The sequence below is a fragment of the Lathyrus oleraceus genome, chromosome 3 (assembly GCF_024323335.1).
Source record: "Lathyrus oleraceus cultivar Zhongwan6 chromosome 3, CAAS_Psat_ZW6_1.0, whole genome shotgun sequence".
In the NCBI taxonomy this organism is placed as follows: Eukaryota; Viridiplantae; Streptophyta; class Magnoliopsida; order Fabales; family Fabaceae; genus Lathyrus; species Lathyrus oleraceus.
In genome coordinates, this window is record NC_066581.1 from 526,159,661 (window position 1) to 526,220,608 (window position 60,948).

A 60,948-nucleotide genomic window follows, 5' to 3' on the forward strand; every position below is an offset into this window, starting at 1 on the left:
ACAATAAAAACACATCAGTAGTATAGCAGCAGAAGTAATAAACCACACATTTACTAGCTATAATAGCAACTAGTAAACACACATTGAACACATATATGTGCTTCTTCTCCCGCTAAGTTTGTTCAACACATACATCTCCTTCAACAACACCTCTAACATCCATCACCCCATCTGACATCTCCTTCGATATCACATGTACTACCCAAAACATCCTTTTCAACAACATCTGCCATCTGTTTATAGCCTAGCTACTTCATAACACATATTAACTGCAGCTCTCCTCTGCAACTCTCCTTTAGCTACTACTTCTCCCCCTTTTTAGTCAAAATAGACCAAAGAGACCAATGAGACAAAATAAATGTCTATTAGTCCAACAAAGATTATCACATAGAATGTTGAAACATATAGAATGTTAAAACATATTGTCAGGTGTTACAGAACCACAAAATATACACAGCTATTAAGCTGAGATAAACAGAATCCAACGGAATCACAAAGAACGCAAGAAATTACATCAAGGCATCAAAATAAGACTGCCAAAAAAATCAAACATCAAGGCATCCAGAACAGCACATCATCATAACAAGGGGAACAATCTTCACCAAAGCTCAGTCAGAGGAGCTAGCATCTTCATCAGCTTCAGACCCAGAACTGCCACTTGATTTGTCTTGAGATTCAGACCTCTCACTTGAGGTGTGGGCATCTGTTTCCATGGTTTGACCAACATCTCCTATATAACCTTGCTCCAAGATATTAATCAAAACCTCTAAAGCTTCTTTCCTAGCTTTAGCCACCCTTATCTCAGTCTCCAGTTCCTTACAGGTCTCTTTCAGTTCAGCAATCAGACCACCTTGAGAGGTTGGCTTCTTCATAGCAGATGTCATGACAATGTCATTGGCATGACTGCCTTCAAATAATTTGTAATGAACAGAGAGGGGAGGTTTTCTTCTACTAGGGATATCACTTGTGCTCAAAATTCCAAGTTGTTGGCTTAGGATTATCCCACAAATGATTGAGGGAAAAGCTATGGGCAGCTTCACTGAATTTGTAGAAGCATGTTTGACAATTTGTTCAAACATGATTCTTCCATAATCAAAATTAAGCTTGGTTCCAATAGCAAATATGAGCCTTCCAAGAGCATTTGAGATTGTAGAGATGTGATTTGTTGGTACCCAGTTTGCTGACCATATCTTATGCAAGATAGCATATTTCACAGTTAGTTTTCCAGCAGAGAGATGCTTCTTTCTTGGCCACTCCTTGACCTGTCCAGCAGTTATTTTCCTACAGGCCTCATTGTCTGTGGCCTCTAGTTCAACATCACCTTATGTTCCTCTTCCTAGGAACTTATTGATCACAATTAGAGAAAACTTCACACACTTTCCTCTAACAAACACCTTACAAAACTCTTTGTTGTTCTTGTCAGCAATGTCCTCAGGGATGTTCACCACAAATTCTTTAGCAAGACCTCCAAAACACTGAGATAACCCACTAATTGTTTTCATTAATCCAACAAACTTAATCAGGTCCATGACCTCCACAACATCCTTTCCCAGTTCTCTTTCCACAGCCACTCTCCTTTGGATTACAAATTTCCACTTTGCTGCACCATCTTCAAGATGGAAGGAAATGTTATCCAAGTGTACAGCAGCAACCTTAGCAGGGGATTTTCTAACAGTTGACTTTTTGACAGGAGAGATGTCAAGGACATCGTCTTCAACATCTTCCTCTGAATTAGAACTTTCTTTTACCTTTATCTTCTTTCCCTCCATTTTACTCCATGACTTTGAGGGGCCTACAGCAGTACCCTTCTTACCAGTTTTGGCTGTCATCATCTTAGCCACAGACCTACCCTTTCTGGTCTTCATCCTTTTTGCAACACTTGGCTTCAAGTGATGAAGCAAGCTATCATCTTCATCATCTGAGCTTTCTTCTTCCAAGTCAATCACCTTCTCAGTAGAGTCATGCTTCTTAGACTGAGAAGCATCTACAGATTTCTTACAAGGCAAGGTTTGCCCTAAAGAACACAGTCCTTATGCAGTAATATCTTTCTCAGACCTAGATGAATCATCATCTTTCTCATTGTGAGGTTCATCCTCAGAAGATGGGTCCCTTCTAGATAGAGGAGTAGAAACTCCCTTTACAGAGTGTCCTTCATTTAGGATCCTCGTGACAAGATTTCTAATGACACGATCAGTATGATGCATGTCATCTTTAGAGGTAGGGTTATCAGAAATGTTACCTTGAATATGTTCAACAGTGGAGGATGGGCCAGGAGCGTCGCCTGGGATGACTGATAGGGGAATCACTTCCAAAATGTCTTCATGAAGAAAGTCCATAAAGGGTGTTCTAGCTTTGTGCGCAGGTTTGGTGTTTTTAGAACCAGAAGATGAAGGATGTTGTGACATCTTGTTGAGCTTGTGAAAGGATTTCTATTGCCCTAGCAGAGAAGGTCGATGAAGTTTGAGGAAGGTGGAAATGTTTGAGCTGAGGTTGCGTGTGAAAATGCTATAGATGGAAGTTCTAATACTAGGTAATGATTTTCCATAAATTGGGCACTTTCTTTTAAGTGGGCAGACAATATTTTTATTACCTTTTCCACTCCAAATTAATTGCTATAAATTCTCATGGATACAAATCCCTAATTTCCCTCTTAAACATTCAAATTGATTAGCATCCAAAGCCTTTGTAAATATGCCAGCTAATTGCATTTCAGTAGTAACATGCTCCAGGGCTATGATTTTCTCTTCCACTAGTTCTCTAATAAAGTGATGACGAATATCAATGTGCTTTGTCCTGCTGTGCTGAATAGGATTCTTAGAAATATTTATAGCACTCAGGTTGTCACAGTACAATGTCATGACATCTTGCGTGACATTGTATTCAGTTAGCATCTGTTTCATCCAAACCAGTTGAGAACAACTACTTCCAGTTGCTATGTATTCAGCTTCAGCAGTGGAAAGGGACACACAATTTTTTTTCTTACTAAACCATGATATTAAGTTGTTCCCCAAGAAGAAACATCCTCCTGATGTGCTTTTCCTATCATCAGCACTTTCAGCCCAGTCAGCATCACAGTATCCAGTCAGCATAGATCCAGATCCATAAGTATACAACATCCCATAGTCACTGGTGCCATTGACATATTTCAGTATCCTTTTCACTTGATTTATGTGTCTGACTTTTGGTTAAGCTTGAGATCTAGCACAAACACCTACAGCAAAAGCAATGTCAGGTCTGCTTGCTGTGAGATATTGCAGACTTCCTATCATGCTTCTGTAGAGACTTTGATCTACACTAACACCATTTTCATCTTTGGAGACTTTCAAATGTGTAGGAGCAGGTGTCCTTTTATGACTTGCATTCTCCATGCCAAACTTCTTAACAATGTTTCTGGCATATTTTCTTTGAGATAGAAAGATAGAATCTTCCATCTGTTTGACTTGTAGCCCAAGAAAATAGGCCAACTCTCCAACAAGGCTCATTTCAAATTCAGACTGTATTTGTTTAACAAAATGTTCGACCATCTGAGCTGACATCCCACCAAACACAATATCATCCACATATATTTGAGCCACCATGAGTTTTCCTCTTTCATTCTTAACAAATAGGGTCTTGTCAATGCCTCCCTTCCTGTATCCATTGTTAGTGAGGAACACTGTGAGTCTATCATACTAATCCCTAGGAGCTTGTTTCAGACCATAGAGGGCTTTCCTCAACTTGTACACATGCTTTGGAAGATTTGGATCTGTGAAACCTTTAGGTTGTTCAACATATACTTCCTCATTGAAGTAGCCATTCAAGAAGGCACTTTTTACATCCATTTGGAACAGTTTAAACTTCAGAATACATGTCATTCCAAGCAATAGTCTAATGGATTCAAGGCGAGCTACAGGGGAAAATGTTTCATCAAAGTCAACTCCTTCAACTTGAGTGTATCCTTGTGCTACTAATCTTGCTTTATTTTTAGTAACCACCCCTTGTTCATCAGATTTATTCTTGTACACCCACTTTATTCCAATGACATTTATTCCTTCAGGTCTTGGAACCAGTTCCCATACTTCATTTCTCTTGAATTGGCCTAACTCTTCCTGCATGGCATTGGTCCAGAATTCCTCAGTCAAGGCTTCCTTGACATTCCTAGGCTCAATCTTGGACACAAAACAGCCATGTGAGATCAATCCCCTTGATCTAGTTGTGACCCCTTTATTTGGGTCTCCTATAATGAGATCTTTAGGATGATCCTTCTGAATTCTAATAGAGGGTCCCTTATTAATTATGTCAGCTTCAGATTCAGCTTGAGTGAGTTCATTCTCATTACTTTTGTCTGGGAAATCAGCTGGGGGATCATTTAGGGATGTCTCAACATCGTCTGTGACATCAGTCTGCTGATCATCAACCACAACATTGATAGATTCCATCATTAATTTTGTTCTGGAATTAAAGACTCTATATGCTCTGCTGTTTGTTGAGTAGCCCAGAAATATTCCTTCATCACTCTTGGGATCCATCTTCCTTCTTTGTTCATGATCAGTCAAGATATAACATTTACTACCAAACACGTGGAAGTATTTGACTGTAGGTCTTCTCCCTTTCCAGACTTCATATAAAGTAGTAGGAGTCCCTTTCTTCAAGGTTACTACGTTGTGAACATAGCAGGCTGTGTTCATAGCTTCAGCCCAGAAGTGGTAGGGAAATTTCTTATCATGAATCGTAGCTCTGGCTGATTCTTGGAGAGTTTTATTTTTCCTTTCTACCACACCATTTTGCTGAGGAGTAATGGGAGATGAAAACTCATGACTAATTCCTTCTGATGCACAGAATCCAACAAATTTGCTGTTCTGAAACTCCTTCCCATGATCACTTCTAATTTTGATAACCTGACTTTCTTTTTCTCTTTGAATTCTTAGACAAAGATCTTTGAAGACTTCAAATACATCAGATTTTTCTCTTATAAAATTGACCCAGGTGTATCTAGAGAAGTCATCCACCACTACATAAGCATACTTCTTCCCACCAAGACTTTCCACCTGCATGGGTCCCATCAAGTCCATATGGAGAAGTTCCGGCACTCTGGAAGTGGTGTCATGTCTGAGCTTCTGATGTGACATCTTTGTCTGTTTTCCAATCTGACACTCCCCACAAACTCTTCCTTCATCAATCTTCAAGTTGGGAATTCCTCTAACAGCTTCAACAGATATAATCCTCTTCATTCCTTTAAGATGCAGATGGCCCAATCTTTGATGCCATATCTTCACTTCTTCTTCTTTGGCTAGAGTACACATTGATGAATAACCAGTTTCTTGAGAACTCCGCATATAGCAGTTGTCCTTAGACCTGACTCCTTTCATGATCACTTACTTTTCTTTATTAGTAATCAGACATTCAGTTTTTGTAAAGTTTACAGTTAGACCTTGGTCACATAGTTGACTGATGCTTATTAGGTTTGCAGTCAATCCCTTAACAAGTAGGACATTGTCAAGGTTAGGGACTCCTGGACAGTTAAGCTACTAATCCCTTTGATTTCACCCTTTACTCCATCACCAAAGGTTACATAGCTGGTGGCATGAGGATGAAGGCCGATTAGCAGGTTTTTGTTTTCAGTCATGTGTCTGGAGCACCCACTGTCAAAATACCAGTCTTCTTTGGCTGAAACTCTAAAGGAAGTGTGAGCTATCAGGTTTATGACACCAGTCCTAGGAACCCATTGTTTTCTGTTGACAGGTATGCGATGTTTGGGTCTAGGTTGATGATGAGAAGGACTAGGATAGCCATACAACTTATAGCAGAATGGTTTTATGTGGCCAAATTTTCCACAGTAATGACATCTCCATCTTTGATGTTTCCCTTTCTACTGTCTTCCTTTATGATGTTGTGACATATGATGTGACATCTTTGGTTTGCTATCAGTGTGACTGCACTCAGGTTTGGATTTTGGTTTGCTACCAGTGTGACTGTACTCATGTTTGGATTCATTGAACCCAATGCCAGACTTGTCTCCTGTCATTTGTCCAGTCTGGAGAATTTTGTCTAAGGTGTCAGATCCATTGTTTAGCATTCTGACATACTTTGTCATCTCATCTAGTTTGGAATTCAAGAAAACGGCTTCAGTTTTTAACCTAGAGATGATTTCCAAGTGTTCTTCTACCTTCTCATTCTCCAATTGTGTTATCACTTTCTTCTTACTTTCAACTTGTTGACACACTTCTTCACTTCTGTGACAAAACTTTTTGAAGGTAGTGGCTAACTCATCAAAGGTTACTTCATCATCACTTGAGTCTTCATCAGAACCCCATCTTCCAGTCAAGGCAGTCACAAGATTTATAGACTCTTCTGTTTCACTTTCATCAGTCCAAGTAGCAGCAAGACTCTTCTTCTGTTTCTTGAGGTAGGTTCCACATTCAGTTCTAATGTGTCCATACCCATCACATTCATGGCACTGAACTCCTTTTCCTTCTTTGGAATTTTCATCAGATCTTGTGCTTCTTCCAGCATTATTGAACTTACTGATGTCAGATGAGATGTTCTTGACATTAGACTTAGAACTTACATCCATCTTTTTCAGAAGTTTGTTGAACTGTCTTCCCAGTAATGCTACATCACTTTCCAGATCTTCACCAGTATCTTGACCACTTTCTTCCTCTTTCTCTTCAGTGTTTTACATGAAGGCTATGCTTTTGACTTTTTTTCAGATCCATCACACATTCCCATCTCAAATGTTTGGAGGGATCCAATTATCTCATCAACTCTCATATTGGAAATGATTTGAGACTCTTCTATGGCTGTCACTTTCATGGCAAATCTCTTAGGAAGTGACCTGAGTATTTTCCTCACTAGTTTTTCATCTGACATCTTCTCACCCAGGGCTCCTGAGGCATTAACAATTTCAAGGATATTCATATGAAATTCATGAATATATTCATCTTCTTTCATCCTTAAATTTTCAAACTTGGTAGTGAGCAGCTGCAATCTAGACATCTTCACTCTAGAGGCGCCTTCATGAGTGGTTTTGAGAATGTTCCAAGCATCTTTAGCCACCTCACAGTTGTTTACCAATCTGATGATGTTCTTATCTACTCCATTGAATATAACATTCAATGCTTTAGAGTTCCCAAGGGCTAGATCATCATCCTCCTTGGTCCATTGTTCCTCAGCCTTCTTGTCAGTTGTAGCTTCTCCTTCCTTAGTAATAACTGGATGTTCCCAGCCTGTTAAAACAGCCTTCCAAGCCTTATTATCCAAAGATTTTAGGAAGGCTATCATTCGAGGTTTCCAGTAATCATAGTTGGATCAATCCAAAATAGGTGGTCTATGAACAGATCCTCTGTCTCTATCCATAGTACCAGAAAGTAACGTCCCTAGATCTCACCCAGAACCAGAGCATGATGCATGCTCTGATACCAATTAAAATTCTGGTATCAGATATGAGATGTCAAAGGTAATGTCACGACACTAATATCTGAACAATACAAACATGATTAAAGAAAAAGAATAGTAATGCAACAGACACAAGCAATTGTTAACCCAGTTCGATGCAAACTCACCTACGTCTAGGGGCTACCAAGCCAGGAAGGAAATCTACTAAACAAAATCAGTTCAAAGACTCTCAGTAAACAACTTCAAGAGTTTTTTAAACCCTGTGGGTAACAATGGAGAGTTTTTTTACACACAAGCCTTAAACTAAGGGAGCATGCATATCAAGAGTTTTTTAAACCCTGTGGGTAACAATGTCAACATACAAAGAACTAATCAATTAGTTATTAATTTCTACAATCAAAACCTAATTAAAACTAATTAAATCCTATTTAATATCTAATTATAATCTAATTACATGATTAAAAACATGGTTAAAAATATTAAAACTAATACTACATAATTCTAATATTAATATAATAATTAATTTCATGCTAAAAAATCAAACAGGATTTAAAAATCATTGAAAAATCAAGTAAAAGGAGTAGAATAAAAGAAATAGAAATTGATAGGAACATGGGTGTAAAAGTGAGATCAGGATGACAATAGAAGAGACTAGGCCCAAAACACAATCGGGCCCAATCAGAGGCGCATGAGAGAGGAGCTTGAATTTAGATTGGAAAAAAATGCATCTGATAAACATGGAACATGTTTACCACGTGCGTTCAAAATTTTAAATGCTTCTTCAACCTCCTTCCCTCCATCGCTCCAGAGCTCACTAGTGGCGGCGGCAGAGTAGCATACCATGAAATTGAATACACATAAACACTCTAAATTTCATGCCGAGTCTAAATCCACAATCAAAATCAACAAACAAATCCTCAAATCTCCAGCCTAAGTCTCTCAACAAAAATTAAAGGGAGGATGGCAAGAATCAGATCCCTAGGTGTGAGGGCTTTGATTCGTCTCAGCACAGGCTACATTATGGTAACTTACTTGAAGCAAATTGATGAAGGTTGAAGATACACTCACCGGAGAAAAGCACTAGAAATTCCAGGTAATCTCTCTGAAACTTCTCCTATCTTCATCTCCTTACTTCTTCTTCTTCTAAACTTATTCTGAAATAGAGACTCAAGTGAATGGAAGATGAATGAGAGAGAGAGAGAGAAAGAGAGAGAGAGATTCTGAGCCCTGATATTTCAAAAATAGAGAATGATTGAGAGTGATTAAAGATTTGAGATTCCACCCCCTTGAATGAATGATGGTGAATCTATTTATAGGCCAAATGATTAACAGTTTTGTTTCTTCTGTTAGATCGTGAAATTCTGGTATCAGATATGAGATGTCGAAGGTAATGTCACGACACTAATATCTGAATAATACAAACAGGATTAAAGATAAAGAACAGTAATGCAAGAGACACTAGCAATTGTGAACCCAGTTCGGTGCAAACTCACCTACGTCTAGGGGCTACCAAACCAGAAAGGAAATCCACTAAACAGAATCAGTTCAAAGACTCTCAGTAAACAACTTCAAGTTACAGTATTTTCACCTAATCTCTACCCGTGTGGCTTCTACGTAAGAACTCTTAAATATGAGATCCTACTCACTCCCCCTCAATCACAGCAGTGATATAAAACAAGAATTACAATGAAAAGAAGACACTCTTCAAAGACACATACATGATCTTGCTTAAAAGCTTCAATCAAGTAAACACACACTCATGCTTCAAAGCTTAGAGTGGACAAATTACAACTAAAAAATCAGTCCAATTCAATCATCTATGGATGAATGAATGGCTTACAATACACACGACCACACAAGACTAAAACCCTTATTCTCTCTCAATATTTCGTTCGTTATTTCTTGTGTATAAAACCAGATATTCCATGCCCTATTTATAGAATCGTTTGGCTGGGCTTGGACATCACAAAACCCTAAAACTATTTTCCATTCAGATCTTCTCATGACAGTTGATTATATCTTGTTGGAAAATAAGTCAATCTGGTTGTAATTAATGATTGAATAGCGTGTTTCATCATCTCTCTAATCATACATAGATTAGCATTAAAAACACAATCACACAATACAAAACATTCAGACTGAATGTTCTGTATACAGATGTCATGACATCGGGTCTGACATCTCAGTAAAATCCTGCATATTCACATTTTAAACATCATGCAGGTACAAGTTATCTTATGTCAAGACAACACTTGTGACAACTTGTGAACACTCTAGGTTTTACCAAAATTGCTGCCAACACATAGAACCAACAAATCGTGAAAGTGGATTTCATTTGGAGGTTATCATGAGGTTAAATATGTTAGTTAAGTTAGTTAATAATTGGATTCAGTTAATTGGAAAATGAGATTGAATGGTTTTAACTGTTTTGAAAATGATTTTGTGCAATTTCTGTTAAAATTGAGTTAAATTCATTTTCAATTTTTTGTTAATGCAGTTAAGCCTGCTAATTGTAGGTTAATTAATGCAAATGATTTGTTAGTCGTTGGATTAAATGTTTGATGATGATAAGGTCCTGTTTTGATGACTGAGATGACTTACTCGATTTTTATGAAAAATATTGTTGTGCTATGTGTTATAATATATGCAGAGTTGCTGATATAATGATGATAATGATAGTTTGATGTAGCATTGTGTAACATGTTTGCAGGTTCAATGGTTCATGTGATCTGATGTAGGCAAGTTTATATGTTACTGATGCAGGGCCAGGTTTATGTGATGACTTGATGATGATGGTAATGGTCTGATGTAAGGAATCATGTAGCATGTTGCAGTAGACTTCATGGTTGATGTGATGATGATATGATGTAGGAAAGGCATTGTTTTAGGCTGCAATAGAAATGGCAAATGTTTGCGGTAGATGTGATATAGGTCATGTATGTGGTATGTCTTCCTTGGTCATTTTGCAAATGATTTTAGGCATTATATTATCAAGGATATTATGCATTACTTGGGTAAGGTTATTTTGTGTTTGGATTGATGGATTGATTTGTCATGGTTGGTTTGTGGCAAGGTAAGGCTTGTAAGGAAATACAAGATGGTTTGGCATGGCAAAATGGCTAAGTCCAAGGCAAGGTGTGACAACCTTGTAAAAGTGGAATTTCTTGATTGTGAAGCCATGTGGAAACTCGTGAATGTAAATGTAATCAAAATTAGTTTTAGGATGAAAAAGTGAACTCGTTGACTTTGGTCAACTGGTTGACCATAAAGTCAATAGTTAACCAAAAGTCAACTTTTTTATAAAATGTAAATTTTGATTTCTTTTTGTAATGGACTATGTATGCATTAATAAATGAATGAAATGATCACTTATTTGAATGAAATGACTATGAATTGAATGTGAACCAAACTTTGATTTATGAACGAACTTCAACTAAAAACCAAATTTGGTCTATGAATGAATCAATCACCTTTAATCATTTGAATCGTAAGGGATCATGAACATATGATGACACATGAATCAAATGGACTAAGATACATGAATGAATCAAGAATTAATGGTCTGTAATGCTCTATGAATCACAATGGACCAATGACAAACATTGGACCAAAAGATCAATGCACCAATGCAATCATGAACCATGAATCAATGACCAAAGACCTATGATCTTGAAAACATCATATGCTTAGAATTAATGGATTAGGAATGGCCAAGTAGAATGCATATGCATGGATGCTTGAACAAAGCCTTGAACCAGATGAAATCCCAAGCATATAGGCATGTAGGTAAAATGGATACTTTTGCACAAAGCCAATTTAATGATTTATGATGCATGACATGATGGTCAAGAACTTGCTCCCAATGAATTAGGGTTTCAGTCAATCCCAAGATCAAAAGTCAAGCTAACAAGGCCCATAAGTACCAAGGCTCCCTGATTAGGGTTTCAAGATGCAAACCATCAACTCAAGGTCTTCAAACCAAGCATACAACTCCACAAACACATCCTAAAACATGGGCCCAAGAGTACGGTTTAGTGGTTAAATCAATATTGAAAAGGTCAATCACAAGATCCCATATGAGCAAAGTCAAGAATTAGGGATTTAATGCACAGATGAATACCATGATGTGGTCTCCTTGACTCAAGGTCCCAAAGATCAAAAAATTAGGGTTTCACCCCTCTTGATTCCATATGAATAACAATATCACAAACTTAGGGCTTGATCCACAAGTGAACCCAAGCTCTTGTTAACCATAAACTTTGAATCTATGATGATTATTAGCAAGTGTTAACATGAATGAATGATGCATGAATGAGCACAGATGAATCTTAAGCCAAAGGTTAGATGAAAAGTGAGAAGGGGAGGGAATATTTTGGGGTATGACACAATCATTAGTGACTTTTTGAGCAGAAGCAAGTTTGCAGGGTATTTTAAAGAGATAACTAGTGATCTAATGAAGCAAATGAAGGATCACACCTTTGATTCCTAAAGTATATATGATGGAATTAGTTGCACTCAACTATTGAGGAGTAACCAAAAGCTCAAAGACGTGACACGGGATGTCATTAAAGATGGTAACGAAGATGTCAATCAGGATGGGCAAGATAGCCTATATGACATGTTGGTGACAGATTTTACAACTCAGAAGAAGGATGAGAAAGTTTCCCCTAATAATTCTAAAGTAAATGGTGTTGTGAATAAGGGGAGTAACAAAATGGATGACCTTGATGATGAGATTCGTATTGTTAAGAAATTCCCTAGAAAAGGAAGAAGCTTCCCAAGAACTCTCCATCTGTTTCTTTTCATTATGAAGAAAGTGAAATCAAATGGAATTTTTGTTACAATAGAAGAATGACTCTTGATAAACTCTGTTAAAACACTTAAGTGCGACGAAATTTTGGAGCTTCTTAATGATGCTCAATTGTTGAACACAATGCTGAACTTTGAAGCTTGTTATCCTATGTTGATGAAGGAATTTATGGTTAAGAGTGATGGTATTCCTCACGGGTTACTGAATTGGAGTTACATGCTGAATGTTGGGAAATATATCCCTGACATTGTGATACACATATGTACACTTGTTGATGAAACTGATCTATTTTTTCATGAAGAAATGTTGGAGATTTTTCACCTAAACTTGTTGTTGTTTCTACTACAAGGTTGTGTTTGTTTCACTACACTCTGGTAATCTAATATGAAGACTGTCTTGAAGAATGTATGGAAAAATTTGCACAACCTCTTTCATGTTTGTAGGATTTGTTGTTGGTTTGTTGGTTTATTCATTTGTTTGTCTCTTTTGAGGAAAATAGTTGGAGAAAACTAAAAGGGAACATTTTTTTAATATGTGCTATATGTACTTTGGATATTCTTTGTTGGTGTTACTGGTTATGTAATGGGTCATTAACATTGTATGGTGTTACCATGATATGTTCCTGAACTATGGTAATGGTTCGTGTTCTTCTAGATATGGTATTCTTTTATGATCTTGGTGTGTGCTTGATGATCTAGTTTTTTATCCATACCTTAGCCAAATTATGGAAAAAAGGGGGAGTAAATATTAATGTAACCACATATGATCTTTGATGAAACCTGTTGCTACTATGTATATTCTAATGTGTGAATCATTTTAAAGATGTACTCCTGCACATCTTGTAGAAAGGTTGTAAGTTGTTTTAGCCAAAATTTGCCAAAGGGGGAGATTGTTGTTCCTTTGAGCGTGATTATGTTTGATTCCGGAGGATATGGTTTAAGTTTTACAAAAATATTTGGTTGTAAGAAACTTGTTGACCAAGATTTCTAGAACATGTTTTGTGACATATGGGCGTGCGTTCCACATAGACTACATCATATGATTCTACATTGATTTTGATACAATCAGAAGATTACCTATGGAAAAAGATTGTCAATCAAAATCAATTTGGAAAAATATTTTATCAGTTCGTAAGTTTGAAGAAGATTTAATTAGATATGGTTTAAATTAAATATATTAGGATTTGGTTTGATTTGATTTGCATTGAAGAAAAATATTTAATTGGTTATGCTTTGAAGGAATATTTGATTCATTTTTATTCAATCCAAGATTTGCTGAAATTGATATACAAAGATATTGATTGAAGTTTTAATTAAACAAATATTCCATGAATATATTTTATTGGATTTGATTTAATTACAAGATTTGAATTTGTACTTAATGAAGAAATCTCCAATCTAATGTAAAGATGATTTAAAGTGTGGTTCGGTTTTGGAAAAAGATTTATTTTTAATCCTTTACTTGAGAACTTGGAATTGTGATGTATATCAAGTAAAAAAATTGTTCCATTTTTCCAAGATTCAGAATTATGTTACATGAACTGTTCCACAATCTGTGAGATATATGTCTCAGACTAGTTACAAAGATCTCAATCTTCCTAATAAAGATTTGATTGATCATGTATGTGTATGGAGGATGTAATATGAATAAAATACAATAAAAATAATCAATAGATTGAAATTTATTCAAGGAGATCAATAAAGATTGGAAATCATAATTATTAAAGACTAATTTCATGTTCTTTTTAGAAGTCCAATAAAGATCCATATTTATGGGCTTTGGGAGCTGGACGTTTGTGGCTATTTAAGGAGTTAATCTCCTACGTGAAGACTTAGACCTCAAAAGAAAATATCTACTCATTAGGAGAATTTTGTTCTGGTTGATTCTATTTTTTATTTGTATTTTGTACACTTTATTCATGTCTGTCATACCTCAAAATTTGCCCTACCTTATGCAATTTTTGTCTGGCTTATTTCCCATTGCATTTGTATATTTATCCATCATAACACATTCATTTACAATTGTATTTTTTAAATAAACATCATTGATTCAAATGTTTTTCTAATTATGATACAAAGGCGGTGTTGGCACAACATTATTGGTTTGTTCATTCCTTATGGATCAAGTCACGTGGGACTCTAATCTTTGGTATATGCTAGTAGTTATATTGGCTACATCATGACATTTGATATTGAGGTTACTTGGGGCTATCTCGATCTTTGATCTGTTTGATTCATGGAACAACAGTTCATTCAAGTCAAAGAAATCAGATTCAATATTTATTCAAATTTACTCAAGCGCAGGTTCAGATACAAGACGTGATGCATTTCAAACAAGTCGTCTTTGTACAAAATGTTCAACATTCCACTACAAAAAGAAAAAAAAACAAGTCCACCAATTATATCCTCATTCTATCTCTTGAGTTTCTCTAGAACATCCAAGTGTCAAAGTTACTCCATGAGTGAATCTTGAGTCATGAATACCGTGCTCCATGCCATTGATCAACGCCAAGCCTTTATCATGTTAATCTTGAAAAATCACACACAATGATAAAAATCCAAGCCATTATGCTTCACACATGAACCCATGCATCAAAACAAAGAGAAAAAACTATTTTTCGAGTTGGTAACCGGTTACCATGTTTTGGGTAATCGGTTACACATGCTTCAGCTCACCAATAAGGCCTTTTTTTTTCTGGTAATCGGTTACGCAAAACCAGGTAACCGGTTAAATCACCCCAAAATGGCCAAAAACACACTTTTCGCATATGTAACCGGTTACGTCTAAGATAGAATGCAAAAATATTGCATTTTCAGTAGCAATGCAGTTCCAATTCTTTATGAAACCAGTTCCAATGCATACATCAATACACATAGCAACTTGCACTCAATTATGCAGCAATTAACAATAACATTCATACATTGAACCAAGTATTCCCAACACTTCAAATCATCAACATTCCAACATTTGAGCTACTCTAACATCACTCACCTGTCATAACAGTTCCACTAACAATCTAACTAACATTTAACATACAATCTAAAAATGTAAACATCATTAACCAACTTGTTCATTGAATCACCTAACCATAACAATTGCCCTAACTTCTAATCGCCGCTGCCGGAAAAAATTGACTGAAACAGTTGGAACTTGCATCTATATAAACTCACCACTCTCATCAAAATAAGAAAGGCAATCACAAAATCAGAACCTATTCATTCTCTCAAATCACTCATCGCAAATTCAACTTTTCATCCTCTCACTTCATCTTCTCCAATTCTCCAACCTACACTAAAGCTCTCTCTCTCACTCTCTCACACACCATTAGAGCAAGCTTCACATTGAAGTTTATCACCAATTGAGTTAAACCTCTTACTTTCTACGTTACTCTCATACTCACAAAAATCAACATCAAGAAAAACAATTCAATTCAATATTTTTTTAGAGATAAATCATTAAAGAGCATAAGTAGAAGATCAATTAAGCATACCTTTATTCTCTTCATCTTCATCACCTTCAAATTTCAGCAAGTTCCAAGACAATCTTCCATCTTACAAGTCGAAGATTTTTTATCCTTCCTTGTTTGATGAATTTTTTATACCACAATGTAGCTTGTGCATTGGAGAATCAAAGCCCTAAGGTTTGGTGGCTTGATTCTCCTTCAGCTTCATTTAATTTTAGTTTTTATGCTTAGGGTTCTTAGCTTTAATGCTCTACATTTCTGAATTGATTAACTCTTGGTTAGAAGTGATGAGAGATTAGGATAGAGGAGGTTGAGAGGGGATTAGGAATGTGGTGATATTTCTTGATTTCGGCCAACTCCAGCGCGGTGGTGCCGGAGCTCCGGTGATGGTTGTTTTTGACATGAAATTTGAACTTGATGTGTAGAGATGACAAAGTAGTGTTGTTGGATTTTTCCTCTCATCCCTTGTAAATTTTGTTGGGCTTAGACAATTAAGCCCAATATTTTTCTTTCTGCACCTCTATTTTCTTTAATTCTTTTGTTACATTTTTATGCTTTAATTAATTTTAATACATGTTAATACTTATTTCTACACATTATTTTGACCTAAAAAATCCTTAGAAAGTTAAATAAAAAATAATAACAATGCATGTTAGTTAATTATATTTTAATTAGGATTAATCCTAGATTAGTTCCTTTGATTAGAATTTAATGCATATATGTCCACGTTAGTTTTAGATTAACTTTCAGAAATTGATATGCTTTTCTAGCTTTGATTTTCTTAGGGTCTTTTTTAGACTTATTAGAAATTCATATGCTTTCATAATCTAGACTTTCCCCTGATTGATTAAGTTGATCAAAGTTTGCTTTTATCAACTAAACCCTTTGACATGTGCTCATTACCTCAGTCTATTCAAGTGATCAAAAGTCTCTTGATCACTTGATAAGGCTAGTCCATTGTACTAAAGCTGTATTGGATCTCAAGACCTCAAGTTCTAGACTTCACACCTCAAATCAATACAAGTCAAGGCACTGCAGACAGACTGGACATTGGACTACTACTCAAGCATAACAAAGGTCATGTATCAACACTTGTGCGCCACGAGCCTTAAGCAGTAAAGAAGGGATGAGAGTGATCATTCAAATCCTCATTATGAATATCTTTGGGTACATGACTGATGACCTAATTGCTCAAAGTATTCACCTCTACTAATAGACTTTAGTTCAATTTGAATCAGGTAATTGACAAGTCTTCTTCAGGAAAGCACATCAACAATTCAACACTTCAACATTGCAATACCGTTGCTTCATCACACTCTCCTTTTTGGATCTACAATAAAACTCTCCTTGGCATCCATACATCCTTTGGATTAATTCCCTTGTGGTGAAATCTTTGAATCCTAATCAATCTATCATTCATGGTTGCCTTATCAGTCTTCTTGTGCTTATGCAAACCCTATTCTTTCATATGAGCCTTGTGCTTAGGCAGACTCTATCGTTCACTATTAGCCTCATCAATCCTCTTGTGCTTAGGTTAACTATCTCATTTATTGGATGTCTCATAAGTTCTCTTGTGCCTAGACAAACACGTTCGAGTTCTTTTGCCTTGTAAAACATCTCGTGTGTTGGCCAATCATCTCTCATTCACTATTAGCCTTGTCAATTCTCTTGTGCTTAGACCAACTATCCCATTCATTTTTTTCCTTATAAATACTCTCATGTGTAGGCAAATCAACTCTCTTTCATTATTTGCCTTATAAAACCTCTCTTGCTTAGAAAAACCTTTTGATGTATGTTTCCTTATAAATCCTCTCGTGTTTTGGAAATGATCTCTCATTTGTCACTTTGGCTAACACCATTTATTGGTTAATACCACACTCTTGCTATTCAAACAATTTTCTTCGCCTTTAGGTAACCCAATTTCTTTCTTTGTTCCGCATTAGTTCCTTGAACTACGGAGCTAGGACTTTCTCATTGCACTGCGAGAATATGTAAGCACGAGAATGTGAATCTTTGGCGAGCATATTTACTATTATTTCTTCTTCTGTCTTAGGGCACCATCTAGATCTTTCATCATTCACCACTCAATACCTTCAATCATTCATCCCCAGTGATATACTATCTCTTTGAAACAACTATAATATTTCTTTGGATTCCATATATACTTTTGGGCCAAGAACCAATGCCTACCTATGAACCAAGAGCCTTTTTGTTTATCTCGTGGATAAACTATCCCTTTTGTTTCACTTTTCTTAAAGTCAATATATAGTCAAAACCCTTTGTTTTTTTGCTATATGCCAACTTTTCTCATTGGTTTAGACACACCTACCCTATGGGTTCAAACAATACAATCCTTTGGTTCAAAACATACCTTTGTCACAACTTCTTTCATTTCTCACGTTTAGTTCCATGAACTACGGAACTCTGAATTCCTTATTGCACTATAAGGATACGTAGGCATGAAGGCCCTAATCCTCACCGGGCACTTTATTTATTCCATTATTTTTCCCTTGTCCTTTCGTGAGTAATCTTTAGATAGTAACACCCATTCGAGCAAAGAACAAGCAAAAGGGTTCCCATTAAGTACAACAGATATGAGGGATGCTAACACCTTCGCCTTGCATAACCTACTTCCTTACCCTTTTTCTTTTCCCCCTAGATTTATCGATGTTTCCCTTTCCTTAGGGAATAATAAAGTTTGATGGCGACTCTGTTGTATCTTCCAGCGTGTGATACGCTCATGTATTTTTTGCGTAGCTTCAATGTGCTTCAAATCTAAATTATTTTAATAGAGTATTGAGTTGTAAGGTTATAATATCATCCGTTTTCTTATTGTAATTGTCCAAACACAAGGACAGTGTTTCAGAGAAAGTGAGAAGAGTCTCTTATTTAGAAGGAGCCTGAACGAAGCTTCACGAGTAGTATTAGAAGAGTGGCCTTAAACTGGGAGAGTTCAGAAAAAGCCCATTGTTCATTATAATTATTAATAGTGGATTAGTTCTATAGGGATTCATGAATAGAAATTCATGCATATTATTAGGTTTAGGCAATGAATAAAGTATGTTCATTTAAGATTATTTATACTAATACTATTGAGAGTGGATTTCCTTTCTTGGGTTGGAAGCCCCTCAGACGTAGGTGACATTGCACCAAACTGGGATGTAAGACCCCAATTTTGACCCTAAGATCCCTCGTGCAATCTCATCATATGCATTAGCATTGGGATCATACATTGGCATTCCCCTTACCCCTCTTTCATTGAGTTTGTTTTTGGAGAGATCACCAAGCACCATGTGATTGTATCATACTTGTATATTATCATTTTTTTTACTAACCAAAATACCAAAAATATGTCTTTGTATTTGCCTAACTCTTTTGTAGGTAGGGCGTGATCACCATTGATCTATCATGTTCACATCTAGGGTTTGAGACCCTCATTGCTAAGAGCACAACCAAGGAATGATCCATAATGTCTCTAAGCATCATATATGAGTCCCAATGATCTTTACATGTTGTTTTGATCAAGATTTCCTCAAGAATTTGGAGTTGGTTTGCCTTGGAAACCCTAGTTTAACTGGGTATCTTGAGTAACTTCTTCAACAAGCTTCTTCGCCAATTGATCAAATTTCTCAAGGGAAACTTCAAAATTCATCATATTATGCATATATGATCTACCATGAGCCTAAAAAGTCAAGAGAATTGCATGTTAGCAAGTTGGTTGATGGTGGTTGGCCAGATGAATTCATCTAATCAAAATTGGGTCTCCCTAGACCCTATCTTCTACAATGTTCATCATATGAAAATGATTCCAAGAGCAAAGTTACTCTAAATGACATTCCAAACAACTTTCATGTTGAGGTATAGAGCTAATTTTTCTTGGAAAGTCATTTTCTATGTTGAAACATTATAGATCATTTTGTCTAAACCCTAATTTGAAAGTCAACTTCTTAAGGCCATAACTTGCTCAATTTTTATGAGATGAAAGATTTCCAAGTTGCACAATCAAATTCAAGATGTCTAATTAAACGTTGATGTTTGGAGTGAGAGCTAAATCAACTTTTATGAGCATGTGATATGAGGATACATTATAGGTCATTTTTTACAAATACCATTGAACAAGTGATTTTCCTCAACTTCAAAAATGAATAACTCACTCATTATAAATCCAAATGATGTCATATTGGTGACCATTTTTAAGGTCTTCGAAATAGATACAACTATGAAGAAGACACTTTTCTTATTTGGAGCTCACATAAAACGTTAAGCAAGGTGGAATAATGAAGTATGTGACTTGACACTTAGAAAAAATTTCAACATTTTGAAATTCCCAAACTTCCACCTTAAAATTCACCATGATACAAGTTCCAAATGGAAAAGTGTTCAACATAAGACTTATTCCTCTTGATCTAAACTTTCCAAAGAGTCCCAATTCATTCATTTTGGATAAGGTTTGATAGGGCTGCGCATGGTGTTAACTGGCCTGCATCAGTTGGCAAAATCAAATCTTCAAATGATCACATAACCTTGCTTTGCCATTCAAGCTTGATTCAAACCTCAGTACAGTTGATTTTGGACTTAATTACATTGCTTCATGGGCCTGTACACGCCCATGCAAGCATGAACATGGCATTGCTAAATTTGGATAAAATTTCAAGTGTGCAAATAACATTCCATTTTGTTATAAATAGAGACCATTTGTGCTCATTTCAAAGGATCCTTGCGCGCCAGCTTTGCCTCCACTCTTCAAACCCTCACATTTGAAAGGAAAACCTGATAATTTTCACTTAAAAATTGAGTTTGAATCTCACTATTTGGAGATTCACAAACTCCAGGATCTAAAGCTTTGTACCAATCCTAAGCCACTTCTGCAAGCTATTGGAGCAAGATCAAACACGAATTGAAGCAAGAGAGATCAAGTTCTGCACAACATTGAAGGTATTTTCTAGATTTTTTCTTCTCTTTGATTCTCACTCAATTCTCATCAATTCTCTTAGATCTTTGGTTGTTTGAAGTCCTACCAATATAGGCAAGAAGATTGAATTTCTTTGAGGTCAAATCGAAGCAACTCAGTTGACACACCTCAAAATTCAACTCCACATATCTCTGTATATATTTGGAGTTAGTTAAAATTGAGGTGATATTCGTGATCTATGCCATTTTATCTTTCAGATCATGTCCTCTTTTTTCATTTTAGTCATGGTGTTGATTGAACCAGTCCGGCCAGGGTCGTCGGAGAAGATGACCGGCCTTTGGCTCCAGCAGTGATGTGGCACGGTTTAGAACCATTGATTTGGTTTAAAATGTTTTAATCACAAGCGTTGGTTTGGATGACCATCGTTGTGGCGCACTGACTAAAGACCATCGTGGATTGCGCGTTTCAGACCCCTCGATTTGCCACCTCAATTAATGAGGGAGATCAAGTGGTCCACGTTTTTTTTATTTTCTGATTTTAGTTTTTACTCCTTTTATTTTCATTAATTCATATTAATTTTAATATTGATCCAAAAAATATGAGAGTTTCACCAAAAAAAATTAAATAAAATCCTCTTTCATATTTTGAATTAAAATTATTTTTTGGATCATTATTAATATTTTTCATGATTTAATTGATTTTATGAATATTTTTAATTGTTTAAAAATACTCTTAAGTTTCCAAAAATTCTGAAAAAATTTCTCCAAGGTCCTTTGACCTTGTTTGACCTATGATGAATCTCATGGTCATTTCTTTGGTGTTTTGATGAGGTTTTAGAAAATTGACCAACCATATTTAATTTAATGTATTATTTTTTAGTATTTTTAATTGAATAAATGCCAAATAATTGTATAGAGCCATTTTGATTGACTTGTGTTGTTGTACCTTAGTCAAGGTTGATTTGACTTTGTTAAGTTAAGATCATTGGATTTAGGGGATTTATGGAATGTACATTCCATCTCCCAAAATGAATGAATGATCTTAATTTGGTAAAATTCTTCCTTTGTCCAATTTGAGTTTGATCCATTCTCCCTCCCTCTTCATCTCATTCCCCTTTTTTATGCATTCATGTCATGGACCTATGATATCTCAATATCTTAAGGCTACTTGATTGCAAAATCAACATAAGTATGGATGAGATTAGGCCCCCACTTTTGCATATTCTTTTTGTGTGTGGTATGTTTCATAAGCATAGTCCAATATACTATGTCTCTAACATGCATTAACACCAAAATACTATTGCCCGACCTCAAATAGTTGTGACTTCTACATAAGTCCAATTATGATTGCTTAACATATCGCTAAATTTTTGACACAAAAGGCATAACATTCTAGTTAGTGAGATTATAAGTCTCCCCTCTTTCATGGTATTGTGTGGAAACTTGGCCTTTTTTCCTTCCTTTGGAAGATGTCTTGGTTCAAGGATCCATGTTTGTGATAAGTGGGTTGAGTGTTCTCCAAAGAATGACTTAAAAAAGCAAAAGCAATACTAACTTCTAACTCATTAAAACCTAACATTTAACTTCAAGTCATTTACTTTAATGCACTTTATTTTTAAGCCTTATTCATTTGCCATTATTCATACCATTCTAATTGTTTATGTTAATGTCATTTTCACTTTGTCCACTTGGACCATATTTTGTGATATATTTTGTTTGTGTTTATTTGTGTGGTCTTTGACTACTAATGTACATAATAAGAACAAAAGCCCTAAAAAAACTTCTTGTGTGGACTGTTGGTTTGATCTGAGACAATTGGACTTAGAATTTAGGCAACACTCCCTATGCAAAGGACTTGGCCAATGCCAACTTTCATGTAACCAAGTGCTTATAATTTGAGAATCCATCTGATACATCATTGAAGACCCATTTGAGTTCATCTGCAACATGATCATTGTGAAGCTGTTATTGTGAACATGTGACTTGTGTATTATGGAATTCATCTGCTACATGGGCAAATTGGAAGAATATCATGGATTTGCTAAGCTTGGATGTGGCTATACTTATTTGATGTCTTGCTCTTCAAGTTGATAGTTTGTGCATTTTTTGTAGCTTGATTCTAATGTCCAAGGGAATTTGGGTTTCTATATGACAATCTTGTCTATTGGATTACAGCCCATTGGTCAGATTTTTTCAACTCTTAACTTTTAAATTTATGCTTAGGATTAGTCCCTTCATCTCTTCCCCACTTTTTTAATTTCAAAATCTCTCCCTCCTTTAAAAAAAACTTCTTTGCTTGTGCTTGTTTTCTAAACTTAGACCATATTTCAAATTAGAAACTTTGGCCTTATGCCATTGCATTTTCAAAATTCTTTTCTTTATCAAACTTGTAAATAGACTTAACTATACTTGACTTAAAATTTTCAAAAGCCAAAAAGAACTAACACTCATTCAAACCATTTTAGGCCTTTGTGCCTTTCAAACCTAATTTTTGTTAAAAGCAATACATCCACTTTGAAATTTATACCACGAACTACGAGGCTTTGATCCCTCATTTTTAGGTTGGTACGTAGGCACAAGTCCGAAGGTCTTGTCAAACACAAAAATATAATTAATGAATTCTTTTCTCATCCCCCCATTCTATTTGCTTGCAAACATCATTTGTACAAAAACACATATGCACACAAGAAAGGGCTTTCTAAGAGTACATATGACACTTTGGGTGCTAACACCTTCCCTCTATGTAACCAACCCCCTTACCTGTAATCTTTGGCATTTTATTAGTTTTGATTTGAAAACTTCTTATTTGTGGGTTTTGTTCGTACTTTTCCATTTTCTCTTGGAAACAATAAAAGCGAGGTGGCGACTCTTGTTATTTGATGTCTTGCTTATCCATAGTTTGATGATCATGAATTTATTGCTACATGGGATAACAATCCTTTGTGTTCTTTCTTACTTTAACTGTTATTTGCAATTTGACTTGCAAACTGGTTTTTTGTATACATTATCTTAGATATCGTGTCCAACTTCTGTCCCATGAGAACAAAATTTCAATTGACATCAGAGCAGACACTTTATTTTGTTTAGGTGTGTTCCAGGGTTCTTATTCTATTCAAGATGGGGAATTTGAAAGAAGGAGAAGCGGTTCATTACCCAAATATTCTTTATGGTACTAAGAATCCTCCAAAGATTGTAGTCAAAGAAAATTATTAAGATTATGAATACCAAATAGAATATGATACTGGAGAAAATATCAAGTTTTCTAAGATATTGAGAAAGGTCATGAGAAGAGTGGATAAGAGATCTGGGAATAATGTCTCTACCAATCTCAAGGATAATCATCATCATAACCTCAATAGGTATAACTTCCAGCATTAAGGAAATATGGTGAAAAACTAAATCTCAATTGGATCCAATATCTTAAATGCAAAAAATTTAGACATATTCAAGCTAAATGCTCAAGTTTTCCAAAGAAATAAAGAAAAATCTTCAATGTCACTAATGATGAGGAAGGTGAGTTTGATCAAGCAAACAATATGGTGACCTTCAAAGACATTAAAGATGTTATACATGGTGATAAGCCATCAAAAAAGAATATATGTGTTACTCCTATTTAGAAAATAGAATGCACAATGTCAGGTAACATGTGTCAACATTCTTTCACACATGATTACCAGTGTATTAATTTTGTCTCCTCCATTCCATTATACTTTTGTAAATTGTATGGTAGACAACTACATCACCGACATATGTATCCCTAGTGGAATGAGAAGTCTCAAAGGCATCATCAATAAATCTAGTGTGGCAGTCCTAATATTCTTGTTCATATTGCTTGTATCTCCCACAAGAATGTTGAAGAACATGTTCCTCTACATCATGGATGACCTTTTTTTGATACATAAACTAAGTTATGGCACAAAAAGCATGGAAACATAAATAACTTCTTCTGTATGTCTGATCTCAAAATTGAAGAAGGTAAAGTTTATGATGTGTGTTAAGTTGGGAAGCAAACCAAGATGTCATAAAAGATGGTTCAACATCTTTCTAGTTCTTCTGAATTACTACTTATGGATTTTATGAGACTCATGCAAGAAGTTGTCAGAGAAGACAAATAGTCAGGCCGGAGGTCCTCCCATTTATGGAGGGTTCCTTATTGCAAGGAATTACGACCATGTCTAATATATCTTCATATATTTTGTCATTCGGTGTCTTATTTTTTTCATCATGGTAGACGAGCAGTGGTTCAATTTATGTAATCTTGGTCATTGTGAAGTGATAGGTGGACAATTCGAGTAGTGGAAGAGTGATATTTTTTCTTGTAAACTTCAATTGGTGGAGGACTTGATGAACTTCATTTGTGGGTCTGTAGAGGATGATAGACGATATTGGATCCTTTATCTAAGTGGGAAATATTCATTAAGTTTATGTCTTTCTATTGGCCAATCCACCCTTTGTAGAGAGGCTCTCAAAAGGGAAACTCTAAATCTTGTTGAAAGTGTGTATGAAATTATCCCTAACAAATGATATGTCTTTCTCGTGACAAGTATTGTCAGATACAACATTTTCTATCTAAATTATTTTTTACGTAAGGCACTTTTAAATGTTTTAGGGTTTCTTGTGTTTTTTTGGGTCATTGCAAGAGTTGGTGCACCATTTTCTTGTTACGTGTGCCAATGCCCTACAAATCTAGTTCAAGATTTTTAAGTGGTTATAATGACAATTAACTATGTCGCCATTTTTTTTACTACTCCCATGGTTTTTCCTTGAAGTTTCTCCTTTCTAGTTGCCACAAACATGTTATATCTACACTTTTACTTTCAATTTTGTAGTTGATCAAAAATTCTTTTCCCGAAGAAAGTATATGGTTCAATTGTTGGATCATATCAAATTCTTTTGTCAATGGTAGTATTTGAATTAGAACTTGGGGCCATCTTTGGTTCCCAATTGCTTATGGGAATTTCTTATCTCACCTTAAGTGGTGGAAAAGCACCCTAAAAAATCTGAAAGTTCCCTTTCAAATTCCTGATATATATTTTCGGACACACCATTTTCTCACCAAACCACGTTCTAAGTGAGCCTCATCCCATATTTTTGTCAAAATTTAGTCCGAAGATGCATCTCCAGAATCACCGTATACGCATCGTATGCATTCCTAACTGAAATACACTCACTTTGACATAAATTAATCTGGAGATGCATCTCAGTAAACACCTCGGACACAATATGGAGATGCATTTCCATTTTTACACCAAACAAACTTTTTGTCATTGTTTTAGAGATACAATGATGTAATTAACGACACGTTATAGTTATACTATCATATTCAATTTTATATAAATTAAATCATACACTTATCAAATAATATGAAAATACCATATATAAATGCATAAATCCATAATACATAATGAGTTCAAAACAAAGTACAATTGATAACAGTATTCCGAATACAAATACTATTCACTACTGAGTACGTCAAACTCGAATCCTCTGTTCCTACATTTCCTTTTGTACTCCAATGTCGCACATTATTCCTCCATGATGACATTTAGAACGTCCCTCTCCTCAGAACCATCAAGAAAGAGTCTTATATATACACATCTACCTATGCTCTATAATACAACGACATCTAGGCAAAACATCAATAACATGATCTATCATATTTTGCTCCTCCTCTAGTATCTTCTGATGAGTTAGCCTAGGTGAATTTCCTAGAGCATATTGTACCATATAAAGATGTGATAAACTGAAAAACCACTAAATGTAGTTGTGTGCATCACTCCAGTCTTTAAGAGCTATGGTACCATGTGATGCATCTAGTATCAGATGATTAAGGTAACCGTCATACATGGTATCCATATCTCTATGTGCCTTAACGGGATGAGCAAACTCAGAAGGGTCTCTAGGAACAAACTACATGTAACCGAACAGTTACATGACGCACTCAAGACGGTGTAGAAATATCATATGTGACCCACAAGTCAACCATCCATAGCAAAAGGTTATGTCGTCCAAGGGATGCGTCTAATGATGATATGTGTACGGCTGGAAGTGTATATCTCCTACTACCAAGTGGTCAAGATACACTCGGAAGGGCTTTATAACTTGATTTCCTTTAAGCTGGATGAATGCAGAAACACATGGCATATACTCAATGTAGGTCAAAATATGTTGAATATGTGTGGGAGGTGCTAGAGGATCCAAGCATGAAAATGGTACATATGAATTATAAGTAATGGTGTAACACAAGTGTTATGAAAATGACACACAAACACTAAAAGATGAAAATATATGAACCTCAATAGTATGTTATTGTTGGTCATCTGTTTTTGTTAGAACAAGTTTGATTCTATAACTATACTTATGTTTTGATGATAACAATGTGTAGAGAATAATTTTGTACTTTGACTAGTGTTGTTAAGTGCTCATATAAAAGAAAGCAAATTCAGACTCTGAAGAAGTGAAATATGAATGCAGACAAAGTATGAAGAAAGCTGAAAGCATATTTTTAAGTGAAGACACACTCTGAAGAAAAGAAAAAAATACAAAGTTGTGGTTTAAGCAAAGCCAAAGCTTCAGGGTTATCAAAGTTAACATTCCTGCAAGGAATTACTCAAAACGGTTATGACAAAAGACTTTGATAGATCAAGCCACTGAACTCTACTCAAGCTTCAATAGCTTTTATATGAAGCCTCTTACTAGAAGCCAATGAGTGAAGCATATACTTCTCCAACAATCTAAGCATTTGAATAAACTAGTAAATGATTATACATTTCTTGTTCAGAATTACTCTGGACTCTAATCAGGCTTTACTTCATCTCTTATATGAAGCCTATGATTATGACAAGGAAATTACAATTAAAAAGGTATATGCTTAAAAAGAAGGACATGTCATATCTTCAAAGACTGTACTTTGTACTGAAGTATCTTCTCACATACCATCATTACCAACTCTCTACTACAAGTGTCGCTCAAATATTGCATATGATGTGACTTTCATACAACATATACTTTAAGATCAATTCTTATGCTACCCTCCAACGAATTTATTTCCCGTCTATATATTTTGAGAAAGCAGAATGTGGGTGGGTGTGTTGGCATTCGCCCACGCTAAAGCTACAACACCACAACTCAAAGAGAGAAACAACAAAGCACAATAACAAAGAAAAATAATTTGTGTAGAAAATAAAAGAGAAGATATAAACAATTAGAGCCTTAATTGTATATTATTTTAAGTTTATTCATGTGATCTTCATTTTGTGTGTTATCTTCTTGTCAAGAAGTAAACTCTGTAAACACAAAACTTGTTATTGTAACTCTGATTGTATTCCTCAAGTGACCAGGTTGGCCAGGCTCTTGAGAAGTCAGTGATAGATAGTCATTGAGGATTAAATCTCTTTAAGCAACTAGGTTGGTTAGGATCTTAAGGATTCAGTGACCGTCATATTTCTTCTGGGACCAGTATGGTCATAATTCTTAAGAAATCAGTGTCAGATTGTCATTGCATTTGTAATTAGTTTGATTAATGGATTAAGTCCTTTTCTAAGGCAAAATCACTCAGGTGGGCGGACTGGAGGTAACCTAGTTAACGGTGAACTAGGATAAAAATACTTGTGTTCATATCTTTATCATTATCGTTGTTGTTTGATATATTGGATGACAAAAAGTTTTAAATCCAGAAACCTAATTCAAACCTCCTTTATTGTGTTTCTTGCACCATCAGTTTCGTCTTCCACATACAACCTTCAGCTAACTTGGAGTAGAGGTAGACCAAATTAGAGGGGGGGCATTTGTACTCATGGATCCACTCTAAGCCAGCGAAGTATCTCAAGTAAATAATATCCACATAAGTGGCACACTTGTCCACAAAAATGGATATGTCAACCAAATACAACAGGTATGCATCTCTAGTTTCTGGAAAAACGTTGAACAAATCTGGGGATACATCTTCGTAATATACTGAAACTCAAAAAGGACCAAAAGGACATAAATGTAGTCTAATCCAACATCTCAAAAAATACATTGATCATTTAAACTACCTATCAAATATATTACTGATTTAAATAGCATATTCAAACTACCTATAAGATAATCTAATTCTCAATTTCTACAAATGTATATTGAAATAAAGAAAACATAGAGAAATCAAAAACATACTAAATGTGAGTTTGATGTTGAGCTTTTTAATTGATTGAATATTGACGGTAGATTCTTGGAAGTGTGTTGTATGAGTTTGGAAGTTTGTGAGTTGAGAGAGTTTGAGAGGTTTGGAGAGTTTGGAGAATTTGAGAGTCAGAGAGTTTTGAGAAACGAGGAAGGAAAAGAGAATAGCATTTAAAGATACATCTCTATAAATTTCACGAAAATGTATTTCTGTCATTTTTTTGATATAACCATGAGATCTAACTCAAAAACAAATGTGAATTGGAGTTGCGTCAAAAAATATATATATAAATTTTAGAAATAGTTTTCGTGTTTAGTAGAGTTGAAAAACAATACTTAAAAAGTGGATTAAATAATTACATGCTTATTAGTCTTTCTATGTTTCATCCTAAGCCCAAGGAAAAGGTTCTCTTGCGTGGCTACCTTATACTATTTTTTTAATATACTTTGCTATTAAATTAACAAATAAACTCCTGGCCTCCAAGAATTTTTCTTCACATGTGACTCTTTGTTCTCTAATTAATCTATTTTGCTGTGAGAATGAGGTTCATTTCATTTTGAATTGGAATCTACAAGAAGAACACTCATTTTGTCTTTTCTTACTAATTAAAAAGACCTTCACCTGAATACATCGTTTTGTCTTGCTTTGTTTTTTCTTTTGACCCCCATATGACAATATTTTGTCAGAACTAAATCATCTTTTCAAGGAGTAACGACGGTGGTCCAATCTATTCAACGTGTACCATACATATACAACCAGCAATTTAACTTCTCATTAAATAGTCTCTTGGAATTTTGTGACATTTCCAACATAATTTAATTCCACCCAATAAAGTGTTAAGTTAGTACATTGGTATGTTTGTATAGTTTTGTTTATAAGTGCATCAAATACTTCAACCCATGAAAAGAAAAGAAAAATATAACAAAATACATCTACACTCAAACATGATTTATACAAAGTCGGATACATTCTGGATAATCTTTTCCCTCAATTGATAGTTCAATAGAAGAAATAGATAACTTAAATTTTAATAAAATAAAGAGAATGACGTCATTTTAAAATAAATAAAAGTTACACTTGTTAAGATTCGAAGTGTGTCCCTTAGTTACTTTTTTCCTCAATAGTTATACCAACCGAGAGAATAGATGATATTATTTAAAAAGAAAATTTTAAAAATATGTGGCATATCAAGAGGTTATACCTCAATTTTTTGTTGGCTAAGATGAAATTTTTGTCATAAAATATATTATTTATTGTAGTGACAACACCAACAAAGATGGGATAACCTGAAAGTCCTCTTCATTTGATACATTGTTTTGTCACATTTCATCTTATCTGCAGAAAAATAATAAATAGGTTATAGGAGGGATCACAGATCAATATTCAAAGAAAGGATATTCTCCAGCTCACATACCAAAAATGTCCTTCTTGACCTCCTTGGAGTTGGCTTCTGTTGGTGTAAGCCCTAGAGGCCAATACTTTTGATACTTCTATCGAATTATTTATTAATAATTAAAGGTTTTTTTCTTTATTATGTTTGTTTAATAAAGTCCCTAGAATAGCTAGTCCGTTTAATGTATCAGGTATGACTTAATCATGAGATCACATTAAACATAAGGACACTATTCTTAAAGTATCCGTAGTCAAGCTTTATTGTGAAGTGGGATAACATTAAAGCATGAAGACTATTATGTTTATAGACTGATGATCACATCTCATGGATCATGGATAAAGAGTTATCAAGTCTTAAACATAGGTATGAATATTAAGAGTAATATTTATACTGGATTGACCCGCTATGAGAATACTATATAGAATGTTATGCAAAGTGTCATAAGTTATTCTCATGGTGATAATGGTGTATACCACCCTTCGACTTGAAACCACTATGGACCCTAGATGTAGAGTCGAGTGCCTTATTGTTGATCAAACTTTGTCCGTAATTGGATGACCATAAAGACAGTTGATGGGTACTCCACGAAGCATGCTAAGGGACATGAGTGACCTAGATGGAATTTGCCCATCCTGTGTAACAGGATAAATGTCTATGGGCCCAATATTGAACTGGACAAGGATGACACAGTCTATGCCTTGTGTTCAATATAGACATAAGGGCAAAAGGGTAATTATACACATAATTATTATCACAGAAGGATTTGTCAGATCACATGACATTTTCGTATCTTGGGTAGCAGTGATGTGTTGCTAGATACCGCTCACTATTTATTATGTTAAATATGTGATTTAATATAATTGTCAATGCCGCGAAAACCTATAGGGTCACACACAAAGAATGGATTGATGAGAGATAGAGTAATTAAGGAATATTGTAATATACGATGTCCTTAAGTGAATTATAGAACATCGTAAGGTACGGTGTACTTAAGTAGAATACGAAATATGGTAAGGTACCACGCGCTTAAGTGATTTTGGCATATTATAAGATATGGGTCATATACACTTGAGTGGGCTTTTTAGCTTGCAGCCCACACAAGTGGTTCTATAAATAGAACCCTTGTGTAGAAGCATTGAAAAAAAACTTGCAATTTTGTTTCTCTCTCTCTCTCTCACTCAAAGCCTTCATTCGTAGCAGCTAGCACTGAGATTGAAGGAATCCGTTCGTGTGGACTGAGTAGATGCATTGTCATCGTTCAACGTTCGTGATCGCCACAAGAGGTAACGATTCTATCACTGATCATGCCCATTCGTAAGGATCATTAAAGGAGAATTTTAAATTCCGTTGCGTTTTGGATCGCCCTTCTCCTTCAGTGGTATCAGAGCCACTTACGAAACCATGAATCTGATAACTGTTTATTTTCTGTATTAATACAATTAAAGACAGAATGAATCAAAGAATAAATGAGTAATTAAATCGAGATCGATCAAGTTATATATATGATATAAGTAATTCTGATGCAAAATACGGTATATATGATATACTGTTTCTATTTCATTCATTCAAACACTTAATGGTTGTTTTCCTTTGAGCGATCAATGGTCGTTTGCTTCTTGATCCAACATTAGTATGGTGAAGAAATGACGTGTTGATCAATCATACTGAATCAACAATCGAGATGTGTTTGACGGTCTGAAATTGGTGCATTAGGGTTAGTGACGGCACAAGGGTTGTGTTGTCAAAGAGTTATGCGATTAAGGTTGTGACTGCACAAGAGTTGTGCTTTCTAACAGATTTTCAAACAGTGTTAACCGGTTAACGTATATGGTTAACCGGTTAACGCAAGACGGAATACAACTTTCTAACAGATTTTCAACAGTGTTAACCGGTTAACGTATTTGGTTAACCGGTTAACGCAAAACAGAATACAAATTACGAACAGATTTTCAACAGTGTTAACCGGTTAACGCATTTGGTTAACCGGTTAACGCAAGACAAAATACACCCGTTCCCGCTGACCGGGCATCGGACCCCGGCTAACTCTGTGTAATGTGATCGGTCGCCAAAATTTAATTTGGTTTTAATTAATTAAAAGAATTAAAATTAATAATAATAATGTGTTTATTATTATTGTCTTGTGGTGATCGGTTATGGCCTTAGTTTTCCTTTATTTTGTTTTGGGTTTTAAAATGCGACCTGCGTGTCGTGCCTCTCTTTTAATCTCTTAATGTAACTTCTTTTCTCATCTCGCTCCCTCGTATGTAAAGCGAGTTTCTTTTATGTAATGTAATGTTATGAAGAAAGAGAAGAAGTCAATATCAAAGGAGGACAACCTTGAAGATCTTGCTTGGAGAAGCTTAGATCGTTATTAGGTTAGCTTAGGTTCTCTCATTGGCTTGGGAGAACAATTGCGCTAGGGGCCATAACTGTTTCATTATGTATGTATGTTGATGCATGTGAATGTATGTTGATGCATGTGAGAGACGATTTATATGATAAATAAGCCGGTGAGATCAGAATAATTGCAAATTCCCTCAAATTAAATATTAAGTTTATGCTTTCCAAGTTTTAGCACTCATCAAGACTAGTATCGGATAATGTAGGTTTCGCCTACACGAGGTGCATGTTCTATATTAGTACGGTGCGATGGGATAATTGTAATATCCAATTGTTAAAACAATGGGTCAAACTTAACTAAACAAATTATAATAAGATTATATATGTTTAGAAGCAAGAGTTGGAAATGATCCATGTGATGGATTGGAATAAGGAGTTATTCACCCAACTAAAATATTCGAGAGTTGTATTAGATACAATTGGAAGGAGTTCCTACCTAAATAACCTAGTTTTGTGTAATCCGCCTACGCGGACTTAAAACAAAGTGAAATATGGATCTCGACCCACTAGAAAATCTTCCAACGGGATTTTCCGAATCAAATGGTGAGGGTCATTTGTTTTGAGTAAAATAGTGGGGGCATATTTAATTAAAGGCCTAATTGAATATGTTATTGATACTTATATTTTCATTATTTTCATATAGATGACCATGACAATAAACACCTCTAACAACATTTTACGATCAATCCTTGACAAGGAAAAATTGTCTGGGATAAATTTTCTGGATTGACACCGAAATCTGAGGATTATCCTCAAACATGATAGAAAGTTGTATGTCTTGGAGAAACCTGTTCCTGAAGAGGAACCTCTTAGTTACTCACCTAAGGCAGAAAGAGATGCTTATAAGAAGCATGTCGATGATGCCAATGAAATTGCCTGTCTCATGCTAGCTACCATGAACTCAGAGTTGCAAAAGCAACATGAGAACATGGCAGCATTTGATATGATCGAACACCTGAAGATGCTCTATCAAGAGCAAGCAAGGCTGTCGCATTACGCGAAAAACCGGCGGGAAAACGAAACAATAGAGCTGCCACCGTGCGTTATTTATCCCAAAGGAGGGAAAGGAAACGCTCGAAGTAAACCTGAAAAGGACATGGTCTCGCGACCAGAGAAAGATGGGATCGGGAGTCGGAAAATATGTTATTGATACTTATATTTTCATTAATTCTTATGTAGATTACCATGACAACAAACATCTCTAACAACATCTTGCGATCAATCCTTGACAAAGAAAAATTTTGTTTGGGACAAATTTTCTGGATTGGCACCGAAACCTGAGGATTATCCTCAAACATGATAAAAAGCTGTATGTCTTGGAGAAACTTGTTCCTGAAGAGGAACCTCCTAGTTCTGCACCTAAGGCAGAAAGAGATGCTTATAAGAAGCATGTTGATGATGCCAATGAAACTACTTGTCTCATGCTAGCTACCATGAACTCAGAATTGCAAAAGCAACATGAGAACATGGCAGCGTTCGATATGATCGAACACCTGAAGATGCTCTATCAAGAGCAAGCAAGGCATGAGAGGTTTGAAGTTTCAAAATCCCTTTTTCATGGCAAGTTAGCTGAGGGAGCCCCTATAGGTCCCCATGTGCTCAAGATGATTGGGTATGTGGAAAATCTTGAGAGATTGGGTTTTCCCCTCGAAAAGGAACTTGCGAATGATTTGATCTTGCAATCGTTGCCAAATAGATTCAGTCAATTTGTCCTAAATTTCAATATGAATGATATGGACAAATCTCTTCCTAAACTGCTAGCCATGTTAAGAACTGCTGAGCAGAATCTGAAGTCAAAAGGGAAGTCCATTCTGATGATCGGAAATGGAAAGCGACAGAACAAAAGGCCCACCAAGCAGGGTGATAAAGGGAAAGGCAAGGAAGTTGTCAAACCCAAACCCATTGTTGCTGCTTTGAAGCCTAGTGGAGGCATAGCAAAAGAAGGCACCTGCTTCCATTGTGGTAAGACCGGACACTGGAAGAGAAACTGCCCAAAGTACCTAGAAGATAAGAAGAATGGAGTAGAGACTTCAACTTCAGGTATTTTTGTTATTGAAATTAATTTATCTACTTCTTCATCATGGGTATTAGATACTGGATGCGGTTCTCATATTTGTACCAATGTGCAGGGACTAAAAAGGAGTAGAGATTTGGCAAAAGGTGAAGTCGACCTACGAGTTGGCAATGGAGCAAAGGTTGTTGCTTTAGCCGTAGGAACTTATGTATTGACTTTACCTAGTGGTTTAATAATTCAGTTAGAGAACTGTTATTATGTACCTGCAATTAGCAGGAATATTATTTCCGTTTCTTGTTTGGACAAGTTTGGTTTTTCGTTTATAATAAGGAACAATTGTTGCTCAATTTATTTGAATGATATATTCTATGCTACTGCACAAATGAACAATGGATTATATGTCATTGATCTTGAAATGCCTATTTATAACATTAATACTAAAAGGATGAAACCTAATTAGTTAAATCCAACTTACCTTTGGCATTGTCGATTAGGCCACATAAATGAGAAACGCATTTCCAAACTCCATAAAGATGGACTCTTTGACTCTTTTGATTATGAATCATATGAGACATGCAGATCTTGTTTAATTGGAAAGATGACAAAGTCTCCATTCACAGGAAAAGGTGAAAGAGCTAATGTTCTTTTGGCCCTCATACATACTGATGTATGTGGACCACTGAACATACCAGCCAGAGGAGGTTTTCAGTACTTCATCACATTTACTGATGATTTCAGTAGATATGGTTATGTGTATTTAATGAAACACAAATCAGAGTCCTTTGAAAAGTTCAAGGAATTCAAGAATGAAGTACAAAACCAACTAGGTAAGAATATTAAAACTCTTCGATCAGATCGAGGTGGTGAGTATTTAAGCCTAGTTTGATGACCATCTGAAAGAGTGTGGGATCCTATCCTAACTTACTCCTCCTGGAACACCCCAATGGAATGGTGTATCTGAGAGAAGAAATCGAACCCTGTTAGACATGGTCTGATCCATGATGAGTCACGCTGATCTTCCAAACTCCTTTTGGGGACATGCACTATTGACAGCAGCTTACACACTTAACCGTGTTCCATCCAAAAAGGTTGAGAAGACACCATATGAGATATGGAGTGGTAAGAAACCACATATGTCTTACATGAAGATTTGGGGTTGCGAAGTTTATGTGAAACGACAAATTTCAACTAAGCTTGAGCCCAAATCTGACAAATGCTTATTTGTGGGGTATCCTAAAGAAACAAGAGGGTATTACTTCTACAATCCTTCAGACGGCAAAGTGTTTGTCGCTCGAACTAGAGTTTTCCTAGAAAAGGATTTTATTTCCAAAGGAATCAGTGGGAGGAAAGTAGAGCTTGAAGAAATTCAAGAATCACAAAGCATCGATACACCTATGGAGGAATTAGAGCAGGAAACACAAGTAGTTGTGGAAGAGCAACCTGTTCAAGTAGAACAAGACCAGCGTAGGTCAAGCAGGATACGTCACATACCTGAGAGATATGGATATCTCATAACTGATCAAGGTGATGTATTACTCATGGATCAAGATGAGCTTGTGACCTACCAAGAGGCCATAACTGGTCCCGAGTCTGAGAAGTGGCTAGAAGCCATGAAATCTGAAATGGATTCCATGTACACAAACCAAGTTTGGACCTTGGTAGAGCCTCCTGTGGAGTTAACCCTATAGGATGCAAGTGGGTCTTCAAAAAGAAGACTGACATGGATGGTAAGGTACATACTTATAAGTCAATACTGGTTGCAAAAGGATATAAACAAATTCATGGGGTTGACTATGATGAAACCTTTTCACCAGTTACAATGCTTAAATCTGTTCGGATTTTACTTGTTATCGCTGCATATCATGATTATGAAATATGGAAGATGGATGTCAAAATTGCTTTCCTTAATGGGAATCTTCTTGAGGATGTGTACATGACACAGCCTGAAGGATTTGACATACCAGAAGAAGCCCAAAATATATGTAAGTTACAAAGATCAATCTATGGATTGAAGCAAGCTTCCAGAAGCTGGAATCTTGTTTTGATGAAACGGTAACACAATATGGATTCATCAAGAACGAAGATGAGCCTTATGTCTACAAGAAGGTTAGTGGGAGCATGATCGTTTTCCTGGTATTATATGTAGATGACATATTACTCATTGGAAACGATGTCCCTACCCTGCAACAAGTAAAGTCTTGGTTGGGGAAATGCTTTTCTATGAAGGACTTAGGTGAAGCAACCTATATATTAGGAATCAGAATCTATAGAGATAGATCACAAAAACTGCTTGGCCTAAGTCAGAGTACATACATAGACAAAGTGCTGAGACACTTTAATATGCATGATTCCAAGAAAGGATTCATACCTATGCAACATGGCCTGTGTCTATCAAAAACACAATCCCCTTCAACTAAGGAAGAAAGGGATCGCATGAATAAGATTCCATATGCATCTGCAATAGGATCTATCATGTATGCCATGTTATGTACTCGACCGGATGTCTCGTATGCTTTAAGTGCAACGAGTAGGTACCAATCTGATCCTGGTGATGCCCATTGGGTAGCTGTCAAGAATATCCTTAAGCATTTGAGAAGGACTAAGGACTCATTCTTGATATATGGAGGTCAGGAAGAGTTGGCTGTAATTGGATACACCGATGCTAGCTTCCAGACAGATAAGGATGACTTTTAGATCGCAATCTGGTTATGTGTTTTGCTTAAACGGTGGCGCTGTGAGCTGGAAAAGTTCAAAGCAAGATATAGTTGCTGATTCTACAACCGAGGCCGAGTATATTGCTGCCTCAAGTGCAGCAAAGGAAGCTGTTTGGATCAAAAAGTTCATTAGTAAACTTGACATAGTTTCTAGCATTGTGGATCCCATTGGTCTCTATTGTGATAACAATGGTGCTATCGCACAAGCTAAGGAGCCTAGATCTCACCAACGATCCAAACACATACTTAGGCGTTATCACCTCATTCGAGAGATAATAGATAGAGGAGATGTGAAAATATGCAGAGTACCTATACTTGACAATATTGCTGACCCACTGACTAAGAGGTAACGATTCTATCACTGATCATGCCCATTCGTAAGGATCATTAAAGGAGAATTTTAAATTCCGCTGCGTTTTGGATCGCCATTCTCCTTCAGTCCACCAGCAAACGTGTCTCTATGAGTTGTTTTAATTATTCATTCAACAGTGTTTCATGAGGGGTAACACCCTCGACATAATCTAGAGCCTCGCAAAAGCACATCGGTACCTCAAGAAGATGTCCTCTTGAAGTCAAATCTTCCATCTTGTAGACATAGGATCCCTACTCTGTCAAGAAGTGGCTTTCGCGCCAGAACTTAGCAAATATATTTAAGCATTGGTAGGGTGTCCCAAGATCTATGGAGAAAACTATACCACAATCCTCTTCTTTGAGAGGGGTGACCATTAAAAATCAATCCTTGAAGTGTTTCACATTATTCGAATAGACGTCAAACACCCTGATGCACTAGCAAAGAAAAATCAAGTCATAAACCTCGTTGAAGCAACTGTGTTATGTTGAACTTTGAAGAGATGGAAAAAGAGTGTCCATGTTGGCACAATCCCTTTATATTCACACAAATATTTGAAGACTTTAATGTAAGCCCAACTAACTGGGCGTAGCTGCGAAGGGGCGATTAACAAGTGATTAAGAACGCCAACCTCAAACGTATTTAAAAGGAGAAGAAAACCTATCAAAGAGAATAGATACTCATACATAGGTATGGCACACCCATCGTACTTATTACACTCCATTTTATCTTCCTCGGGGATAGGCACTCCCTAGTCCGACTAGGGCCCTACCTCAGTGAAATCTCAATCCAAAGCACCCTTAGAGGCAAAGGTAGAGGTTACGTCCAATGTTTCCGAACCCACATACATTAAAGAATTATCCCATTTTTCCTTATGACATATAGTATATGGAGTGTCCATTCTAAAGAATATTGTCAACATAGAAGAGAGAAATATGGAGATTAACACTCTGATAGACCATATCAAATAACAGAAGTTTGAGCAACAAAGACATTAAAAAAAACTCACTCCCTAGAAACCCTGGAAGATAAAGAAGCAAAATCAAGAAAAGGCGTTGGATTTATCTTAAAGAGAATATGTTGATTTTCTACGTGTATTGAATGCCACTAAACTAAGACCAAAGATGATCCTAACCAGAAACCGGAGAAGAAGAACGGGTAAGAAAGAGAGAATTTGGAAAGACAAGAAGAAGAACTTTTGCAGGTTGTGAATGACATAAAAGTGAAAAAATGTTGCTTCAAGAACCTTTCATATGTGCCTTAAACATATAGGATTATAAAATCCATTGGGCTCTACAATGAATGATATTTCAACAAAGATTGTTCAAAGTACTCAAGTACCCTGAAGAAGAGGAATCATTATTACCAACTAGTGTATGGACACACCTCAGAGGTTCTCTGCGCAATATTATATGTTACAAGAAGATATTTAATGCACCAGTTCCCAATGATAGTGGCGTAGCATCAAGGATTTTCACTTCCTCGGGCCAAGCAGCCGGGTGTATACGAAAAATCCTCACTCTCCAAGAAAGGGACAAGAGCTTGGGGGGGATTGTTTGGGGCCGCTCACAAGACCCAAAACAAAAGGCCTAGAGGAGAAGCTGGGGAAGAAAATGCGAGGAGTGGGTGTTCCTATATCCTTTCCTAAAGCATGAAATTACCCTATAAAGAATTATCAATCGTATATATCAATCACACAATTAATCACATTGCACGTTGCATTCCCCACATACGATTTAAAATACTCTCACTATATACGATAAAAACGTGTCATTCACAAGTAATCTAATTCACTCTCATTCTCACATCACTTTTCGTTCTCTCACTGACTTGGGTGTTGGAGTGCGTACTTGCTAAATTACAAATGTGTAACAATCTTTGGTGAATAATGGTTACCATGACCTTTTTAGGGTTGTTGTGGTATTAAGAGTTAGCTCACATGAAGTAAGAAGCTATTGTACGTGTGTATTTTCCCTATGTTATTAGTTAGTCCTTGTGCATCATGGTATTGAGGTATTTGTAATCCCTTGGGAATATACTCAAGTCTCCCTATGATACCGCAACCATCCCAGAAGTGGGTAACTGATTTTCAAAAATCAAGGGAGCATGGCTGAATCCCACGGCCCTTAATGTAATGTTCGTTGACCCAATAAACATTTTACGCATGATCTGGCATTAGGAAAGAAGATAACAAGGTCTCGAGAGACATATACGAAGAAGGGGAATCTTATCCAAAAGAGTGGAGCTCGAAATAATAAAAGGGAGACTTGGTAATGACAATGAGCTAAGTGTATGTCTTTCACCCTGTCCTTAAGGTCTCTCCTAATTAACCACTAGAGCCCATAGAGGTTGAAGTGTTTTAACCCCTGACACATTTTCAGGCCTTCCTATGGAGCCTGGTTGAAGCTTTATTCCTACCTTCAGTTCTCGAAGTTTCAGATGATCCTATTGGAAGAGGGTTAGATGAATCCCTTAGGATATACTTAGTTGAGTCATCCTGAAAAAACTTAATTGAGTCCCCTAGGAAAGACTTAGTTGAGTCCCTCAAGCGAGAATTAGTTGAGTCCCTCATAAGAGACGTAGTTTAGTCTTTGTGATGAGACTTAATGGATTCTTCCTGATGAGACTTACTTTAGTTCCTCAAACGAGACTTAGTTGATTCTTCTTGGATATACTTAGTAGATTCCCTAGGGAGAGACTTACCTGAGTCTTTTTGAAGAGACTCAGTTGAATCTTCTTTTAGGTTTGAAAATATCCTTGTAACGCAGTTGTTCGTAGATGGCTAGGAGTTTTCTACGGAAATCCAACATTTCAATTACTTTGTATGGTGACAAGGATCTTCATATATAAATTCAGTAATGTAATTACCTCGTAGGGCGGAAAGGATTTTCATGTGGAAGTCTAGCAATGTAGTAACTATAGCGGTAAATTCATGATCATCAAGATAGGGATAAGCAAGACATCAAATAACAAGAGTCGTCGCCGCGCTTTAATTGTTTCCAAGGGAAAAGGGAAAAGTACAAACAAAACCCAAAGAATAAGAAGTTTTCAAATCAAAACTAATAAAATGCCAGAGATTACAGGTAAGGGGGTTGGTTACACAGAGGGAAGGTGTTAGCACCCAAAGTGTCCTAGGTACTCCTATGGAACCATTTTTTGTATGCATGTGTATTTTGTACAAATGATGTTTGCAAGAAAATAGAATGGGGGGATGAGAAAAGAATTCATTAATTATACTTTTGTGTTTGACAAGACCTTCGGACTTGTGCCTACGTACCAACATAAAAATGAGGGATCGAAACCTCGTAGTTCGTGATACAAATTTCAAAGTGGATGCATTGCTTTTAACAAAAATTAGGTTTGGAAGGCACAAAGGCCTAGAAAATGGTTTGAATGAGTTAGTTCTTTTTTGGCTTTTGAAAATTTTAAGTCAAGTATAGTTAAGTTTACTGACAAGTTTGATTTAAGAAAAGAAGTTTGAAAATTCAATGGCATAAGGCCAAAGTTTCTAATTTGCAAAGGGTCTAAGTTTAGAGAAAAAAACAAGTACAAACAAAGAAGTTTTTAAAAGGAGGGATAGATTTTGAAATTAAAGAGATAGGGAGAAAATGAAGAGACTAATCCTAAGCATAAATTTAAAAGTTAAAAGTTGAAAAGATCTGACCAATGGGCTGAAATCCAATAGACAAGAATGTCATATAGAAACCCAAATTCCCTTGGACATTAGAATCAAGCAACAAACAAGGCACACAATATTAACTTCAAGAGCAAGGCATCAAATAAAGATAGCCACATCCAAGCTTAGCCATTCCATGATCTTCTTCAAATTTATCCATGTAGCAGATGAATTCCATAATGTCATAAGTCACAAGTTCAAAATAACATCTTCATAATGATCATGTTGTAGATGAGTTCAAATGGATCTTTCAAAGATGTATCAGATGAAGTTTCAGATTACAAGCACTTGGTTACATGAAAGTTGGCATTGGCCAAGTCCTTTGCATAGGGAGTGTTGCCTAAATTCTAAGTCCAATTGTCTCAGATCAAACCAACAGTCCACACAAGATTTTTTTAAAGGTTTTTATTCTTATTATGTACATTAATGGCCAAAGACCATACAAACAAACACAATATACACAAGCAAAATATATCACAAAATATGGTCCAAATGGACAAAGTGAAAATGACATTAACATAAACAATTAGAATGGTATGAATAATAGCAAATGAACAGGGCTTAAAAAATAAAGTGCATTAAATTAAATAACTTGAAAGTAAATGTTAGTTGTTAATGAGTTAGAAGTTAGTATTGCTTTTGCTTTTTGTTTTAAGTCATTCTTTGGAGAACACTCAACCCACTTATCACAAGCATGGATCCTTGAACCAAGACATCTTCCAAAGGAAGGAAAAAAGGCCAAGTTTCCACATAATACCATTAAAGAGGGGAGACTTACAATCTCACTAACTAGAATGTTATGCCTTTTGTGTCAAAAATTTAGCGCTATGTTAAGCAATCGTAATTGGACTTATGAAGAAGTCACAACTATTTGAGGTCGGGCAATAGAATTTTGGTGTTAATGCATGTTAGAGACATAATATAATGGACTATGCTCATGAAACATACCACACACAAAAAGAATATGCAAAAGAGGTGGCATAATCTCATCCATACTTATGATGATTTTCAATTAACTAGCCTTATGACATTGAGATATCATAGGACCATAACATGAATGCATAAAGAAGGGGAATAATATGAAGAGGGAGGGGAGATAGATCAAACTCAAATTGGACAAAGGAGGACTTTTAGCAAATTAAGATCATTCATTCATTTTGGGAGATGGAATGTACATTCCATCAATCCCCTAAATCCAATGATCTTAACCTAGCAAAGTCAAATCAAACTTGACCAATGCCCAACAACACAAGTCAACCTCATACAAACAATCAAAATGACTCAACACAATTATTTGGCATTTATTCAATTTAAAAATACTAAAAATAATGCATTAAATTAAATATGGTTTGTCAAATTCCTAAAACCTCATCAAAACACCAAAGAAGTGGCCATGAGATTTATCATAGGTCAAACAAGGTCAAAGGACCTTGGAGAAAAAAAATCAGAATTTTTAGAGACTTAAAAGTATTTTTAAACAATTAAAAATATTCACAAAATCAATTAAATCATGAAAAATATTAATAATGATCCAAAAAATGATTTTAATTCAGAATATGAAAGAGGATTTTATTTTTTAAAAAAATGGTGAAACTCTCATATTTTTTGGATCAATATTAAAATTAATATGAATTAATGAAAATAAAACAAATAAAATGAAATTCAAATATTCAGAAAAAACGTGGACCACTTGATCTCCCTCATTAATTGATGTGGCAGATCAAGTGGCCATCAGCGCGCTTTCCACCATAGTCACTAGTCAACGCGTAACACAAGTGGTAATTACAAGCAATGTGTGAGATTAAAACATTTTGAACAAGATCAATGGCTCTGAACCTATCCAGCACATCATCGGCGCTAAACCTCCGGTCACCTTCTCAGGCGAGCCTCACCGGACCGGTTCAGTCATCGCCATCACATATATGAAAAAGGAGGACATGATCTGAAAGAAAAAATGGCGTAGAGCATGAATCTGACCTCAATTTTAATTAACTCCACATATACATAAAGATATGAGGAGTTGAATTTTGAGGTGTGTCAACTGAGTTGTTTTGATTTGACCTCAAAGCAACTCAATCTTCTTGCCTACATTGGTAGGACTTTAGACAACCAAAGATCCAAGAGAATTGATGAAAATTGAGTGAGAATCAAAGAGAAGAAAATTTCTGGAAAATACCTTCAATGTTGTGCAGAACTTGATCTTGCTTGCTTCAATCCTTGCTTGATCACACTCAGGGAGCTTGCAGAAGTGGTTTGGAAATGGAACAAAGCTTTGGATCCTAGAGTTTTTGAATCTCCAAACAGTGAGATTCAAACTCAATTTTCAAAATGAAAATTCTCAGGTTTTCCTTTGAATTGTGAGGGTTTGAAGAGAGGGGGCAAAGTTGGTGCGCAAGGATCTTTTCAAATGAGCTCAAAGGGCTTGTATTTATAACAATTGGGAATGTTATTTGCACACTTCAAGTTTCTTCCAAATTTGGCAATATCATGCACATGCTTGCATGGGCGTGTACAGGCCTATGAAGCAATCCAATTAGGTTCAAATGCATCTGAAATGAGATTGAAATGAAGCTTGAATGGCAAGGCAATGTGAAATGGTCATTTGTACTTTTGATTTTTCCACTTGATGCAGGCCTGTCAAAACCATGCGCAGCCCTAGCAATCCTTGTCCAAAATGAATGAAATAGGACTCTTTGGAAATCTTAGATCAAGAGGAACAACTCTTATGTTGAACATTTTTCCATTTGGAACTTGGATCAAGGTGAATTTTGAAGTGGAAGTTTGGAAATTTCAACATGTTGAAAACTTTTCTAAGTGTCAAGCCATATACCTCAATGTTCCACCTTAATAAACTTTTTATGTGAGCTCCAAATTAGAAACATGTATTTATCAAAGTTGTATATATTTCAAAGACCTTTAAAATGGTCACCAATTTGACATCATTTGGATTTAGAATGAGAGAGTTATGTATTTTTGAAGTTGAGGAAAATCACTTGTTCAATGGTATTGGTCCAAAATGACCTATAATGTATCCTTATATCACATGCTCATAAGGGTTGATTTATATCTCACTCAAAAAATAAAAGTTTAAGTATACGTCTTGAATTTTATTTTGAAACTTGGAAATATTTCATCTCATAAAAATTGAGCAAGTTATGGCCTTGGAAAGTTGACTTTCAAATTAGGGTTTATACAAAATGACCTATAATGTTTCAACATGGAAAATGACTTTACAAGCAAAATTGTCTCTATAATTAAACCTGAAAGTTGTTTGGAATGTCATTTAGAGTAGCTTTTCTCTTGTAATCATTTTCATATGGTGAAAATTGTAGGAGATAGGGTCTAGGGGGACCCAGTTTTGATCAGATGAATTCATTTGGCCAACCAACATCAACCAACTTGCTAACTTGCAATTCTCTTGACTTTTTAGGCTCATGGTAGATCATATATGCATAAGATGATTAATTTTGAAGTGTCCCTTGAGAAATTTGATCAATTGGTGAAGAAGCTTGTTGAAGAAGTTACTCAAGATATCCAGACAAACTAGGGATTCCAAGGCAAACCAACTCCAAACTCTTGAAGAATGCTTGACAAAAATAACATGTAGAGATCATTGGGACTCATATATGATGCTTAGAGCCATTATGGATCATTCCTTGGTTATGCTCTTAGCCATGAGGGTCTTAAACCCTATGTGTGAACTTGATAGATCAATGGTGATCATGCCCTACCTACAAAAAGGGTTAGGCCAATACAAAGACATATTTTTGGTATTTTGGTTAGTAAATTAATAAATATACAAGTATGATACAATCACATGGTGCTTGGTGATCTCTCCCAAAATAAACCCAATGGAAGAGGGGTAATGAGGATGCCAAGGTATGATCCCAATGCTAATGCATATGATGAGATTGCATGAGGGATCTTAGGGTCAAAATTAGGGTCTTACAGTAACCCCATAGGGAAAGGATCTCCATGTGTATGTCCAACAATGTAATTACCTCATAGAGCAACAAGGATCTTCTTGTGGAAGTCCAGAAATGTATGTAATTACCCTATAAGGAGGAAAGGATCTTCCTCTTGAAGTCCAGCAATGTAATTACCCTGTAGGATGGAAGTGATCTTCATGTGGAAGTTCAGTAATGTAATTACCCCATAATGAGGAAATGATCTACCTAAGAAAGTCCAACAATGTAATTTGATAGTTAAACCATAATAAATAGTTCCAAATATTATAATATTTTATAAGAGTTTTCTTCACTAGGAGACTCTCCCTTCTACCAACCAATTATAATAATATCTTAGGTTGACCGAGTTATATGTTCTGGGAATGATAATTCCTAGTAAACCAAACATTCACATAGTCTTCTACCAATAAAAGCAGAGAACTCTTTATGTCGTGATCTTGGACACAACCTCTTCCTTTATCCACTTCATGAAGTAGTCTACTTTGATTATCAGGAAATTTAGATGGATAGGATATATGGGAAAGGTTTCTAGAATGTTAACTCCCCACTGATAAAATGACCAAATCATTGTCAAAGAGTGGATGAGTTCAGCTGGCACATGGTTTAGATTAGCATGTCTTTGGAATTTGTCATATTTCTTGACGAAAGTCGTAATGCCTAACATTAATGAAGACCAATAATAACCTGCTCTTAACAGCTTGTGGGACAAGGCTCGCCTACCAATATGGTTACCATAATCCCCTTGATGAACTTCATCTAAGACCAAGGTGATTTTATGACACATGAGTGGCTCTTCCCATTTTATAGAGCTTACCTGGAATAAGAGTATACTTTGGTGCACGATTTTGGATTTTCTTTACTTCTAACACGTCTTATGGTAATCCTTCTAACTGTAGATAGTGGATTATAGGCATCATCTAACTTCTAGTCAGGCGATATCTACAACATTTTCCTCCCCTTCCTCTATGCTTGGTGTGGCAAGTGATTATTGTTTTATAGTGTAGTTGAACTCTACTTTCTTCGAACTAGCCTGCTTGGACAACAGGTATGTCCTGAAATTTTGTTCTCTAGGCACATGCATTATCTCACAAGTCACATACCTTCTTCAAATATTTGATGAGTTGTGGTTCCATCATCTGGTACTCACTAACAACTTTCTTTGCCACCAACTTAGAGTCGTTCTTGGCCTTTAGAGGAAATGTGCCTACTTCTAGAGTGAGGGACATGCCGATAATAACAGTTTCATACTTGGTCTGATTATTGCTAGCCTTGAATTTAAACTTTAATGAATGTTCGATCAATAGGCCATCCAGTCCCTCTAGCACCATCCCAGTGTCATTCCCTTTAACAATGGAGGCTATGTCCGATGAAAGGATTCAGGGGGGGAATCTCCTAGCAAATTGGCATGCTGAACTCTACTAGATAATATGTTAGGACCTGGGATTTGATGTTTCTCCGGGGAATATATTGGATGCCGTATTCGTACAACTTTGTTGCCCAAGATACCATTCTTCCATCCAGCTCTAGCTTCTTGAGGACCTGGTGTATGAGATAGTATGTCTTTACCAATATCCAATATCCTTAACAATAAGACCTGAGCTTTCTTGTGGTCAGCATCACCACTAATGTGAGCCTTTATATTTTATGATAACGAGTCTCAGGACTTCTGAACACCTTGCTTACAAAATAGAAAGGTTTTTCCGCTTTATCTATTTCCTGGACGAGTACTAAACTTAACACCTAGTCAGTGACAGGCAAGTAGAGATATAAAGGTGAACCTACTATATGGCGTGTCAAGATAGGTGATTATGCTAGGAACACCTTCAACTTTGAGAACGCCTTCTCGCATCCATCCTTCCATTTGGACCTCTCATTTTTATTTAACATGGCGAAGAGGTGGAAAGCCTTATCATGTGCATAGGAAAGAAAATGAGAGATGGCGGCTAAACGCCCACTTAGTTGTTGAACCTACTTGACATTGGAAGGGCTCCTCATTTCTATGATGGCCTGAAATTTGGGTTCGCTTCTATACCTCTTTTGATGAGCATGAAACCCAAGAATTTTCTTGCTTGTACACTAAATGAGCACTTGACTAGATTTAGGCGCATGTTTTAATTCTTAATTGACCCGGGAACATCTTCTAAGTCTGTTGTATGGCCCTCACATTATGATGTCTTCACAATCATTTCATCAATGTAAAACTCCAAGTTGTGGCCTATTTTCTTTGAGAACATTGTGTCCATGAGCCTCTGATAAGTGGTGTCAGCATTCTCAAGCCCAGAAGGCATGACATGCTAGGAATAATTGTCATGGTTGGACATGAGCACCGTCTTATGAGCATCTATGGGGTCCATATTAATTTGGTTGTACCCTAAATATGCATCCATGAAACTCAGCATATTATAACCCTAAGATCCCTTTGTCAGACGGTCTAGATTGGGGAGAGGATATGGATCTTTAGACACACAACATTAAGGTCGGTGAAAGCAACGCACATACGCCACTTATTTGACGCCTTTCTTACCATGACCATGTTAGCCAACCAAAATGGGTATTTTATCTATTATGAAATTGATTCTTGTTAGCTTATGAACTTCCTCGTCAATGGATGTTCTTTTCTCCTCTCCAATCTTGCATTTTCTTTTAGACACTGGCTTAAATGAGAGACCTATGGCAATGTGTTGGCATACCACTCTGGTATTTATGCCATGCATATCCGAAGGCGCCCAGGTGAACAGGTTGATGTTCTTCCTGAGTATGGTGATCAAATCTTCTTCTTCAAATTAAGGTAATGAGGTTCCCAACTTAGTGACTTGGTGATGTAGAGTAACAATCTAGACCTCTTTCAAGTCCTCAGTTGGGGTAAACACTTCGCTTTCTGCCCCAAACCTTGGGTCCCAGCTTTCTACATCAACGTCATTTATTTTAGGATAATGGATGGCACCTAGAGTGAGCTTGTTACTTTCAAGCTACTTAAGTAACATTCTTAGCCGATCGTCTGATCCCCTCTGACCGTACCCACATGTCTGTTAGGTAGTTGATATTTTAGGCTTAAATAAATGATGGACAATACCACCCCCAACAGGTTGAGAGCGGTCATTCCTAGGATTACGCTGTAAGGGGATGTGGCGTCTACTACAAGATATTTCACTTTGATGGTTTTGATACTCATCCTTGAGCTGAATATTATTTCAAGAGTGATATGGCCCTTGGTTTACAGTTGTTCGCCCGATAGGACGACCATGGATCCTTTGAAAGCTTCAATGTTGTTGGGGTCTAGCTGGAGGAGCCCTTGGAAGGCGCTCCAAAATAGGATGTCTATTGAGCTTCCATGGTCGATTAACACTTGTTTCACATCCTACTCGGTGCACTAAATCGTGATGACCATATGGTCGTTATTATGGGGGAGCACACTGATTGTGTGCTTTCTCGAAAAGGTTATTATGGCCCTCAGTCCCCTCCGAAGATACGGAATGCTTTTACGTGTGTGATGTTTACTATTAACACATATTGGGCGTACCTTCTCTGGGAAGAGCTAGATTATCCACACTCCCTTGGCGAAACCTCCAACGATGGTTTTAGTGGTCTTCTTGGAACTTTGCTCGAACATCCCCGTGAGAAGATGGTGAAAGCAACCATGAGTGAATGATGTGTGTGGTCCAGGTTAGTTTTATCGGGGTCTTATGGTGGACGCCAATTGTACTCGTTGAAAGTAAAAATGTGTAACAACCTTTGGTGAATAAGGACCGTCAATGGCTTTAGGATTTTTGTGGTAATGAAAACTAGCTCACGTGAGGTGAGAAGTTACTATATGTGTGTATTTTCTTTGTGTTGTTAGTTAGTCCTCGTGCATCACAGTATTGAAGTATTTATAATTCTTTGGACTAGGATCCAATATCCCTAGGATACCACAACCACCCAAAAAATGTATAGTTAATTCCCTAAAATTCAAGGAGCATAATTGAATCCCACAACCATCAACGTCATGTTCGTTGACCCAATACAAATTTTATGCGTGATTGTACGTTATGGGTGGAGATAACAAGGTCTCAGGTGACGTATCCGGAGAAGGGACGCATTATCCAAAAGAGAGGCGTTCGAACCAATAAAAGGACGACTTGGTAAGGACAATGAGCATACGTCTTTCGCATCTCCCCTAATGTCTCTTCCAATTATAACAATATAGAATATTAATCTTACAAGTCAGTCACCTATTCACCACATTGAAAAATCAAGTCTACGGTAATAAACACTACTTCACCGAACAATTATAATTCCACGACAATGAGTAATCTTTATAAAATAATTAGAAAAGAACCAACGTAACAAATACTACTCCATTTTATTTTATTTTAAAAAAACATAATACTAAAAGGGATACTTCTAGTACACATCTTTATTACTACTTTAATAATCTGTATAATTTCGTGCTGTCCTAAGTTTTTAACATACCAAGGAATAATATAATCCTAATAAGTAGAAAAGGTGTCGGACCCTAACTAGCTTTGACTTGGTTTTGGACTTTGAACCCTTCTATAAAACTCATGTTTTGCTACTTAACTCTTCTCTCTTTCCCTTGTTAAGCATACTAAAAACATAACCATAACAAAAAGCAACACTGAGATGAAGTTCATCTTCATATTACTCTCAACCCTTTTACTAGGATGTCTCTTGGTTATGAATGTCCAAAGGAACACATCAACAATGGTTGTTTCAGGTAAAATAATATTGTCCATTTGTTTATCTACTTTCCAAATATCAAACTAAAGATTGCATGATGTAAGTTTTTTTGAGTTTTTTTTTTCTAAAATAAATACAAGAGATACTTCAACCGTGTATAATCCGATAAATTACCGTATATGCAGACGGAGAATGGAACAAAAACAAGTTTGAGATGAATGAAATTACCGTCATATCTGCTCAAAAGGTAGTTTTTCGCTCTCAAATATTAGTAACAAAAAGTTCATACTTATACCTATGTAGTTCGACCATATATATGGTCACGTCTGCGAGTATAGAACAGTTTAGTTGTAGTTTCGTTTATTTGAAATTTGAATGAATTAGGGTTTCAGTGTTGCAATATGCTCAACAATTTATATGGTGATTAATATTTTTGTTTCATGTTACTAATGATTAAATATCTATGATTAGGAACCTTTTGAGAGAACTATTGGAGCTTCTCATATGAGAAAGTTAGGATTTGGAACTCTCATGCATCATGAAGAAAAAAGTGTGGATTCTAAGAATATTGAAAAAGGAGAAACTTCAAAGATTTCAGGTGCAATTCATTGTGATGGATCAGATTATAAAATTGTAAAATGTAGTATTAAAGATGAGAAAAATATTAAACCAACAAGAAAGCTGAAAATGGATATTGGTTTTGTAGATTTCACTGATGATTATCATGGACCAAGGCATCACCTTCCAAAACATAACTAAGTGAAATGCATTATTTGTGAGTGATTTCATCAGTGTAGGAGTGGAAACTTTTTTGTATATCATGAGTATATATATGTATATATATATATATATACTTTGGCAATTAATTTTCTAGACTATATATGAAAATGGTCTTACAATTATGCTATATAGTAATGAAAGAAATTTTTATATATATATCTACTTCCATTCCACAGGTAAGGAGAATGGTGGTTTGAACAAGTCTTTCAGAAGCTTATTCCAATTGCAAAAGAGTGATGTTCATGAGGTGATTTACTTTAGTTTTAATACCAGCTTGAGATAAATTTTTAAATTTTTCCATCGTTAATTAAATATGTTTTGAATAGTTAAGGGACGTGGTATTTTTTTTAATTAAGAAAATAAAATGAATCTCGAGATTAATTTTTATTATTTTTTAAATATATGTAAATAATTTATGCAACTATTAAAAGTTATATTTTTTATTATTAAATAAGTTATTTTAGAAAGAAAAAACTTTTTAATTTGTTTGTTTCAAAATATATTTATAATTATTTTTTATATTTTTTGTATAGTTATTGTAATCTCTTTTTTTTCTTCATATCATTAATAAATATATTTAATAAAGAGTAACCTTTTTAAGCAAGTTACAATTTTTTAAATTATATTTCTAATTTTTTTTCATAGTTATTGTTATATCTTTTCTCCATATCATTAATAAATAATTTTAAATTCAATAAAATTAATTAAATTTTTAAAATTTGTATATTATTTCCTAAAATGATATTATTTCTAACTTGATTAAAATTGAAACAAACAGAAGCATATGATACTGAGGCGAAAGGTATCTTTGAGAGATGATGTGCCAATTAAGGGTAGGTCAGAGAAATCATCAAGGCATGAACAAGATATTGATGCTGCAAAAGAGATTGAAAGCCTCATGTATAAGGATTATAATAATAAGGGAAAGCCATCACATAGGCCACCTATCAATAATCCTTAGTGTTATATGATTTCAGGTTCACATTCAATTTTGTACTAAGTTGGTTGCAACTTATAGTAATCTAATCTCCTAGATATTTAATATAGTAATACTAAGTTTCAGTATTGTATATTAACTATGTTATATCTTTATAGCATATTTATTACATATAAGTGTTGAATCGCTTTAATTATTAGAGTGGCAGATATGGAGAAATTATGGGTGTTTAAAGTGATTTTCATTTTTCGAATTATTGGAGTGAATGTAGAGAATCATTTTCTAGACTTGTCCAATGACTTCTTCTATGGTCAAATAAGGGTGATAGTGGTCTTTCTAAGAAGAATTTGATCTTTGTTGCATCATCATCAATTGATTAATGAAACATGGAATTATCAACAACCTAGTCAATCAATGAATTAATCAATATAAAATCAATTTATACAATGTGTCTAACCGGAATTTCATTAATCAATTGAATTATTCTAACATTATAGTTACAAACAAATTTAATTACAAAAAAGATATTCTAGTTAACTTAATCACTATCAGACTTAAACTTTACAAAACATGTAATTTCTAAGAAAGAAAGAAAATTAAACATGCAACTTATGGAGAAAATTAAAGTGAGATAGGAAAATAGAAGATTGCATCAGAATTTATATTGGGTTCAACTCTTTCGTCCTTATTTTGCGCCTAATCTAGTCTTCAATGGAGGGAAATTGAAAATTCACAGTCTTCCACTATTTTGACAATTTTCGCAATGTGTATTTTATACAATCAATGACAAGATGCTGAAATTATAAACTAAGTTAACAGTTTTAATCTAAAATTTTCCTTCTTCTATTATACACAACCCAATTGGCTGAAATCCCTTGACCTTCACTTAGTCTTGATCGTCCTCTTACTCATATCCAAGATCCACTTCAAGCATTTGTTCTAAAATGGTCTTTACTCGATCCTATTGGTACATTGTCTAAACTTTTCGCATATCTGAAGGAACAAAAACTCTAAACTTCGTTCAGCAACAACATTTACTCACTTCTACTGAAGTCTTTGGATAAAGAAGAAGTATTTTTTTCTCCTTCTAGATTGTCTATTCTCTGCAACATCGCACAATATAAATCTTGATCTGCAACTGAAGAACTTCACAAGGATCAACAATGAATGACCCTCTTTTATGATAGATCTCACCCTCCCTAATAAATGATAAGTGTAACACCTTATTTCCCTAACTCAGGATTTAAGTAAATAATCAATATAACTCAACAAATAGAGTGTCACTCATGTTTCACCATAGCAAAAAGAACCATAAATAAAACTTTCAGAAATAAGTAGCGGAAAACCAATAAATTTAACATATAAATCTCAACAACAATGAATTAGAAAGTGGTTCAACAATCCTCAAAAGAAATAAAACATGCAGCAAAAGAAAACATAGAATGACATGTTCCCCAATGTTACATATCAGAGCGACTCCAATAAGACCCAAACGATAAATAACTAAAGAGGCACAACGACATCCTCTAACATCAAGCATTTACTCTTGCACCTGATCGTTTGTATTCCAAAGGAGCACAGACGGAACAACAAACAAAGGGGGTGGGAATACACTCAAATAATTTAACGGGAAAAACATAGCACGGGTAGTATCACACACAAACACCAAGACATAATCATCACACAACAACACATGTATTCATCATTCACCCACATCACCAAACGATCACATGTTCATTTACAACATCAAACAATCATAATGATAACTCGATCACAAATGCAAGTATATATGCAAATGTATCCTCAACTCGACTATAAATGCAAATGCAGTACCGACTATTTGGACATCAGAGGTATGTTACTGATATTCATCCACAACCACTCTCGATCCTACAACTGGACCAGAGCACACCAAATCGTTATTGATTCGTCACCATAGAATCAACAACGCTTCACTGATTCCCATTTACAGAATGCAGCTACTCGCTACTGATTCCACCACTAAATCAGAGCACACCAAAATCATTATTGATTACTCACCATTGAATCATCAACACTTCACTATTCCCATCATATGGGAATCAGCTACTCGCTCCCGATCCCACCATGTGTCCATAGCACACCACTGAACTGAAGTTCGCGCGCAAATGATGCATGACAAATGCACAATTACGTCAAATAAGGACACCAACATGCCATAACATCATCATCGGAGTGATGTGAAACCATGAAAGATAGATGTGATTGTTCTTCATTTTCAGAATTTGTACTCACACCATTGTCTTCCCAAGCGATATATGTTCTTTATGAATTTTATCCTTCTTGTTGTTGAATTCTAAGATTTCTCATGTTTCCTTTGTTATTTTTCAATTAGACATCCGAAAGAAACCGTTCATCCCCAAAGCGGATGCAATAAAGTTATTAGTTTTTTTCATGTAGAAATTGTTTGTCGTCTTCTTCATTTCATTCTTCTTATGGTTTTGGTTGACTTGCACCATTAATAATTGTAGTAGGAATTAAAAGATCATTTTTTACGGCATCTCATACTTCTACATATTGTGCTTCTAGAAAAAATTGCATTCTAATCTTTTAAATACCGTAGCATTCACGGGTAAAACTTGGTGGTCTATTAATGTTTGATCTCTTTCTTAATAAAGGTTTTGCGTAAGTCATTTTATCTCATATCTAGGAGAAAGCTACCTTAATATTCTTTGATGCCAATTGTAGCTATAGAGTGCAACCTAAGAGGGGGTGAATTTGGTTTTATGAATTTTTTCATTTTAATTTTGCAGATGTTTTTTTATTTTTATTTTTCCGATATAATAGTTATGAACTTAGAACCAAAATGCATAAAAATAAAAGTGAATAAAAGTAAATGACATGAGAGATTTATCCTAGTTCTTCTTTTCAACTTAAGGGTACATCTAATCCTTTCACATCTTGAAGGATTTTTCACTATGTTAGATATTTGTACAAACCTCGCACCAAGATCTTTCTTACAATATTCTAACATAAACACCAAACCTATTTTGGACTTTGAATCAACTCAATTCAAATGACATTTTCACAAACACCAACACTACGGTGGATATTGAATCTCCCTGAATCAAAGAATCTTTTACAATACAAACAGAAAATATATCACTTTTTATTTGCAAACACTTTAAGAAAATATACACACTTTATTTATAAATTAAGTCACCACACACTTGGTGATCAATTACAATCCTTGAACAAATTTGAATATAAGAAGTTGCTCTAAAATCAATTTCAATAGATAATTGATCTTCTCTTTCAATGTACAAATCAATAATATATGAGCCTTAAGTGCTCAGAAATTTTAATGAAATTTTTGTAATGATATAAAAGTTTATCCATAAAATTTCATTGTTTTATGATGTATGAACACTTTGAAAATTGTTTTTATTGTATGTGAATTTTGTATGAAAGAGGTTATTTGAAAACTAATGTATTTTGTATTAAATACATCCTAAGAAACCTCTGTGAATTGACGCAAAATTTTGAGACATTTTCTTGAAGCTTTGCAATAATTTAGAATGACAATGATTGATGAAAAGACAAATTTTAGCATTTTGTACAACATTTCTTAAATCAGTTAAACAGATACCTGATTTAAAAAGTGTCAAATAATTTTTAAATTTTAAACAACAACGAAAATAAGTTAATTATGGGGGTTTTCAAAGTGTGATTACGGCGGTTTCAATATGCCACAATATATTAAAAAAAACATACTAAATTCAAATTTAAATAATGGTTAAAAACATCTAAATTACAGTGGTTCCATCTACCACAATTTATGAAAAACTGAATAAATTCAAATTTAATTGACAGAATGGATGTGTAATCAATTGCATGAATAGTGCAATCGATAGAACTCAAGTAAAACTTAATTTATTTTATTTTTAAAAAACTTGACATGAAATTTCTTGATACATGAATATTTAGAAAAAAATTAGCGAAGAAGAGATGAATATTTTTAGCACCTAAAGCATTATATAGAATGATTTGACATTGAATACCTCTCTTCATGATCAAATTATCTTTTCCTTCAACATCCAATAACTTCTGCAATCTTGATGTTTGATTTAGATAGATTTGAATCTTTTTCTTCTTTAAAAATATTTTGTTTTCATCTAAAATAAACTAATATAGATGATGAACATCTTCATACAATTCATATGATTTGAGTCGAAAGAGAGAAAAATTGAATCAAGAACTTAAAATCCATAATTTTCCCATTTTATTCGAATAAGTGGTGCGAGTCAGTGATTCTATTTAAAGAATCGTGTCATTTAAATCATATTTACAGAACAAAAATCCAGAATTTAAATTATTTTTTTATTCGAATCAACTTTTAACTTGATTCGAATCAAGTTTGCATCTGATTCAAATCATAGAAACTTGTGATTTGATCACATTGGCAGTGGAAAAACATGAATTTCACATTCATTTATTGATTCGAATCATGAATATCCTTATTTGAATCACACTTCAAAAAATTACTATTTTAAGAAAAAATGAAGTGTTATATTAAATCTAAGATTATAACACAAATGATCGACTAATTTGACTTGAACCATTTTGTAACGAATTTTATCTCGGAGTTTGATTTAATGCATATAAAACTAGATTTAACAATTAACATGATTTAAATACATTTCACTAAATTCTAAGATATGTGCAAAACCTAACTTAGATGAGACTCAATAACCAAAAGTGATAAACAATAAGATAGAAAACAAGACAAGCAGTAAAATCAAAATTTTAGAAGGGCAAAGAAACTTCATATGGATGTATCATAATCGATTATGGATGTGTCAGAATCGATTATGCACCCTATTATGAATAATAATTGATTATGGTGGTGGTATAATCAATTATAAAGATCTAATAATCTACTATGGTTCATATCCAATCAAAAAAACTTTTATTTTCTAGCGTATAATTGATAATGGTCGTAGCATAATGGATTAAGGTCTGAATTGGACTTTTCCAAAGTTTTCAAAGTTTTCTAAATCATTTACTATAAATGCAAGTCTTAGTGCTCATAAAAACACAAGTTATATGAAAACAACTTTTGTTCTACTCTCACTATGCTCCTAATTTTCACAATCACTTTAAATATAATTTTAATCTTAAGAGAGTAACTATTTAATAGATATTTCTTGTGTAACCCATGTTTTATTTTATGATTTATAATTATAAATAAATAGAGGGTTGTTCTCTTAAACTATGAAAAATATAAAGGTTGCAAGTTAAACTTGAGGTAAAAAATTGGTGCAAGAAGGTTGTGGATCAATCATGTGCTAAAATCTTTGTGGTAGTGGAAATTTCAAGGCGTCATCCTTGGAGACTAGAGTATGTCTCGTTCTTTTGGACCGAACCAGTATAATTCGGTGTGTTACTTTCTTTTCCCTTGTCTTTTATTGTATTGTATCTTATATTTCTAATATCTTTCTCTTCTTCTACTCTATTTTTAAAATTAGCTTAATAATATTTTTATCATAATTCTCTCTTGTGTTTGAAATCATTTCGATAACGAGTGACATTAGAGTCTAACTCTTATTTAAAGACTAATTGTCTCAAAAGATAGAATGACTTCAAATAATTTTTTAAATAAACTTGTGTTTTTTAATGGTAAAGTGTATGCTTACCGAAAAGAGAAAATAATTTTTTTTATTGAAGCGATGAGTTGTGATATTTGGGACGTTGTTAAAAATAGTTCTTTTTGTTCTCACTCACACCAATTTAATGATGTAGCAAAAAACTAACCTAAATATTTATGGATCAAAGAGGATAAATAAAAATTGCAATATAGTTTGAAAGTTAAAACTAGCATCAATATCGCTTTAGACATTGATAAAAAAAAATCTTTCGAGTATTACATTGTAATACTGTTAAAAAATGTGGGATACCCTTTACGTTAACTATAAGTGTACTATCGAAGTAAAAAGGGTTAGGACGAACACATTGACCCATAATATGAATCATATTTAATGAAACTTGAAAAAATATTCAAGATATTCAAAAACCTTTCAATCATACATTAAATCGTGGTAAAATATTTTTAAATGAGGATTTGGTTCACTGAGTCCTTAGATGCTTGAGCCATGAATAGCAATCTAAAGTCAAAATGATTTCTAAAACTAAAGATTTATCTACTATGGATTTGCCTATTTTGTTTGGTTAATTACAAGAACAAAAGATTGAATTAAATTGTCTTACTAAAAGCAAAGAGACAATAAGAAAAATAAAGGATAAAGGACTTGCACTAAAAACAATATATGTCAAAGACATCGAGACAGAAGATAAAAACAACCAAAATGAAAGTGATGGAGACATGGATATTCTATTTCACAAATTCAAAGAATTATTAAGGCACGAAAACAACCACCTAACTCTTAAAGTATATATATATATATATATATATATATATATATATATATATATATATATATATATATATATATATATATATATATAATATATATATATATATATATATATATATATATATATATATATATATATATATATATATATATATATATATATATATATATATATATATATATATATATATATATAATATATATATATCTATATATATATATATATATATATATATATATATATATATATATATATATATATATATATATATATATATATATATATATATATCATCCTTTATTCCAATATGTTTTAGTGCAAAAAAAAAGTTTCACATTAAGTCAAATTATCCGAAAAACGGAAGAAAATCTAAAAGCTGCAAAATAACACAAAATTATTAAAAAGAACTTACACAATGTGAAATGACAACAATATAGATTTACCGAGTAAATTTTAAAAAGAGAAAGAAGACAACCTATGTCCCTTAACAAATTACTAAAAATATGAGAAATTTTTACAAAAATAACCCAATTTTTCAAGGAAATTTCCAAAATATCTCTGGTTTCAAAAAAAATTCAAACGACCCCACTTTTAGGAGGAGGCGCCAATTCAATTGGCGACTCCTCTTAAAAATTGAATGGATGCGCCAATTGGATTGGCTAGGGCACATGCCCTAGCCAATCCAATTGGCCCCCATGTGTATTTTTACAAAGGAGGCGCCTATTGGATTGGCACCTCAGTGTTAAATGCAGTTTTTTGGCTAAATGGTCTACGTGATACATAATTTTGAAATAAGACCAATTGATATTAATGAAATTTTCCGTTTACACATAAAAGCCTAATGGTAATGACCGGGATCACCTAACTGACCTTCGGTCCCACATCCCCTAGCTACCCTAACACGTGGCTCTAACCCATGTTGATGATTCACTACTGGTGTTTGAGCATCTGAGGGGCAAGGAGCGTCACTACCAACTGCAGGAGATGGCCTGTTGAGGTAGTCAGACAAGTCGGCATAGTCTTCGGTATGCATCAAGGGTGTACTGCCGTAACTGAGTTCATGACCCATGTCAGAGTAGTTGGTTTGTGTTTGACTCACTGGTGGACGACCGGGACGGTTGAAGGGAGACATGGGTATGAATGATGCATCGAGGAAAGGTTGGAAAAGTTGTTGGGTGTTTGTTATAGATAGGGTTGTTGGAGGTTTTGGTTTTATGAGGTTTGGGCTTATTGGCTATGGTAGGAAGAGGGGCGGTTGGTGTTGAATGATCGTTGGATGTTCTGGCTAAGGCGGCTTTGGTAGGGTGATGTGGTGGGTACGAAGCAATGTTGGGTCTCCGGTTTATGGTCAATTTGTTGGTGGTGGTATGGGGTATGCTCTTGGTATTGGGGTTGGGTGTATGGCATGTTTTCGTTGTATGTTTATGTGTTGGTTGAACAGAACGTTTGACGGACAGGGGGTTGTGTGTATCCGGTATGACAATGTTGTTAGGGGTTTGATGTTGAGGTGTTAGGTGTGTAAGTTTGTTGGCGTGGGTCGTACAGGTACATATCCTCGGCGATGAACTGAAAACCAACCGATATGTACCGAGCCATATAAGTACGACTTGGTTTTTCTTCATTTGGCATGACTGCGTCAGTTAAGACATGGTCATGGTGGTGCTTCCATTTGCGAAACTCCGATCTTGCGAAGCTTTGCCATGGATTGAAGTTCCATTGGTCGCTAACTTTACGCATATGCCATTCTCCTAGGCTTGATGGGGGTATGGGATGTTTTGGGGCATACCCAACTGCAACTTCACACGATCACTGTTGTGCATCTCTACAGTTGTGAATCGTATTATCGGTGTGCATGCAGTCCATACGGCCGCGTCTTCAGCGTTGACCTCATGGTCATGATCCAAATTAAGGTATGGACGCCAAATGAACTGAAATGTGAAAGAAAATAGGATTATAATCTAGGTAGAAGAAGTTAACAAATTATAACGAAATAATGAGGTTATTATCCTTATGTCTGTCGGTCAAAGGTGATCCAACAGATTGTGATACTGAGTAATACAATGTCTAGGACATCTATTATAACTCATACCACGTGCAGACCATCTACACCAAAAAGGTAAAAATATTAGTTAGAGATAATAATCTTTAAAGAAGTAAGTAAATATATATCAATTTAAACAGTTTACTTTTGTGCATACAGGAATGTGAAAGGGTTGTTGTTGACGGGTGCTAGGGACGGTAGTCTTGACCAACCTCATGCTTGGAGCAAAACAGCACATCCAGAAAATATAGATGTGTCTTTGTGTGAGTTTTTGCACAAGGAGCTATAGAGATAGGCTAGACAAGCAGATCCTCAATTGTAACTTCCTATTCTATCTACATGTCTAAGTAAAAGTAAATACATAATATACATGTTAGAACCACTACCTTCGGAAAATAAAAAAGAAGCAATTAAAAGCATAATGTAACACCTAGTTTTTATTATTCGAACATCTTCGGTAGAATGCTTATCTAAGTATAAACTGTTATAATATGACTTAAGGCGTGAAAGGAGTATACATTGACCTCTTGAGTTATCGTCTAACAAATCAGTCTCCAAGAGGTCCATGCAAATTGAATTTGCATAGTTGATTTTACCATTAACAGCCTTACCTTCAATGGACAGTCCCAAAAGCATGTAGGCGTCTTCTAACGTCACGGTACACTAACCAGTTGGGAACCAAAATGTGTGTGTCTCTGGACGCCATCTTTCGCATAAAGCAAGAATGAATTTGTTATCTACCGACCAAGACAAAATCTTGCTTATATGACCAAAATCGGCGAGTTCAACATAAGGTTGAATCATCGGTCCATATGGACATATTCGTGGACCCGAGTCCGGAACCTTGAAACATCCTATAAACG

The 60,948-nt window shown here is 35.2% G+C and overlaps 1 protein-coding gene across 1 annotated transcript; it reads left to right on the forward strand.

Moving 5' to 3' along the window:
• The first annotated feature begins 49,789 nt into the window (after positions 1-49,789).
• Positions 49,790-51,730, forward strand: LOC127128670 (uncharacterized). The gene is made up of 5 exons (XM_051058039.1): positions 49,790-49,950; positions 50,099-50,160; positions 50,385-50,511; positions 50,870-50,940; positions 51,472-51,730. The coding sequence occupies exons 1-5, from the start codon at positions 49,857-49,859 to the stop codon at positions 51,652-51,654; spliced, it is 537 nt and encodes a 178-aa protein (XP_050913996.1). The 5' UTR covers positions 49,790-49,856; the 3' UTR covers positions 51,655-51,730.
• Positions 51,731-60,948: the final 9,218 nt, after the last annotated feature.

Bases quoted from the DNA above. Each gene is read 5' to 3' on its own strand.
- LOC127128670 (XM_051058039.1), top strand. From the start codon at position 49,857: ATGAAGTTCATCTTCATATTACTCTCAACCCTTTTACTAGGATGTCTC. The intron at 50,161-50,384 runs GTAGTTTTTCGC...ATCTATGATTAG, and splicing joins CCGTCATATCTGCTCAAAAG to GAACCTTTTGAGAGAACTAT. The intron at 50,512-50,869 runs GTGCAATTCATT...TCCATTCCACAG, and splicing joins AGAAACTTCAAAGATTTCAG to GTAAGGAGAATGGTGGTTTG.